General features: G+C 44.4%; 3 protein-coding genes and 1 long non-coding RNA gene across 4 annotated transcripts; all 4 read left to right on the top strand.

Annotated features, from left to right (window-relative positions):
• The first annotated feature begins 3149 nt into the window (after positions 1-3149).
• On the top strand, positions 3150-7393 carry LOC149324842 (kunitz-like toxin PcKuz3). The gene is made up of 3 exons (XM_089565216.1): positions 3150-3355; positions 5742-5771; positions 7165-7393. Exons 1-3 carry the CDS (start codon positions 3283-3285, stop codon positions 7335-7337), a joined length of 276 nt encoding a protein of 91 aa, XP_089421342.1. The 5' UTR covers positions 3150-3282; the 3' UTR covers positions 7338-7393.
• A 7499-nt stretch (positions 7394-14892) lies between these two features.
• LOC149324841 (uncharacterized) lies at positions 14893-15766 on the top strand. Its single transcript, XM_089565225.1, has 2 exons — positions 14893-15106; positions 15534-15766. The coding sequence occupies exons 1-2, from the start codon at positions 14893-14895 to the stop codon at positions 15764-15766; spliced, it is 447 nt and encodes a 148-aa protein (XP_089421351.1).
• Positions 15767-55606: 39840 nt separating this feature from the next.
• LOC149324840 (uncharacterized) lies at positions 55607-58845 on the top strand. The gene is made up of 2 exons (XM_089565234.1): positions 55607-55940; positions 58616-58845. Exons 1-2 carry the CDS (start codon positions 55607-55609, stop codon positions 58843-58845), a joined length of 564 nt encoding a protein of 187 aa, XP_089421360.1.
• Positions 58846-63804: 4959 nt separating this feature from the next.
• Positions 63805-70862, top strand: LOC149324839 (uncharacterized). The gene is made up of 3 exons (XR_016286649.1): positions 63805-63944; positions 64492-64567; positions 70616-70862. It is a non-coding gene; the product is annotated as an uncharacterized LOC149324839 (long non-coding RNA).
• Positions 70863-71703: the final 841 nt, after the last annotated feature.

The raw sequence follows: 71703 nt of genomic DNA, 5'->3' as shown, positions 1-71703 counted from the left end.
CCATTTGGAAGGCGTCAGCCACCTCCCCACCGAACCTCCCCACAGGATATGTTCAAATGCTTAAGCACCGCCGGGCGCACTACAGTATTTGTGAGAATTTTGATGGGAAGGCGCTGGTGAGCGCAATCCAGTCCCTTACAAGGGGCCAGGTAGCGCCGCTGCTCCTTTTTGCAGTAATCAGTGCTGTGTTTGAATGTAAGGGACAGATTATCTGACTGGGAGAAGGCTTCCTAGACAAGGAGATAGCTCGGAGAGAGAGTGCGCGGGTGGCCTGATCGGCTTGTTTGTTTCTCTGGAGTCCTTGGTAGTGGGGGGCCCAAATCATGTTAAGTGGAGTTGGGTCCTCATATCGGCAGATAGATTGTAATATGCACCAGGAAAGCGGTGGAGCCCATCCCTGCCCATAGTTCCGACCGGTCCCTCGCGAATCAGTGACGATGTGTTTCGACTTGAGATTAGTGAGAGCCAGAGCAATGGCAATCTCCTCCGCGTGTGTTGCGCTGTAGGTTTTGAAAGTGAGCCCGTTAAATGTGTTTGTGTTACGTACGACAGCGGCCGTGTACCAATCCCCCTTGTGTGGGCCGGCAACGGCCTGTAACACCCTTGTTGGTTACCACAGTATCGCGCCAAAGCTTCCGCGCGCGCCTGACGACGACCGCTGTGGTCTTCTCTCGACATGTTACGGGGAACGGATCGGACCCGGAAGGCGCGTCTCCGGGGTTCTGGCACTCTCTTCCTTTCCTCATTGTGGTAGCTGTGTTCGATGTGTAGCCAGTCCAAGAGGCGGCGACCGGACGTAATCTGTACAAGACATGTGTATTGGTTGACCAAGTGTGCTTCTCGAAGCTCTCGGACGGTGTTCATACGCCCAGGACCAGAAGTCTCTGGTTGAATGTAGTGACCGCGAGGTCGAGAGCCCCCTTGATGGCTTTCCGGTGGATGACCTCGAGCTGGTCATCATCGTGTTTGCACAGGTGCAAGTAGTGGGTCGATCAGCGGATTCTACTCGTTACGATAGCGTGGGTAAGCCGCAGTGCATCCTTGCATTGTAATTCACCTGGCTTGTTTGGAGACCCAGTGGACCATGCGGCCCACTTGGTCTCCCACCATGCGAAGTTTGGCCAATATGGTGTCGGCTTTGCGTTAGTGGTGTATGAAGAAGCCAATTACGGATATCTCAAGTAAAACTCTAGTTTGGGCGAGTTGGTTCATGATGAAATAAAAACTGGTATGGCGCAAGAAACGGGGACACAGAAGGCACACAGTCCTGTGCGTCAGTCCTGTGTTTTGTGTGCCTTCTGTGTCCCCGTTTCTTGCGCCATACCAGTTTTTATTTCACGGATATCTCCTTGGCCGGGAGTCCAAAGAGAGCCTGGGCCACATATAATCCTGCCTGAAACAGCGGTGGCCCTTGTCGACGACTAAGCGACCTACTGCGAACTCCAGGGCACCCCAGCTAAACCTGAATTTGTGCACGTATACGTCCCTCGTCTCGGGACAGAAGTCCGCTCAGATGTGGCGACGTTACTAGTTCCTATCACCAGTGTTCTCTTTAGCAACTTCACTATCTGTAACATAAGGCTGAATAACTCATAGTATTGCCAAACAGACCGTACTGCTTGCATGGTTTTTCTTTATATAGAAACTTTCAATCAGCAAAGAGGCCATTACACTCACTAATGCCAGCCAAAGCTTAATGCCTGCAAGCGCTCCTGCTCATCAAAGCATTCCATGAGCAGCGTGCACACGTTGCGGGCGAGGACAAACGAGGAGGGTATCTGAACCATGCGAATAGCGTCGTTACATTCTGTATTAAAGAGGTTGACGTAGTGTTGCCGTCCAGGCTGGAAGGAGAATGGAATTTGGCGAGTGCCCCGCGTAGCGACGCGATTTTTGGACGTTGCTGTGCACATGCAGACAGCTCACTTTTTTCGAAATGCAGGAGAACTGCTAGATTTAGTTTAAGCACAGCGACAAGGAAAATAGAGTTTTCAAAATTCAAAGAGCACAAGTGTAACTGCCATGAAAGCTCACCTTTCCCTACAGCTTCTTTCCCATCGCAGGTCAATAGCTTCATTATTTACATTTCACAAAATTTATCATAATCCTGATCTTAAAGAGAAGTTATTAAAAAGACCACCCTATATTTCAGCACGCATTGATCACCGTCACAAAGTTTGGATCCCTCCGTGTCGCACAAGATGTTTCATGATTCCTTCATACCCAGAATTTGTGTCAGCTGGAATCACCTTCCCCACAGTATTGCTGTAATTACTGATACTGCTGCATTTCGGAACACTGTTATTAATTTTATACAAGTATGTGTCCATAACTTTGTTAATTTATTAGCTGTTGTTTTCTTTTGTGTTTTGTTTTGTGAAATGCTGTGTTTTGTTAATTCTGTTATTGATTTAATACCAGTGTGTGCTCTAACTATATTCAATTTTTCTAGCTGCTGTTTTGTTTTTTGTACTTGCATGTTATTCCCACTCCCCTCTGTAACCTCTAACGGCCCTGAGGGTAAATAAATAAATAAATAAATATATAAATAAATAAATATGGTTATTACTAGCCAGTTGAAAATCTCGAACTGCAAAACCAGGTGGATATCGATAATTGTTAAAAAGTCAACTGTTAGAGTTTAGATTATTTATTTATTTTTTTATTGAAACACCCTAAAGGCCCAGGGGCATTACACAGGTAGTGAACATGGAAGGAAAACAGAGTCATAACTACGAACGAGTTAGGAGACCGTGACATCTGGATAACCCCGAGTAACCAATAACATGGCATAAGCTGGAATGAAATGAGGGTAAATAGCGTAAATTAGGGTAAAGCCAGGCTACATGATTACAAGAATCACCTGTTCTGTAACGTTCAGCCGCATTGCTATTAGATTGCCATCAGTAGCCTATTCTTTTTCATAAGTGGCGGCTTCGCTCGAACACCTGCCGTGTTTCAAATATAGCTGTTTTTCTAACTCTTCTCGAACAGCTGTGTTGCTACTGAAAACAGTATTCCAAAATAGAGGTAAAATCTCGCCACGTGTCATTTAGTTGCCTTATCGTCCGGTGCTTGGCAAGTTAAAACCGATACGAAGTGGAGCGTTGGGAGTGAAATGGAATGCGCATGCGTTATACCTCGATTGGTGAAGCAGCACACGTGGCGGAAAATTATCGTAGTTCTTCCTTATAGCTACGGCGTATTGTTTTCGAGGATAGGCAATCTGTGCATAAAAGTGCAGTCATTTCTTTGCGGCCGCAAAATATTTCATTTGGAGGTATGAATGCAGTGCTGTCTTATTCTCTGGTGGCGGTGGTTCTCGCTGTCGTCGACTATGGACATTCCATTTGTCGTAAGTACTTTTATGCATCAAACCACACTTTGCGATCCTTACAGATACCGCAGACTGTTTCAAACAGAATTCTTACAAAGTAGCGGAATTCCTAGATATTCTCCACAAAAATCACTGTGAATGGACAATGTTCTTCTTGAGAGAGCAACATTGTATGTCCTAAAGAACTTCATCAGCATAAGTAACTTCATCGGCGAAAGGGTAGGATACTGAGAGAGGTCTTTTATTTTGCGTGCCGCATAACGAGGCCTTGGGTACAAGACCTAGATGACACAGCAATGTTGAAAATACTCAGCACGTGTGGGAAGTTTGAACAGTTCATAATGCCAAGAACATAAGAAACAGTTATAGCCCTGACGTACGTTAGTTGTCATCCAGTTTCGTATTCCGCCTTAAATATCAGACTAACGCTTCTGTATCCTGCGTTGCTAACGTTTTAGGCACTGCTATGCACGCATGTACGCTGTTTCGAAAAATATTTTATGAATTTGTCATTTAGGACCCTTAAGCCAAGAATAATTTTAAAAAATGTTGCAAAAAAGAAATACAGCACCACTATAAATCCTGCCTGGCCACAATCGCTAGGAAAGCGTTTGCAAAATTTATGCGCCACAAAGCAATTGTGTGGTAGCTTTTTGCTTTCGAGCCCAAACTTTTGTGTTCTCGGCACCTCAGATGTTACACTTTGTTCCCTGCTCTATTGCCGACGTGAAGGGAGTGTTGGGCTTTAGTGAGAAAGGCCATTTTTCTGCCCTGAGAGTAAAAAAAGCAGCATCAATGTGTGTCCCCTCTGACTGGCTGGAACTAATTGAATTTTGGAGCGAAAGGGGGTGAATTCTTGCCTGAGTAATGAGCCGCTGGGTCGAAAATAAGACAAGTTGACAAAAGCTCCAGTTTGACACGAATGTATCCGTGTTAGGGCGTTGAGCGCAATAAATAGACTAAGCAATGTTTTCACTATGGAACGATTTTAGCTGCCTATCTCGGTAAACGCATTCCAACATCGTAAAATCTTCAATAACATAAAGCCCAACAGACCCCATGCTACGTCAATCTATGTCTCCAGTGCACAAGGCAGTAAAAAGGAAAATTCAGCATAACTGAAGCCCCGAGGAGGATATCAACCAGCGACAGTGCAAACGGGACAGGTCCTTTTTGAAATCAATTTAATCAATAGGCTGTCAATGCGATCTCTAGCGCTACATGCTTAATTTGTAGCCTTTAGATGCGCCGATTGCAAATCGCATTCTTCGACATCTATCATTCGTTCGTGCGGCGTTCCATATACTTATTTCCAAGCTGCCGCTGTGGGCGTGCACTTGTCGGAAGAGTGATAAGGCAGAGCCAGCTATGCCGCCAACCGGGCCTTGTACAACGGTAGTTGAAGGTGACGGAGTGACCAAAAAAAGACCTCTACAGCTACAACCATTTATAAGCCATTCAAGAATGCACGAATGCGCTAAGCATTACCAAAAGAGCACATGAAGCATACAACTACTTTTAATGCCAAGCTAGCTAAGAATTGTTCTTCTTCGCCAGATTAACACCGACTTATCAAAAAACATAGCTCGTCAAAGATCTTCAGCGAGTGTATGCCCTTTGACAAGTCGGTATGAATTCATTCGCCAGACGTGATTCCGTCGAACCGTGGACTTCACCACGTTAATGTGATGGGTACAACAGTTTGTAACAATGAGACCTGGAAAAGTACACTGCATTGAGTGCTCGAATGCTCAATTATTTGCCATATTAGTGTTTCTGAAAAGCCTAGCAAGAGAAGCCAAAATTGCACGTATTTTGGCATGCTACATGTTATATTGATATGTCAATGTTTTGTTTGTAATACGAAGCACCTTGGTGCCTATACGCAAATGTACAGCGACGTATATTCTGGCAGCCATCAATACGAAGAGCAAATGGGTTAATTTACTTCTGAAATTGCAGTCAGAGTACACACTGAAAATTAACTGCACATTATCATCAACTTTGCTTTTTTCATCCTTCGAGGGTTTACACGCCAGGAACTATGAAGCGAAGACTCACGGTAGTTTCCTAATTATAAAGAGTACCTGCTCGGCTCGGCTCACCTTACGCAGTCGTTGTGCTCGGGCCGGTTTAGTGTCCACAAACGCACATTTTTCTGTTGTATGTAATAGAGCCAGAAATACTTATATTGATATATTGATACCCACCAGCTGTCCAGTAAGACCATTAGGTTCCATCATTTTATAAACATTAAAAGAATGCCGCAGGCTGTGAAATTATTTCAATAAATGTTCTTCATTTTGTGACCGCCTAAGTCTCTAGAAAGAAGATAGAGAACAAGGTATCTCTGTCTTACTTATGAAGTGGCAAACGTAACTCTTGTACTCATTCCGATTTTCAGCGCCGCCGCCAACATGCACCTATCCACACGGTATGTGTTTTGACATTTCAAATGTAGCTGCAATATTTTAAATAGTTTTTGCGCATTCGCCAAAATAATTAACACTGTTTAGTGCTTTGAAAAAATCTCATGCCCTCGCGGTTTATCCCGAATCCATAAGCTAAAGCTTGTCGGATCTTCACAATTGCTTCCTTCCAAAAGCAAGGCGGAAATTTACCATTGCTTTTAAATATTTCGCAGTGAATGAAATGCTACGAGAGGTGTACTCTAAAACACAGAATAGAAACCAAAAAACTTTATAAATCTGAAACTGGCTTCCCTTTACAAACAATCATTCCCTCCTCTGAGACATTTCCAAGTCTAATGCTTTTTCGTTCCTTTTCAGGTGTAACCAGTATAAATGGGAACGATGAGCAATGATGAGACTGGCTCTTTAATTTTTTTGTGTTAGAAAACACCATGCCTGATTTTATTCAGCGCAATTAGAAAAGCCTAAATTAGCGATCAGAGAGAGCTAAACGGCAATAGTGCTCAACACTGGTTTTTGCGCGGAAGTCTAAGTAGCTTCAATGAAACAAAATGCCTTTTCGAGGACATTAAAAAGAATGTCAATGCCTTCTGCTAATGAGCACGGCAGGGCAAAAACAAAACCTCTAATTGTGGCCAACGCTGTATTATAAAGAATAATCAAGGCCAAACCACCCCTAGTAGCTGCAGGCCGACTTTACCTTCGTGAAATGAAGACAACCTTTTTGTTCAGCACTTACTGTCTTCCTTTGGTGCTCGATTAATTTTTAGTTCGAAAATCATCCCTAAATTCATGATATTTCTGCATTCTAATCATTAAAATTCTTCTCGCCATGTTACGTTAGTGCATTGCCCAAGGTGACGAACATTCACTTACAAATATAATACTAAGTCCCGCACCACGGTGCGCACAGGGAGTACTGCCAATGCAGTAAAAAAATTTAGAGGCGTTTACAAGTGTTACCCAGAAAACTGGTTTAGCATGTGAAAGAACGGTGACAGAAAGGAAGCTAGAGATTGCAGAACGAAAAAAAATTCAGAACCTCTTGTTGCCCTTAAAAGATGTGGAAGAGAATATTTCAATGGATCTTCCGTTGAAAAAATCTTGTTCACAGTTTATTTTCACTTGCAATAAAACAAACACCCACGTGCCACAGCATTGGTCACTGATATCTCCTGCGCTTCTAGAGTAGGCTGATGTCCTTGTGCGCAACGAAAGCTAGGCTCGAATTGCACCGACTGTAAACATTTTCCAAAACTTTATTCATATGGTTCAACTTGCAGAGCCCTGTCGAGGGTGCAAAATTTCACACACCTCTGAAAGCCACAAAAGAGGTGGCGTGTTTTTTGTTTAACCGCATATGTGTGCCACTCTTATAACGGCTCATCTATGCAGGATGTCATGACCCAAGAGTATCAGGCCCATGCTCCTCTGGGACTTTGCAGAGGTATTATTACAACCCTACGACCCGGAGGTGCGAGCTGTTCTTGACGGGATTATGCTGCACAACCTGCAACCATTTCTTAACAAAGGCAGCTTGCGATCAAAAGTGCCCACCGGGTTCATGACCTGCATTTCGCAGTTTACTTTCTCTTGTTCGCATTCGCCGAAAAGACTGAGAGAATAAAAAATAATAAAGGCGAAGATGATTGTGTTTGAGTTCTTTTTGTTCGGCCATGCCGAAATGCTACTGCGCAGAAACTGCCACGGTTGAGACCTAGAAAAGTGATGCTGAACCACTCACTAACATTCTACCTGGGAGGCGGCCTGGAAAGTTGCAGGCTGCCAATACCTTTCATTACTAGTTATCAGGTGAGTGCGCGCCTAAACCTACATCTCAATGGCAAGCGTTTTGTCGCCACACAGACACATTTTGCCGTCTGTACCCACGTACGCAGTAAACAAAAATCAACCCAAATGGGAGTTTAAATGGTTGCCGCCCACCTTTAATCTCTATATGCGAAAACATTCACATCAATGTGGAGCAACAATTTGCTAAATGACCTATGTACTCCTCCTGTACTCAGTAATGAGACATAAGGGAGGATTCACCTCCTTATAACTCCCATTTTTAAATGGAGTTTCCTGGTCTCAATGCACCCCAAGTTCTCAATGGAGTAAAAAAAACAGCATTTAGAGGAATCCACCCAGCCACCTAGCGTCTCGTTTGCTTCTGGTTAGTCTGATAATGGCAGTGAGTGACGACCGCTTGGTTACCATCCTCAATCCTGTGTGTGAATTTCGCTAGTCAATATGTATGGTTACCATCGTCGCTGGATCTCTGCCCACTTCTGCTCCTTCACGGGCGCCAGCCGCAGTACAAGATATCGGCTTGTCGCCGTTTTCCGCTGCAGTTAAAACATAATTGAACTGCTCCTGTGGAGCATCCAGTGCTCTAACCATACCTGACCTTCTTTATTTTAGTGTCGGCACCCCCTTACAGAGCCCCCTTGGGCCTAATTGTCACAAGCTTTTTCAGTGTCGTTCAAGCGGTGTGTTGCAGCATATTATGTGTTGCATGGACATGGAAATGTGAAAGATTATAGTTGCAACTCTGAGCTCTTGATTGAGCTTATGGTACTACATTTTTCCTCAGTCATATTGAAAAGCCAAGCCTTAATGAAGTGAAAATGAAAGCAAACACTGCCTTTCCAAACTACCATCAGGGGTGTTTTCAATTTTTCTGCACTGGTTTTTAGTGAAATATAGCGTGGCGCATGACCGTTAAAACTACCCAGCGATTCTTTTCAGGTTTGAACAATTGATTAGAATGTTACATCCCTTTATCTACGAATATGGCCAGCCAAACGAGCTCGTACAGCAAAAGGAGACGACAAGCAGAACACTCCTGCCGCCTAAGCCGCGGTTGTGCTTGCAGACAGCGAAAAGAATGCGTGACACCGGGTCACATTACGGCCACGCAGTTTCCCAAGTTGGGTTTCCGGCAGCCCGCGCAGCTACTTCTTGTTTCCGGCACTGTCACCGCCGTTAAAATGAGCTTGAATGAGGATGAATAAGCATGACACCATTTTTGGCTTTATTTCTATAGGTAGTAAACAATTTACTCCCTTGTACTCATCAATACATCCCTTATATATGAGTGTAAATGCACCATCTATTGGGAGTAAATAATGCCGCCTTTTGGGTGTGCGTTAGAAGACAAGCCATTTACTCCCATTTGGGTGTTTTTTTTTTGTTAATAGTGTACAGTAAAACATTATTGCCATCCCCTTCAAATGGCTTCTGAGGTCAGTACCGCACATAGAAGTCTAGTTAGAGTATCATAAAGCTGCACTGGTAGAACGTGCTCTAGCCTGGAAGCTAGCAAATCAGACTAGTTGCATTCGTTTCCACTTCATTCGATCCTCTTGGAGTGGAGTAAAATAACTGTGGGAATGTGGAGCGTATCAGAATATTTGCTGCCTTTCATGGAACTACATAGGTTTTAGGTGCTTGCCTCAATCAGTAAAATAACTAGCTTTAATCATAAGCTAGTACTTTTATCGAATGTGCCTGTGCTGGGAAGACGCGGATAATAGAAAAGTAGTGTATGCTGTAAATCACGCGCTACTTCTACTACGCTACTAAAAAAATCAATTAATGTTTGTGACGCGCACTCGTAAAACAAATCAAGATGAGGATTGGCGCCCATGTCGAGAAATGTGTCGGCATATTTCGTCTTTCGTTTTCAAGGCGCCTTAAAATCGAGGTTTTATTTTATGTTACGCTGCGGGAAAATGTTTTTGAAGCGCTGAGCAAGGGGAGCTTGAATGTTGCTGGACAAGGAAAATGCTTTTTCGTCCTCCTGACACTCCGATATGTGCGACCAACTTTGAGGATATGGAATTCTGACCACATATTGTTATGCGGTTACTAGGTGCCGTTTCGTACACCGTCAGCACATGTCAAACGACGGGCGTTCGAAAGATAATGTCTTCTCCAGCTAATCGTCACGTCTTCGTAGCTAATTAGGAATCTCTCTTGAATGCTTTGAGCGTCTATTTAGTTGTGAGGCGTTTTCACCCTAGCTGTCTTCGCCAAGCTTGGCACAGGAGGGGCCCCTCTACTCATTTGGAAATGGTTCCATCTGATATAGCTGCATTGGTTCACGAGGTCGCGGGGAACTTCTTCTCTGAAGTTCTCTCTGGGAATTAGTCAATGGAAGTCCCTAGAGACGTCAGGATATTCTGAGAGCCATTTCTATTACTGTGGAGACCATCTATTTATCCCTGTGCTAGCCATGAACTGTAGAGGCCTCATACACAAAGTCTCAGTCACGGCATCCAAAGTTGTCGGAGTTGTCTGTCTGTTTTTGCTTGTTGCGCACGGCTCAGGCAAGCATATATAGAGTTTAAAACAGTAGCGTTCGTAGCTTGAGAACTATCAGAAATATTTTATTAAGACGAAAGCTGAGAGCTGAATGTCTAATGTTAGATACACTGTATTATGGATTACCTAATTCCTCCCTATATTCTCTCAGCCAAACCCCGCTTCATGGATATTGATGAACCCGGAGTAACGGCTGTGTCTGAGAAACTATGTCGCATGCTTCATTACTACCCCTAGGTAGAAGAAAGGAAGCCATACCGACACTTCTTGAGAGCAATAATTTTTTGTTACGCACAGTAATAGGTGTATAGCCTAGTCATGATATTTCGGTAAACAAAAAACCTAGTGCTTTGTTCTTGCTTTGGGCAAGAAAGGGTACAAATACCTCATCAACGAACACAACGACAAGGGCCCTTCAACTGTGAAGATTTAGAACTGCCATGCATCTTCCCTTTGTGATCGTACGCCAGCGTCGCAAGCATAATATTTGGTAAGCATGCCTGTGCTTCCCTATTATTTTATTGTGCCAGCGAGTTCAATTCTTTCTTTTGTGCTCCACATTAGCTTCTCATATAAGCCGAGAAATGACGCATTTGCCAAATTGTGGAGCTATGTTACAGGCACTGCAGGCATAAAGGCAAAGAGGTTAATTAATGTTTGGCGGTGGATCTTCTTCAGTAACAAAGTAAGTTGGGGTCGCCGCTGGAGGCTCACGGCAGGTCTATGTGGAGTTTTGTCAACATACTTTGGCTGCCATCGTCCGTTTAAAACCGCATACCCAAGCCGCACATTCAAAGGGGCCCAATATTTTAAAAGCATGGTATCGCACTCCCCCTTTGTAAGACCTGTCCTCGCCATTAAGTTCCCATTATTGGCCAGAATAACTGCGCTGCTGGGGTAGCGGAGCATTCATGTCAGTATTCAAAACCAAAGGGTCGTGCAAGGTTATTAGATGCTCCGCGCATCACAGTTATTTGATTGTTAATTTATTTCTTCATTCACTCATTATTTGTTACGCATGCTATCAGTCCGGTCAGGATCAGCAGAGGAGTGGCTTAAACAACAAAGCTGTGACCATAGTAAACAACACGCAAGCGCTGTCGATTCGGTGCTACATTTAGGGACTTCTAAAATAGCCGCTTCCTGTGCATCAGTCGCCATTTTCTCACTCACCATCTTTTTAAATAATGGCGATAGAGCTAGGACACGAAAGTAACCGGCGTACTATAGGAATTTACAAAATTTATAGGCACAACTGGCATTGTTTCGTAGTGAATACAAGCGAAGTAGAAAAAAGAATCTTTAATATCGTGCTTTAAGATAAATTATTTTAACTCTTATACTAGTTGAACCAATCTTAAAAAAGTATTTTGCTATTACTAGTATGATTAAAATAGCGTGAAGGTCTACGCATTCGCACTCTATATATTCCATGGGAAGATACGAAAGAGACCTCTGCCCTCAGACCTCTGCCCTCAGGCAAGCGTAGTCAGGGTGACGCTAATTGGGATTAAGATGCTATTTCAAACATTTTAAGTGCGCGCGGTTAGATACACCAAATGGTTTCGCGTTTGTCTTGAGGTGGGAATGGCTGCTGTGTGTGCGTGTGCGTCTGCGTGCGCGTGCGTGTGAGTGTGCGTGCGTGCCTGTGTGTGTGTGTATGTGCGTGCGTGCGTGCGTGCGTGTGTGTGTGTGTGTGTGTGTGTGTGTGTGTGTGTGTGTGTGTGTGTGTGTGTGTGTGTGTGTGTGTGTGTGTGTTTGGTTTAGGTTTGGTTTATGGGGTTTACCGTCCCAAAGCGACTAAGGCTATGAGAGACGCCGTAGTGGAGGGCTCCGGAAATTTCGACCACCTGGGGTCCTTTAACGTGCACTGACATCGCACAGTACACGGGCCTCTAGAATTTCTCCTCCAAAGAAATTCAACCGCCGCGGCCGGGATCGAACCCGCGTCTTTCGGATCAGCAGTGTGTGTTTGTGTGTGTGTGTGTGTGTGTGTGTGTGTGTGCGCGCGTGCGTGCGTGCGTTCGTTCGTGCGTGCGTGCGTGCGTGCGTGCGCGCGCGTGTGTGTGTGTGTGTGTGTGTGTGTGTGTGTGTGTGTGTGTGTGTGTGTGTGTGTGTGTGTGTGTGTGTGTGTGTGTGTGTGCGTGTGAGAGAGGAACAACACGACTTTTGCGGTAGCGAAGTCTGGTGCGAATATTGCGGCAAGAATGATCAGTTTCGCTCCCTATACTGCATATCAGGTGTTTCCCGCAGCGCTGTCAGAACTAAGTATCCCGCAGAGGACGCGTCCTTCCGCTACGGAATATATAGTGTGTCTATAAAATGTTGCCCTTTATCGCACCTACATGATAGGTGTACTCGGAACTTATAGCTTCGTTGGTGGCGTTGTATGGGCCGAAAAAGCGTTTCAGCGTTTTGCGTTTATAATTTTCTTTTTCTTCAGCAGATGGAAGTTTGTATATATGTTCGCTACAACTCCCTCTTTATGATACGCTGTTGGAAATATGCTCCAGACTAGAGATTTTCCTTCATAAGGATAACTTATTGTGCGTGTTTTAACTTATGATGCGAACAGGTGCCCTAAAAGTGCGACCGCGCACTGCAGCTGTGGAAAAATTGTTTTTCGGTACCCTCTATCAATGGAACCGAAAAAATAAGCACAAAGGGGTCAGCAGACCCATATCCCGGCCTTTCGTCTGCCCTTATCATTGTTACAGGCGCAACCGCGCTGCTTTAATAAGTTTTTTACAGCGGCGCTTATAATACTTCATGCAAGAAGTTTTCGCTGGCCTGCCGTGATTCGGTGGTTGTACAAAAATTGAGAAGGACACCGACTTATATATTGTGTTTTCAACCCAAGTTCATGCGGAGCTCTTCATGTGGTTGTATCTAGTTTTTTGTACATTCAGTAATAGTTGCGTTTGAGGACCGCTACACGTAGGTCTTCCTACACTCACACATTTCTTCGAGTCAGCTGGCTTGTAGATTAACGTTTTCCCGAAGGTGTCTAGATATGGCCGCACGGACTCAGCGAGTATACATCGAGACGAACAGTTGACATTTCCTGTCTGATGATGCCACTTCTGTTCCTGTAGCTTATGTGGCCGACGTAGAATTTTTTTGCCCGCTGAGAGTTCATATGCTATCGCTATAATAACTGCGATGCGAAGCGCCAAACACGGCAGGCACAAGAGCATGGACTCAGAAAAGGGCCGCTTTCGTGATAAAGTTCAACACACAGGTCGCCAAAGATGATCTCATTCGGCCCTAGGCGTGCCTACCAATGAATACTCGAATGAGGAATTGACAGCGCCACTAACCACCAGTGACGAACCAAGCGTAAATTCGCCAGTACAGGAAATAATATAGATCAAAACTGCACGGTGCGTACCTCAGACTCTCGCTGTCTGCATGAGCTTCCGATACTTGAGAGCCCTTTAAAGGTGTTTGTTGTCCTCTCGCGTGCTCCGTTTTACTGCTCATGGAAGTGTACAAGGTTGTCGGCTCTTGTTGCGAACACGCGAGTGCACTTTTTAGAGGGCCACTACGTGCGGCACAGTGACTCATCGCAGGGAAGGGGCGCAGAGATGGACCTGGATGTGGTGCTTCACGCCATCTGCCGCTTGGTTTTATGCGCGGCCATGTCAGATACAGTGGCCCTTCATAGAGCACGGCCAGAAACTGCACAGCCCTGTGCAGTTATAATTGGAGCTGGTAGGAGAGCTGCGGGAGGGAACTGCGGCGGCTGTCGCGAAGATGACGCTCTCTGGAGGACAGCAGCTTGACGTGAGGGATCCACTTTACGTCTTCGTGTCGCAGTAAGGCACACAACGTCTATCTTTAGTTAAAAAAGGCCTCAAAATAAAGCGCGCAGACGACATAACTGTTATCGCACAGATAACAACTATGCTATTATTGTCGATGTCAGTGCCTAGATAGCATTGCAGTTCGCAGCAGAAGCGACTCCAGATTGTTCGGTGCCACAATATTCGCTTATTGGTCGAGAAATGCACGACGTCACAAGGCCCCGAGATCTCAAAAGAACCACTCACAGGCCGCTAGTCCGAGGAGGCTAATTTTAACATAAAACGACATCTATAAATGATAGATATAGAATGGCTGCCGCAAATCGAAGTCACAAATTCGAAAAGATGCCATATTGCAGCATCCCGGATACCTGCTACTGCAGCTGCTGCTGCTGCTGCTGCTGCTGCTGCTGCTGCTGCTGCTACTGCTGCAGTAAATTATTATGGCCATAAATTCTCCACCATAAATAAAAAAAACCTTATTCCTGGTCCCTGCGCTCTGCTTGTCATCTCTTCTAACAAAGCAAACAGAGTTACAAACAGCAATGACGCGATGACAAAGTACTGGAATCAGGAGAGTTCTTTTAATACCGTCATTATACACTGTGACTGCTTAGAGTGCATTGCGACTTCCATTATGGCACTATTCGAAGCAGCAGGAGTAGTTTCTAGATCCGCTGCCAGCAGATGTTTTCAACTTCATATTTTTTGACGCAGCCATACTTCCGACTGATGCACGGCTCCGCCCGTCAGCAAGTTGAACAGTGAAGGTTTCATGGTTTTTCCGAAGGGGTATCTACACTGATTTAGTCTTTAATTTAGAACACGAGGCTGGGCAAAATTATTTATCGTCGCCTTAACACTGTTTATAAGACGTACTTTGCAATTTTGGTAAAATAAGAGGTCTGCCCGAAAACAGGACTCAGCGCCCAAAGCAGCCGCCCAAGAAGAGAAGAAGAAAGAAGAAGCGAAGCTTAGGCCCTGAAGCATGGCCGAGAATGACGCGGCCAAGATGACGAATAAGGCCACCAAGGAACACTGTTCTGCCCCTCAGCTCCACCTTAGGCTATCGCCAACAACCATGGGCAGCCCGTCAAACGTGAGTTGCGGCACAGTACGTGAGCAGGACGACGCCAGCGTTGCGGATTGCGAGGAACACCGCGGGAGCATCTCACCCCTAGACTACTTGGCCAGGGCTCAAGGTGAGAAGATGATTGAAAAATTTGCTTTTGTTTCGAAACATGTGCCGCTAGACCGAGCGCGATAGTCTGCAGATGTGTTACCCAGCTGGGGTATTCAGAGAGGAGCATGTAATTTGTCTGTGGTATCAAGCCGGCGTCGAGTTTTCCCATTGTAGACTTCTAAGCCCCGGATATCTAATTCCTCTAGAGATTATCTTGCTATTGCTAGGACGAGAATGGTGCACAGGATATTGCAATGGTATGACAGTAGGGGTGGGATACTGAGCGCATTTTATTCAATAATGGCTTCGGAAGCTTGATCTTAGTTTGAAGTCTAAACTTGACGTAGATTTCAACTAGGGAACTGCATGCACGATCGTCATCCTAAAAAAAACGAGTTGTTTGTCATGCTTAGGATGCAACCATTTTATAATTTTCTTCATTGCAGATCCGGCTTCACTAAATCAGTCCCCACTCCCCGGTGGAACGGCGTGGCACTATCGCTACAGGCGTCGACCCGTCGCACTTGCCGGCTGCTGCCTGCTGTCCACCGTTGGGCTCGCCACTATGGCGTCGGTCCTCTTCCTCGCCTTCATGTTCATCCGCCACGACGAGAAGGTGTACGCCCTCTTGTGGCGGCTGGCGGCCGCGGTATTCGGCCGCATCTTCCGATCAGACTAAGTGTCAGCGAGCCGACGGGCCTGGCAGCTCGAGAACGCCTTGTCGAATCACTTAGACATGCAGTGCACGCATTTCACAATACAGCGATATTTATTTGATTTCGATAACCTTGAATCTGGTGATAGAAATTAAACAAATTTTTCCGGGCATTTCCGACTCTTTCTGACCGGCTCAGTGTTTTAACAGCTCTGCTACGACGTGAAATCAGAACCATGGGACTCCCGGCTGTAGACAAGTAGCAAGAGCAATCAGTGGATCGTTTTAATACGTTAGCATGTTCCGGTGCTGGAATTGGGTTCTATCTCCGTGTAAGGGTGTCGCACGATAGAGTTTATCGGTCAATTCGCATACAGACGGAATCGGTCACATTCTACTCAAAAATTAACATATCGCTGGGAGTCCACATGCTACTGCTGCCGTAGTGGCGCAGCAGCCAAGCCATGCGCCATTGGCAATGCGGGTAGTTCTTTCAAATGCAGCCATCACTTGAGCTTGTGAGACCGAGGTTGCTCTTCTCGGGCAACCACATGCGACCAGCCATTATTGAACTGCGGCCTGCCACGGTGGGCATTTTTCTCACTATCCTTTGCGCAAGTTGCCAGCTGCCATGGCGGGTAGGATGCGATCATGTCACAAGATTAGCGCCACGTACTGCGTGATGGCGGTAGCACTTTGGACGGTGACAGACTGCTGCAATGCAGACGCATTAAAAACAAAAAAAAATTGGCTGTGGCTTAGCTCTGGTTAAACCTGGGATGATTGCGAAAGCAACATCTGCGCGTAGCCATATATTGCTGCGTGAGCTACATTGCCCATAGTCTCACCATTTCGCGTGCTCGTGCACGACCATACTGCGCATGCGCGAGGAGCGAGTCACGTCATTACGCATAGCTGGCGTGCCTCGCCGCGCGCGCGCGCCTTCCTTGCTTTAAAATGATAGGAATGTAAAACGTGGTCAACGCAAACGCCAGTGAACCCAACGAACACGGATGGCCTATGGTTTCAGCGCCGCGTTTCTGGCACAACGTTGTCAATGCAACGCATGCAGCGCACATCTGTCACTACCGCCACTTGGCTTAAAGCATGGTTGAGGTGTCCACTGTTCCAAGAGGGCAGTTATGCGCCTTCCGTCTGGTTCAGGTGCCCACCGAGATGTGGACACTTCGCCCTCACCTCACGCTACATATATCCTGGCATAGCAGAGCTAAGCCACTGCCAAATTTATTGCGAAAGCAATACTACTCCCAAGAACAGCCTTTCGCGTAGCGGCGGCCATTTGCCACGTTTGACCTTTAGAATGACCCCTGACGTCATACCATGCATAGTGATGTCACAGAGTGACGTCATACCAGGAGCGAGAAACGGGCTATCAACTCGGCTGTTCGGGTAACGGCGGCCGCTTGCCACGGCGCGCCGCGCTCCTCCCGCTAGAGGCGCTAGTGACGTTATAGCGTGACGTCATACCAGGAGCGAGAGACGGGCTACCAACTCGGCTCGTCGGGTAACGGCGGTCTCTTGCCACGGCGAGCCGCGCTCTTCCCACTAGAGGCGCTGCATATGCAATATAAAACACCTGCATCCGCAACCTACCAGGCTTAACCAAAGCTAAGCTCCCGCCAGTTTTTTATATACACCACAAACCACGCAGATGGCGATGCTCAATCGCTACTGCGCATGAGAGAGGGAGAGAGAGAGAGGGCGTCGTCGAGGCGATGGAGAGCGCACGGCGAGGTTCCGGCAGCTGCCCCGGCACGCCAGCTGTGCGCCGTGTGACATCACCCGCTCCTGTCGCATTCGCAGTTTGACCTTTCCAGAGCTTCGCGAAATGGCTCGGCCACTAGCCTAGTGTTGTTTTCGCAACAAAAAAGAGTATAAGGGGTTAAGAATAATTGCCTTCTTTTGTCACATTCTTGATGTACCTCATCTTTTTCTGGACTTCTCTGAAAATAACAGTTTTAGGATACGACAAAACAGGTATTTGACCGCCCTTGATATAAGCTTTTCAGTCTTCAAAAGCTATTACGTCCATAGCTGACGCATGCGCTACTGAAACGGGTGATCATGCACTGAAATCTCTCCTTCTGACATATAATGCAAGAAACAATTCAGTATTAAATAGTTATATCTGTATGATTCCATTTTATAAGCAATATATTAAATATCCCACTTAAAAAAACGAATAAAATCATTCCGCCGCCCTCATATGATTGTTGGCTTATACCTACTGTCAATAATAATTGTTTCAGGCACGTCATCACGTCACCACTAGCAAAGGTAGCGCTTCTTAAAACAGTTTTGTTCAGAATATAGTTGCTCTCAAGACCTGGGAGGACTGGGAGACCCTGCTGCGCCCGGAGGACCCGGCCGTGCAGACCTTCGCCACCAGCCGGGCTGCCAGTGTTATGGACCTTAGGAACATAAACACTTGAGTGCAGTCGGCTCGTGCGGCGACCCTGGGGCGTGCCCCGAATTCCTGTTAGAATAAAGTTTTGCTCTCTCTCTCTCAACACCAGCACTCTTTAGTGTGGAAGTTTTTCAAGAGAAGGAACTATATGATGTCCCAAACGACAAATATGTCGACAACAAAGCACAGCTAACATGTCTGTTGTTCGTTAAAGTTAAACACGAGGGGGTGAAGTTCCAATAATATTTATCACTGTCTTATTTTTCAAAAACATTTTTAATTATACTCCTCGATGTGTTTTTTTTTATGCGACACCCTAGTGCCATCGATAGCCATCGTTAAAAGTAAGATTTCCATCAACACTGGTTCGAGCTAAAGCGTTCATGCGTTGATGAGAGCAGGTACTGTCTTCTTAGCGGTGCAATCAATTATAGACTAATGAGGTCAGTACGGTAGCAACAGGAGGCGTTAGGTAGACAGTACTATCGTTTTTTTTGTGCATGTATGCTTTAGGCACTCCACAGACACTGGTACTTTGTAGAAATCGCAAAAATTTAGAAAAAATAATAGCAACGGCTCTGTATATTGGAAAAGAGAGGTCGCACAAATGAATATGATATCAAGGGATGAAACGTTGAATAACCATTGCACCTATAACTAAAGGCGGTGTATACGCCTCATGTATGCAAAAAAACAAATAAAATCATGAAAGGCAAGAAAAAAGAAAGCAAACGAAATAAAAATTGAAAATAGACTTTCAAACCAGGATATGAATGCTGACTGCTCCAGGAAGCAAAATAAGGCAGGAATATAACGGATAGCCGGGAACTTCAGGACGATTGGAGGAACGGAACAGTTGACGCAGTTCTGAAAGAATCCACCAAAAGCTGTTGAAGGGCTTGAAGATCAGCAAATCAGGTGCGTCACGCCAGCAGTACGCGGTGAGTTGGTGCTCCTCTTCTGCAGAGTTAATACAGTAGGGAATGCTCTGTCTCCGGAGTAGGTTTTTGTAGAGGTGGCAATCAAAAATTTTTTTAATGGTGCTTCAGCTGGATCTCAGGGTTTTGGAGGCAGATCTGGGTTTGGGAGGCAGCATATTTTAAGGCATTCAAAGCTCAATGAAAGAGCCCATTTCTTTAATCCTGGATAATTCTGATAGCTAGGCAAGCATCAACATTAGAAGTCGGAAAAAAATGTAGTTGCAACCGTTGCAAATGTAGGCTGCAACCGTTTGATGAATCGGTATATGGAGCGCCAAAGCCTGTCTCCACTCCTCCTTGCAATGACTGGCTCGCAACCTACAGAGGAAAGCCCAGTTCCACATACAATGTAGGAGAAATCTTGGGATCGGCGTGCACATCGGCTTTCACAAGAAAGAACGTAATCTCAGTGCTCTGTAGTGAGTCCTTCACAGTGCACCCCAGGCTAATCGACAAAAGACAGCACAAAAGTGAAAGCATAAATGCAAGAAAAAGCCACTAAATACGCTTTACAGAAGCTTGGACTTGAACGCGAAGTCGCTGAAACGCTGGTTGGTAAGTCTGCGCAAGCAGCTATTTCCCAAAAATCTGTCACTGCTGGCCGCTGCTAATTCAAGAAAGAACGTCGTCAAGAGGACTTTTAAAGTGAAGATGGTGCCAAGTACAGTATTTGACCACGAGCCTGTTTCAGTATGCATTTGCTCATGATGTGCTGTGCTGTGAAAAACAATAAACCCTGATATGGTTGTGATTTTAAATGCAGTGCAATGTATGGGCTAATACTTGCGCTGAATAGTGAGGTTCCGACGATGCGGATGTTGTTTACTTCGAGATTGACTGGTAGAAAGAAACTGTTGATGTTACAAAAGAAGGATTTGTTCTTGCCAAGTTTTTCTGCACGAAATCAGATCTCTGCTACAAAGGCTAGTGTTGAGGATCCTGACAAGATTGATGTCTCCGGTATTATGTGGAAGAAATACGAGTGCTCTAAGTTTTACTATCATTTGCAGAAATATTTAAGCCCTATAAAGCTACCGGTATTATAGACAGCTGCGGAAACGAAGTGACTGCAAGCCAGCATCATGTGTCAAGATGAACTCTCAGCGCGCAACATTCACTGGGAACGTTTTTAGAACAACGTGACACGTGTCCCAAACCTACAGTTTCATGTCTCACTCGCAAAAAGGAAAGAGTGGTATCACATGCAGCTCACTGCACAATATTTTTAAAGTGCCATGAGAGTGCTATGACACGGTGCTTCGAAGACATTGAGGAACTGTGTTTTGGTACTGTTTTTCAAACCATGAAGAGAATATATATGCTCAAACAAAGCAAAGGAAAAATTATTCTAACTCTTCTTTGCCAGAAGGCCGCCTTGTATTATATGCAGCTGATGAAGGGTGCCAATTAAAACGCATATTTCGTACATCTAAGGTAATTGACATGAGCGTTGAATTAAGTTTTTGTTTTTTTCTCGCGCACTCTGCTGCCGCAAACTATAGCAGCCGATACTTCCTTCTACAATTAGTCTAATATGTAGCATAAGCATTATTCGCGCCGCCATGCACTGTCGCAAAGAGAGAGGTTCTCTATGCGTGACCACGGGGCCTACTGTACGCGGGGCCGTCCCGTGACCGTGCATACGCTTCGGTTTGCATATACCCGGTCCCTGTAGCTGTAGACAATGCATTGAGTTTCCTAATAGAAAAAAAAGGAGAATTTTCGTGCCTGTGCAGCTTGTAGAACAAGCATTCGACCCGTTTTGCTGTAAAACCAATTCATTTTTCAGCCGTTGTAAAGCTCTCGAAGTAAGAGGGCATTGGCCATTTAAAGAATTTCTCCGAGAGTACGCTACCTTTGTAATAGAGGAATTGTCTCGGGGGAGTGAATTCCTTGTCTGGGAGGCAGGCACCTATTTTAGGGGTGTGGAGACTCTGCGAGATGGTGCGTTTCTGTGGCAGAAAAAAGAGCGCGAGATTGTGAACAACACAAGCAAACAAGGTTAAATTTCGCACTCCATGTGCGAAACCGGAGTTCCACGCATAGCCCAGCAACTGATCCGGGTGTACCTCGATGTGGAGTTCATACCCCGAAAAACTCAAGCCGTGGAGTTGCTATGTTCGAATTATTAACGCTACCACCGGTGAGGGCTGGTGTGCGTAATAACTACACCCCCCTGGGGTGGATTGCTCTCAGTACGATTTCGCTTGCAGCGTCTAAATTCTTAGCAGGTTCTAACCTGTATTTGAACAAGCCTTTCAAGGCGATCGAGCTTTGGCTCCCCTTCTGCTGCAAATACGGTGGCGCGTTGTCAGTGATGAGAGCGAAAAATCCCCCTAGAACCAACTAGGATAGCCACCAGGTCAAGTGACATTGTGGCGCCATCACCGCCTGCCCGCCATATTGTCTGAAAACAAGGCACCTTGGCAGATGGTACTGAAATTAATGATTGGTCGTCGGTGGTTGCCTGGGAAGAGCAACATGAGTCGCACAAGTGCCACCGGTAACAATACACTATTGCAGGACAATGGTGCATCGCTTAACAGCAGCACCACAGCGCTAGGAATTATGTGACGACTACCTAGCATCTGTAATGCTAAGTCGAGATTGATCACTTTCGTATATTTGGCCATTAAACCATTATCTCTATCGCGTCATACCCTTAAGGCGGAGCTTAAGTGTCCCCTCTAGTTTTTACATTGAGCCTTTTCCTTAAAGTAGGCGAGTATGTGCCACCTCATTCTCGTTAATTACTTCCCAGGCTTTCCTTTAATTCGCTGAAGTTGACGAATAAAACGCAAACGCTGCTCTCACAAAAGGACCTAAATGTCCTTAAGATGTAAGCAATCCGAACCCGAATCAAGGACCTTTGATGCGAGAATTGAGAAGCAACGGTGTCCTTTCACTTTGGGCTCAAAATACAATAAGCACTCTAAATCTGAAAACGATTTAAGTTCTAAGAAATTATTACTCTGGGCACAACGCGTTCAAGTGCGAAATTGTAGCCAAATAAAAAAAAAGAATGTAAAAAGAAAGAACGGACACCCTAGCGCTACTTCTCGGCGCGCTATTCTGGGGAATAACCCCAAAATGCTTGCATCTCTTGCTATTCTAATCAGATGACGTTAGGTTCGGCCTTTGTTCAACGCATTAATAAAAAGTGGACAAACCTTTGCGCTTCACACATTATGAGGGCAAAATCACTGTATGTCTGTCACAAGAAACAGTTTATTGTTACGGTTTTTGCGTGGTGCGAGTTCTTCGTACCAGCTTTCTGTTTAAACACGCGTTTCGGCAGTCCTTTGGGGTCTCGAAATTGTTACAGTTACCACCGTTATTGTACCAGGTAAATCTCATGCACCTCTTAGTTGTTTGGTTGTAGTAGAAACGTTGATATCTTGTGTAGCTTAAGGCCCCCGCGTCTGGAGCACATTGGCACACTGCAAGAAAACATTTCACAGTTAGAATTGTTATTAACTTACACGTATTATGAATAGTGCATTGCTCTAACCTCAGTAAATGGTTGAGTGCATTGGCAAATTTAAAGAGACACTGAGCACCGCTCTATCCAAACTTGACTTATTTTTCTTATCAGATATCGATCCCATATTACTTCATTTACTGCTACAAAATCAATGTAAATAAAAGAGATTTTCCCTAGTCATGAAGAGCATTGTATACCTTCTAACCACATCTTTTAAAGTGGGTGAAGGTATTATATAGCCTCCGAGATTCGTGAAGCAAAGGTAAAAACATTAGCTCTTTTCTTGCTAAAAACAGCGCGCACACGAGATTCCTCAATTTCATTTCTTAGATCCTACTGACATATAAAACTTGTCTATGGAGCAGATAGCCTCTCTTTAATAAACGTGCTTGTCGTTAAATATACGCTATCTAGGCACTTTTTTCTCTCATTCTCTTTAAAAAACATCACTACGTTCGAAGCCCTGATGGGCAGTTTAGAATGAGTAATAAACTGTATTTTAGCTCATATTCCATATGCTCTGACTTCGTGAATTTCCCTTTTCAGGCAGCCGCCGCATTGGCTGAGTGGTTATGGCACTCGGCTGCTGACCCGAAAGAGGGGGAGTCGATCCTGGCCGCGCCGACCGAATGTCGATGGAGCCGAAATTCTCGAGGCCCGTGGGCTGTGCGATGTCAGTGCACGTTAAAGAACCACGTGGTCGAAATTTCCGTAGCCCTTCAATACGGTGTTCTTCATAGCCTGAGTCGCTTTGGGACGTTAAACCCTCACAAAAAAACTCTTTCCAGGCTGATTTGCAACTGTGTATAGAAATCAGAGCACAATACAAATACCTGCCTAAAGACGCTTTGTCGTAAACGTCCCCCATTGGTGACTTAACTCGGCCACACTACAGCAAAAAAAGCACTCGCATCGCACTCCGACAATATTAAAACTTGCATCACTTCAAGCAAGATCCCTCGGGACACCTCACGGCTAACGACCCATCATGATCTAGATAGAAATATACTGAAAAACACTTCTTTCCTCTAACAATCTGATCTCAAGCTCTTCCAAACTTTGCCCATAAGTAAAAACAAGACAGCACGAAGACAGAAACGTTGGTTGATATCCAGAAAAAAATAGAGTCAACGGAGTGTGAAATGGAGTGCTGACAAGTGATTCATTGTTGTAGCCAGAATACGCGTGGCATGTGTTATAATGCAAAAATAACTAACTCCATATCAGTTTATTGGAAGTACTGAAATAGAAACGCACTAAATGTCAAATAAGCTGATCTGACAGTATATATACCGAAACAAGAACTTCTGCTTAGAATGCCGGCAGTTATGAGTCCTTACTGAGCGGCTAAGATAACTAGAGTGGAGATTGTAAGAATCTAACTAGTATTTTACAGATATGAATTTAAGAGTTCTTCCAAAGACTTTTCAGTGCTTTATGTCACGGTCAGTTTGTAATTGATTACTGCGCTTTGATTCTTTGAGCAACCACTGGATGAGGTCTAGCTGTCACGTTCTCTCCAGCAGAACATGTTATGTAGAACAAATCAGCGTGTGGTATGGATATTTCTTCACAAAAGTTACTACTGACTAGTTTGTCCGAAGTTCCCTGAGTGCATCGCATCTTTTCGTAGAGCAGTAAACACCGCAGGTAATTTTCGAAGCAAAAATGTGCATGCAGTGAAAAAACTGTACTTACTACGCGGGTATTGGCAACTCAGGCTTGGTCCATATCCACAGTCTGCGTGAAGAAAATTAGATTTCAATATTTTCTTTGTGGTGACGCAGTGCGCTAGTGGTCTGGGACGCTTAAAGAACTCTGGGCTATAATAAGGGAAGGATTACACTGGACTACCTTGAACTCTTTCTTTTCATCCATATAGTGCTTGGATGAAATCGCTTATGAATAGAGTTTTGCACCCTAATAATCTACGCGCGCCCCTTGAAGACCTGTAGATCTGGTGAAAATTCAACTTACTCGTTGACCGAGACATTGCTGGAAAACTTGAGGTGCATTTTATATAAATTTACCATGTCTTTCTACAAGCGTTCGCACTGGACACCACATTTATATTTGCGGTTTACCACTTTCAGCCTTGGGGCCTACACATGAATTCCAGGTATTAAAATTCCACAAGAAGGCCTGGGCGTAGCTACAAGCATGAGAATATTACATTCACAGAGTGAACAGGCAGGTTTGCGTGAGATATCTTGTTCAGTCTTGCAGTTAGGTGTTGTGTGTTTAGTAATACAGAGTATCCTACAGTAAGGAAAACGGCAGCAATCGGGTTTGGTATTCTGCTCGCAGAAACGGTAGGGCACTCACGCTGGATTTTAGCTGTAGCAAAACAAAGTGGATGTTTTCACTCTTTACTTTTAAAGGTTATCTGAAGCAAAACTTGTTCTGTGAAGCGAAAAAACTTACGGGGGCGGTTGCCATCGACGTGGAGAATTGTCCCGAACAAAATCAGTAAAAGAGCCAAGATAGACAATTGGCGGATCATGGCTTCTTCTTACCAAAAGACGAAGGAGCCTGTGGACGAAGAACATCTCGAGGAAGATTTATATGGACTGGAGCCTTAAATTCAACAGCCAAAGAAGCAAAAAATCTCAGTGCTTTTAAATTGTGATATATGGGCTTAAGAATGCTCATAAAAATGCCTGCGTCGGGCGTTTTTGTTTAAAAAATTTTCTGTAGACTTGACCTCATATTCACTGTGTTCGGCTCAGTCACAACTGAACTTCGCATTCATTGTAATATATTTTTATGCTGGCATTTACTCTATAATTACTTAGTTCAAGACAACTTGTTAAGAACAATAGCTAGTGACCTACCAGTAACTCTAACTGTGTAAATCAGAAGACTTGCAAGATATAAAACACAATTGTTCATTAGCACTGAACGCAGCCACGGTCAATAAACCGAGCAAAGTTCTGCTTTACGAAATTTATGCGTCCTAGCTCATTAAGGAAGCAGTGCTTTAGCGTGACATTCTTGATCGCCGGGAAAATTATAAGGGCACTTTTAAGAAACTTATATTTTTTTACTCGTGTGTATAGAGTAATGAATAATGTCCTTGTCGTGTGTATGAGGAGCTTCTGATTTTATTTTTTTGGAGAGGCCAATGAATACAACACATAGAAAGAGCCATTTCCTTCTCATTTATTAGTCGAAGATTTTATTTTGTACCCATTTTAAAATGCCCCAGTGATATCAGGGCTATTAGACTGGCGAGGTGCTTCACCTCGCATATCCTCAGATCAGACAAGGATGTATGGTCTAAAGTGCTTCACCAAGGAACTGTGATGATGCGCTTTAAACAAGCGTTTTTGAGAAACCGGCCACCTAATTGGAACACATTTCAATATACGGCTCCGTGGTACAAAGTCTCTTCACACAGGCCGTTCACAAAACGACCTTACTTATTCCTAATTCCATTGGACTTATACAGTCTCCTGTTAAATCTTAGCCGCTTGCTACGCTGACATTTCTTTAGAATATATTAGTTAACTAAGCCGTATGATAATAAAAACGCAAGACATACAACCAACTTACATCATTTACGCGTCATATTGCCAGGTGAAATTTCATTACTCTCGCCTTACGAAAGATACAGCTGTGCCTTCTGCACCTGAAAAGTTCGTTTTCTATCAAACCCTGTCCTGTACACAATTCAAGGGTTCACAGAATCCTAAATGACTGCAGTCAATTTGATAGTCCGCTTCACAACAATGACCCAGAGCATTCTATCGTCACTGAGACATGGCTTCATGAAAGCACCCACGATGAAGACATCCGTGATTACATCCGTGAATCCCTCTTGCTGCGCTGAGTGCGGTGTAGAGAAACGCGGTGGTCAGACTTGCCGCGCATCGGGTTGATGATGACAGTTTCATGATCTTAACACGCCACATAAGAAAACTAAATTTGACAATGTTCTGCACAAGATCACTGACAGGTTAGAATAGCCTAGCTGTGGTAATTTTTGAATCATTAATCAAGCAAGAGAATATTATTTTGTTTTGGGGGGTTACTAAGTACAAAGGGCGCAAAGAGTGACGAAGATGCGAGATATGTTCTGCTGACGTCCGTTACTAGGGAGAAGATAGCATTCTATAGGAATTCGTAGCAACGTCGGACAGCAATCTACCATCATGAAACGATTGCAGCCGTCGCCATTCAAACTTAATCTAATCTCAAGATTAAGAACAGCAAATAGGTATACACTAGCATCCGGTAAAGATGAGTACCGAACTCCAAAAGCTCGACAAACTTGCTGAAGAGTCCAGCCGTAAAGTCAAAGCACAATTTCTGACGCTAACGACAGATTACGAAGATACATAATGAAGGTAGGGGAAAGCAGTCAGGTGGGCATGTAGTTACAGAATGCCCATAAACACCTGTTGATAAAACTTTTACTCAGGGTCAACGCACTTGTTGTAAGGTAGATTTTTAGTAGTTATCAGGAACCTAAATCCAATAAGTACTCTTCCTTCATATCTGCGGTCCGGTCTGGCTTACCAGAAGGCACAGTTTTTGTTTTTTTTTTCTTTTTGCAGAAAACGCGTATTCCATATTCTTTCTGTAATTAATTGGTTACTAACTCTTGCGTTAGGTTAAGCCGAAGATTAATACAAAAGCCTTATATGGCTCAGTGGTAACGAAACTCGGCGACCGCACTGACAAGCAACAGTACAAAGAGTATAGCACAAAGTACAAAGAGTGCAGTACTAAGTACACAGAAGATGATCATAAAAAAATGATTTCGTATTCAAAGGCAGTAAATGGTCCTAAGTGCCCTACACAATTGTGATACCAGTTATATGAACGCTCTTCAATCTGCACATATTAGAGGAATGAGGTCGGATGTATCTCATGGTCTTAAATACTAACATAGAAACACTCATTTTCAGCCAGTGCCGGCCAGCATCACAATGCAAATTTTTTAATAATGTTCCCACTCTTTAATCTCCCAATTTCGTTGATCGTCTCAGAAGATCTTTAATAGGGTCCTGATAAAATGCGAAAATTGTAAATGGTAACAGTGTTGTGGGCTACTTTTGGCGTAATTTAAATACGGCCTCTGCCGTAGTTATGCTACGAACTGAAAAAAAACTCATATCATCTAGCTTACAATACTCATATGTCACCCAACTGCCCCTGTATCTATGCGGATCTGGCCCATTGCCTCTTCTATTGCCCGGCTGCTCAGCAGTCGGGTTCCTACCCCCAACCCTCTCTATCCATCACCACCTGGTTCGACTGGCTTGGCGCTGAAGGGGAAGAAGAACAGCGACTTCTGGTCGCCCCGGCCGGTCGACATGCTCGGCCTATAAATTATGGTCGAATAAAGGTATTTTACTACTACTACTACTACTACTACTACTACTACTATGTCAACGTTAGATCTTATTTGTCGTAATTGCTGCGTCCAAATGTTGACACCAAAGCGAAAATAACGCATAGAATGTGCGGTCGTCAATGGGCCGCAGTTTCCCCTCTAATTGTAGCTGTTACATCAAAGCGACACTTTTGCAGTTAATTTTTCCCACTATAATGGAAGCCAGAGTGTGTTTGCTCCATTTGTACGAGGACCCGTATATTGAAAAAAAAATTCCCGCCTGCCTAATGCCCACTTCCTCTCCCTTGAGGTAAAGCATTGGAAGACTGCAGGTTCAAACAGCCGTCGGGATCGCTCGCAAGAAAATAGGATGCTAGGACACTTTACTGATTGTCTGAACGCTACCAAATTTGTGCAAACAAAAAAACTTGGCCACAGTGGCGTAAAGTGAAGGAATTTCGGCTATCGACCGTTCACAGTTTGACTGGCATTCCGAAACGGCTCTTCCAACACGATTCTTGCTGCTGTCAGTGAGAGAAAGCGCTTGGTTAGTCAGCTTTTCCGCTTGCTTTCCTGCTAAATACGTCACGGAAGTCTGTCAATACCCCCGTTTTATTGTGTGTTAACATCATTGTGTTGTTGGTAGCTGATACTGTGGAGTGTTTGATACGTCATGCACAAATGGTACGAGGGGCTCTGCGTTAGAATCCGAATGCGAAGGCTTCGTACTCTTAAGGATAGACCTCAACAGGGTAGAAAGCCTTACTACTTTAATTTCCGCACTCACAGTCTTTGGGTATATCCGTTTCCTTTGCCTTCCATGAAACTGTGGCTATAGCTGCTCTATATTTCACACTGCAGCTTTTTTATGTTTTTTTTATTTTCAAGACTTCCCGGTGTGGTGTTTGCAATGGTAAACATGACAATGCTATATGGGATACAGTAAACCAGATGGATCAGGGTCTACAGAGTACCCCAATTCTTCACAGGTGCCGCTTTTTTCCTCTCAGTATAGGGAAGAATACAATGAAGAACCTGCTCTCGAAAAGCCGTGGGAATTTCAGCATGAGAGGCAATAATCAAGGGGATTGGTGCCATCGTAATTCAACGCTTACAGTAACACACGGCACTTTCGAGGCGAATGGTCCACAAAGCAGAACAAATAGGCCAAGCTTGCGAAAGCGGAAACGGCACATGCTGACTCCCGCATACAATTACTTCCTAGAATCAACCATGAGATGTAGGAAACAAAAAGAACTTGCAGGGCTGTTATATACGGTGAATAACTATTTGAATGTCGGAAATTTACCTCTTCTGACCAATGTGATTGGCTTTGTTGTGACGTCATTTATTATTTTTTTTATTGAAACCACGGCCTCCTCAATATTTTTCGAAGCTGTGTAACAGATTGTTTTCATGGCGAATTCTCAGTTATCTTTGAGTGTGCCCCACGCCTAGAAGGGAGTTTTTTCTTAGCGATATAAAATATTCGGCCTTTCTACAGTCACATCAACGACCGAATAAAAATTTTGGACCAGGCTAATCATTCTAGCACTCATTTACGAAACCCTAGTCTTTCTATCTTACAATTGCCAGATTTTAGGGAGGGATCACGGATGTAGATTATCAGCCTGACTTTAAAAAATGAAGCCATTGGTATTTCGCGCTGGAAACTAGAATAATTGGCTGCTTTTAAAAGCTGTATAGGCTATTTTACTAGAAAAATATTTTCGGGAGAGAAATGGCGAGCAGTTCCTCAGAATGTTAACGTCCCTATAAGAGCGTGTCAGTGGCAGTTCACACGTTTAGATTCCGATGGGAGCGGCTGTTGTCCCGCAGTGTACATGATCTATGCTACATATCTAAGATAAACGACCGCTGCAGCTTGCTAGCTTCGAGCCTTAATTTTTTAGCGCAAGCGTAATTACAAGATGTAAAGAAATTCAAACAATGCCTCAAAACAGCTTGTAGCGCTAACCCGCTTTCTTTGCGCACACCAAAAGAAGCGCTAAAACACCAACTGCATTGCTTTATTCTAAATAAGAAGTCCCTTTTTTCCACAAATTCCATTAGTCAGAGAGTGCTTAAGAAGATACCGGTAATATACTTTTCTTCCCTGTTGCACCACCTGAGATACAGGTGCTACAGATTAAAAAAGAAAAAAAAACGAGCGTGTGTCTGTGTACAAACCAAGCTGCATCGCCCGCACCTTTGTTAACGCGAATACCAAAGCATTTTTCCAATCAGTGGATGCGTGACATGCGCTCATGCTGTGGACAGTAATAAACGCCTTTGACATTAATCTAACGTCTGCGTACCTTCTTAGAGAATGAGTTATTTATACATCCTTGGTGAATAGGCTGTAAAACAACGCTGCAAAAGGCCACAACAATATAAATACGTCGCCTTGTTTCCATGAACATTTGCACACTTTTCTCTGAATAGGTGTCCAAAAACTAGTTATTTTGCCGATTTTTCTGTTCATTTATTGTAGTAAAACAAAAAGCACATCTCAAATCTTCATTGTGTTCTTACTCATTGTTTTGTGTATTATCAAACTTTGCATCAGCAAAATAACTAAAATACATGCTTCCGCTTCAGTTCCTTCAGCATGCCGTTGGTAGATGGCACGTTTGTATCCTGATGAAACTCTAGCAGCCTCCGAGTTCAGTAGCCGCCGAAGGTGTAGTAGTATTTTGGGCTGTAAAAAAAAAGTATCCTTTCCAAACAAAAGTGACAAATACAACGTATCTCATGCATACAAATATTATGGTCCTGATGGATTCTGATGACACATCAGACAACAGCACCAATGAAAACATTTGCACGGTGGCTACGAACCCAGTGCACTTTACATAAAGCTGACAGTTAGATCTGTGACTTTTTCATGTTAATCAGATATTAACGCTCTTGTAATATTTTCTTGCGCAATACTGTTTCGGATATGAGCAAGGTACATGGAGGCTTTATTGTATTATTGCACCATGCGTTCCTGGCTGATTCTAAAAATAAAGATTTCCCTGTAGTTAAACAAGTAGCTCTCGGCGTTCTACACTCCGAAGCCACATTTTATTTCATTTCTTGTTGCACTGCTCTTAAAGAAGATGAATAATTCATTTTTACATAATCGCGTCTATCTACGTGTATTTATGTGAGTTTCTGAGCAGCGGCACGTAAAATTATCAGAACTATTCATTCTGTCTTTATCAGTTAGCGTAAAGTTGAGTGGGTTTTTAACGGTGTTTATTTTCACGTGGTCTGCAGTGCAACACGGACCTGCTGATCTATGTGTGGTTTTGAGGATCAGTAAATGGTGCCGCTTACAGTCAACTTTGCCGGGTCTCATGCGGATGGTGAGTATTGAACTTCTTATGACATGGCCATTTATTAGCGAAGTAATCTGCTATCCAATAAACTTAAGGAAAATTTAGTTTTGGTAGCCATGAGAACGATTGACATTGTTATTAACTTGAACAGCAGTATATTTATAAGACAAGAAGTTTCAGCAAATCATCAATATTTTCAAATCCACCGCTAAGTGGGCAATATAGGCAGATGAAAGAGATGATTGACCTTATAAGAGCTACATTTAGCGAGCGACTGAACTGGTGGTAGAAATCGCCGTCGCAGGATAGCTGTTCTTAACTTTTTTGTGTGTGACGTCTCTCGTATTTTTATAAGGGTGTACACAACCCTTAACTAAAGATGGTAAACAACTGTGAGAGCAAGTGATTGAGAAATCACTTTGTGCAGCGGTGAGAGAATAGATAATGCCGGGAATATTTGAAGTGGTTGTTTGTTCATTCTTCACAGCTGCAGGCACGAAGCTTTATCCCTTTGCTTGTGATGCAAGACGCGCCTAGATTTATATCAATTGATCGCAACAAGGCGGAGCCGATTCTACGTTGTCCCAGAATGTTCTAGTAAATTTCGAAGCTTTATCTCGAAAGTTCGCTATCAGCTTTAAAAAGAGCACGGCCGAGAGGGGTGGCAATTCTGTTCGACAACCGCCGAGCACGCTAGTTGCTACGCCGCCGCCGAGTGATTCAGTTCTTTGTGGGCGCAAGTCAGCCCAAATAAAGACTTTCGTTTGGAAGCCATTCTCGCTGTTTCCTGCTCGCCCGAATGTAGTCCTCACTATTTGACAATACAAAAGGCAAGGTGCATTTTCGAAATGGTGAGGTAACGCAGGTAGTCTTGGTAAGCTCCAAAATTAGGGGTGCATCGACGAAAGCAAGCACGTGCTTGAAAGCTCAGCCAAACCAGGTAATGGTAGTTTAGAGAATCCTGGTGCCATTTTATTAATGTCAGAATTTTCATAGTTGTCGCTGATGGTTTATTTCACTGTCAGGATTTAAACCTAAACTTGTCTTTCACATGGTTGTTGCGTAGGTAGCATCGAGAAAATGTTTTCACATAGGCTCACAAGAACTGTGGTGCTATTGTTATTATCGCTGTCAATGCCACAAAAAAAAAAGAGAAAATGTTGTTTTTCGTGTAAATTTTTGTTTACTCACATGTCAAAAAATGAAAAAAAAACACGAGAGCAAGAGCCGGCAAACTAAACACAACTGAACTTTATAATGCAAAACATTATACTCTGTGGTAATAAAAATGCGCAAACAAACTAGATGCTTACCAGGTAGATCCTGGGGAACTATGCGCTTCAGCGGTCGCAAACACCTCTGTCTGCACTCTTCCCTTGTGTAAAAGTTGTTGCAGCCCCACTCACTACCTGAAAATTGCGGCATCTCTTCTCAGTATGATTATAGTAATAGCGCAAAAGCCTCTGGCCGCTGTGGTTACGTGCACTGTAAAAAAATTATGTGTAAAATAACAGAAAAAGTCTGGCAGCTTTCCTGCCAGAAAATATCTGTGATTATCTGTTTTCCGTTCTAGAACGTTTCAGTCATTTCACAAAAACATGTTTTTTTCTTGTGCAGAAACATTCTGTAATTTTCTGTTTTGTGTTTTGAAAGTTTTCAGTGATTTCACAGAAACGTGTTTTCACCGCACAGAAAGTTTCTGTGAATATTTGTTTTTGTTCTTACAAGTTTTCTGTGATTTCACACAAATATGTTTCCACCGCACAAAAAGCAACTGAAAAATGCAGAAAATATATATTAATTTCTCCTCTCCATATATATTATTCCTACATTGTTGGAATGATTTTTTTGCCGTTGCACAGAAACATTCAATAAAAAAGCAGGAAACATCAGTTTCTTTTTCTGCACCTTCTTTATTGTCCACAAAATTGTTTTACAGATGACATACTTGCTGCAGAAAACAAATAAATTGGTGGAACAACTCTCGCTTTTCTTAGTTTACATTGTTCTTGTAGCGGACCCTTAATTCACCTTGGACCATGCTAGGCCAATATTGATGCAATAAAACTATAGCCAGCAAATGAACGCCACACAGTAAAGAGAGGTCACGAGGCTGTGTACGAAGTTTGCATCTAGAACGACCAAATAGCTCAGGAACAAATCCTTTTGTAGGTCATTACCGCCTTTAAGAAATCAAATGTTCTTTATACCGTCTGACCAGGGATGACAGATTACCTAGTGTTTGGCGCTCATTGACAAAGGATGTCCTTGCGGCGTAGAAACCTGTTACCATAATTGTTTTTTGGTGGAGACATCGTAGAGTGCCATAGTGTTTTAAGAAGAAAACTAGTTATTTCATTGACATAACAAAGCAAACACGTGAAATACTTTTTCTAATAATGCGTAAAAAGGGCTAATTGAAATTGCCCCTATGAGGTGTCGTAGCAATACTTTAAACTACTCTTTATGTTCTGCTTCTGTGATGGAATGACATGACTGTAAACAGTGATTCGTAAATAGTAATATAGAACATCATTAACACTCATCAAGCAAAACCACAACTATTGAAACGCTTATTTCCATTCGTGATTGATTAAAATGCAGCTAAATGTCTAATTCAGCAAGAGAAGTAATAAAATGCCACTAAAAGTCAAACTCAGCAAGTGCCCTAATGAGTGCAGCGACCTTTGGTGAGAGAGAGAGTGCTGTTTGTTCTCTGTCTTCTCAGTTTTCGTGTCCCTGACTGGGTTTATTCCAGTGATGGTCCTGGAAAACGAATCGGTTTTGGCTTTACTTACAAGACCACAGTTATATCATACAACTTTAATTTCGAGACAGGTTGTCTGCTGCATGCAGCGGCCTTCCCTGCCACGCCTCTTTGAAACATTATATCCACAGAGGGAAAACATGGAAAGACAAGATTGCTAAACAACTGCACTTACAGAAAGACTGCACTGCTCCCCTTACCGTTCTTGCCTAGGTTCATTGCAACTGACACTACATAGTGCAGTTCTTGCTCAAAGAATGATGCGCGACTATGTTGGGAATGAAACGTTCCATCAGCTGCCTTGTGCAGATTAGAGATTATATCTGCTTTAACGACATCATCCACAATCTTATTAATTTCCTGGTTGCCTACACCTGCACTCTTGAGTTTGTCTTTCGAACAGGAGGCAGTTGCACAGAGATTAGCAGTCGGAATATCATATATAGCTTCTGCAATAATCTGGACAGTGCGCGAAGGCACATGACATTCAGAGAGTAGCCTGATGTACAAGTTAGCAAATGCTTCCTTCACACCCTTCTTGCTGCTTCCTGCGTCGTCTTCGCAGCAAGCTGCTTGACCCTCTAATATCTCCCCTTCTATGGCTGACGCCATTTCTATTGTTGGCAAGTACAACTGAGACACATCTGTGTAGTGTGCAACTGCAGCTGATGGAAGGTTTGACGTTGGTGCAAGAGGAAGCGACATGCATTGAATGTTTCGTCCATGCAAACAAGAAATATGTGAAGAAAATGATGCTTTGTTCTTGTATGTTCTTCGGCATCTGGGAAAAGGGCACTTCACTTCCATGCCTTGAAGAATGTGTCACCTTAAATGTGCTACAATCGACTTGTAATCCTTTGAAACTTGAATGCAATTGTCCACAGTGCAAACAACGTCAACCTTCTGTGTTGCAACAGCAATGCCAGCGGTTTCACCCGAATCCCTTATCCTCGTATGCTCACGGGCTAAGTGGCTGTAAAGTGGGCCGATCTTGCGGAACATTTTGCAGCAATGCTGATATGGGCACTTGATGTTGAACTGGCTAATATTTTTATGCAAGGCAGCATGATTGAGGAAGAGTGAGACTGTGCTGATATTGGCATGACAGATGCTGCAGGTATGTATTTCTGGAAAGACCAAAAACCGGTCTTTTAAAAGAAGTGCCTAGGTTGTAAAATATCATGCTTACTGTGGCCGCAATTTATACAGCAGAAAAATACATGCAAAAGTTGACATTCGCGACATTGCACGTAGGCTTCAATACACGTCTCGTTTAGCGTGCCCTGCATCACCCAAACATATGCTAATGAAGATGCACTACACTCATCTTTCAATGCTTTCACAAAACAATGTATAACTTTTATAGAACAACAGCATCGCTGGCAAGGTATATGTTGTCAGAAACAGTCACATTGCTCCAAGACAGTGTACCGCAAAAAGTGAATAAAGGCCATGTTGCGTTCGCAAATATGAAAGAAATCATTTTCTTAGACACATTTGGCTTTCTGTTTACGAGCTGCGCCACTTCGGACTGCCAGCAATATACAATACTTATAATTTAAAGGCTTATTGGTCCCTTTACCGATCAGAAATAGTAGCCTGGCCAGTCAGAAGTTGGTTGTCTCACTCATGAATGGTTCTTTAGTCACAAAAAAAGATAACTCGTCTTTTCATTTTTTTATTTTTATTTATTTACAATACCCCTAAGGGCCCTCGTGCGAGGGTATTATATAGGGGGGGGGGGCGATACAAGCATAAAAATATGGCACCGGCACTTGAAACAAAATACACGTAATAATGAATTAAAGCTAGTAATGTACACAAATAACACAACAAACAACCCACAATAAATACTCAGTAAATGCACATAATACAACAAAAATACCAAATCTGTTAGTACATGGTTTGCTTTAACGAATGCTGAAACGATTGTACGTTAACCTCAGTAGCTATGTGTGATGGGAAGTTATTCCAATCTATTATAGCGTGAGGAATGAATGATTTCGCGTTTCGAGTTTTTTATTGCAGTAGAACGGAAAGTTGGACGAGTTGGTATACGTTCATTTTGGGTGGAAAATTGCAGTCCGAGTTTTGTGAGAGGCATTTTGTGATCTCGACGGAAAATTGTTTTCTATGCCTCACACGTTTTGCGAAAAATTTACATAAACCTAAACATCAGCTTTTTTTAAGAAAAACATAGCCGAAGCATCACAAAACTCCTTCCTTTCTGTTCGACATGATCATGAAAATCGATAAAGAAAAGCATTTTCTGTGTCGTGAATATGCAATCGTATTATAGTTTCTGAAAGCTTAAGTAATCTTTCAGAACGTTGCCAAATCTGAAAATCAAATTTTGAGAAAGAAGAAAAATGCGAATAAATGCTTTGAAATATCAGTTTTTTCTGCTCGATGTCACCACAAAGAACGATCAGAAAGCAGTTTTAAAATTTTCTCTGCCAACCACTAATATATTTGCCGAGAACTCAAGAGGTGTTCTATCAGAATGTTTCAAAATATAAAATCAAATGCTTTTATAAGAAAACTTACCCCTCTCACTTTACCCTCGATTATTCTGGGACAGGAAAGGCTGTAAACTACAAATTTTGTAACACCTAGCTGATAACATAGGGTAAAGGTGTGATTGTCCCCACAAGCACATCTATCAACAGCCTTCTCATGACAACCAATTTGCCCTTTTCACTTGTCCCACAAGCTCAGAAGCCCGCAATCTGACTAAAATCGAAATTATAGCTGCAAATATTTCTTTACAGTAAAAAAATGCAACGCTACTTACCTTCCAAGTACGGGATTTCCAAAACAGGCACTTGCGGATACCGATTCACTTCCCTACAGCTACGGCAAGCTCATGGGAATGTTCAGTAGTGGTTGGTAGAGGTTCCAATGTTCTTGGTGTGGTAAAAGCGCACTGCACAAATATGGAACCCGATAAGTGGACACAGCTGACAATGCACTACAGCACAAGAAAGTGGCCACAGGAAAGGACATAAAACACAGCGCCATGTTCTGATTCCCTTTTCGAATCCTGTCTGATGCGATATTGCTATGGATTACATGAAGCAACTCGCCCACCGTTTAGATGGGACTTCGAAACTTCCAAAAGCATGCTGCGAAAAAAAAAATTAGCCGGCGTTTATGCACCTTTCTCTCGTACAGGCATTTCTCTCGCGCAGGCAGATCGAGGTGACAGTTTACGGGTATCTTTACCAAGCCGGATGGCATCAACACAGAATGAAAGCACACCTCTCGCAGAAATCAGTGACCTATCCTCGCACCTGCTAGCGCGCCGAGTTGGTCGTCGCCGCTGCCGCCTACACAGCCGCTGTAATTAAAGTATTTCTTTTGCCCTGGCTACGAGGAATATCCGCAAAATTAAAAAAAAAGGAAAGGCAAGTCTACTTAGTTGGCAACGGAGGACTAACAATATTTGCAGCGGGGTAAGGGCGAGCGCACTGCAGGCATAGATGCTTGTCGAATAACAACTGCGACTGCATGGCACCCATATTCTTTCACCAGCGGCAGAGCCTGCGCGGCGGCTTCGCGACCGAGTCGCGCGATCAAACAATGTATAGCCCCTCCAACTGCGAGGAAGCGTAGAAGGGGATCGACTGACTCGTCAAAGGCGCCGTGCTGGCGAGAAAGGGAGAACCTGAGAGGGAGAGGGAGCGCGCATCCAAGAACCAAGGATATAAACGCACAACGAAACAAGCACTGCGAACAATTCAAGTTGAAGGAAAATTCACGCTAGGAGCTCGTGCAGCGGGTTCCCACGAAACACTTTTCAAGAGGCCACGCTACGTCTACGAGAAAACGAGCCGCCCCTCAGGACGACCGGATGCCCGGCGGGTCACAATATAGAGCCCGCGACGTGACATTCCTAAGAGGCCACCAAACGCCAACGGGACGAAAAACGAAACGACGCCCCACGGACGACCAGCCATGATCTCCACGAAGAGGACGGACTCTACGTACCGAAACTCAAGCCTTGAGTGACGCTCTGCAGATCCGCAGACGCTGAGAGAAAGCACATAACCGTTGGCGCAAGGCACTGATGCACATCGCCTGTCGCCTTACTTAGTTAAGTTTCGTGCACAAAGCAACGGAGCGAACTACCGCGGCCCTCGCCTTGTCGCGTCGCTGCTTTAGCCACGGTACCGTGCTTTAGCGCACACGGAGCTCACTCCAAGCAACTGGGTTGCGCAGCCGCGTGGTTCCGTTTTTACCGGTGGTCCTACCCTACATAACGGCGTCAGCCTTTTTTCCGCCATCGTTATAGCTTGTCGCCTCCTCATGAACATTCATTCTTCATTAACTAAAACCTCATTAATTACAAACGTTGAATCTAGAAAACATCAACCGCTAATTCGTGTCGACGATTGTGACAGCCCATTAGTACATGTAGCAGGAGCGTTCTGAGTAATGCCAATCCGCATGAATCAATCCCGCAACCAGGCGTACCACCAACAAAAACGAGCAGAATCAAAGGAAAGCAACTTATAATTGTAGTACAGCAATAGAAGTGATGCTACATACCTTCTGGAGAGAGTATTCCAAAATAAAAGGTCCTGCTCCCCGGCGCTGAACCAACGCACTTGCCTACGGCGACGCCATGACGAAACTGATTTGCTGCCCCGCAGCAAAAACAAATGCGGTGCGATATTTTGCTTAGTATTCTTTACTTGCAATAAATAACACCTAAATTCATTACATATTTATGCAAGTATTTTGCAATAGAGTAAAATGCATGCGTAGTTGATTTCATTTTACTGTCCCTACCTCGTGTGAGCAACCGGATAAAAAACAGAAAATTTCTGTCATTACCCAGTCCAGAACTATGTTTTGGTTGGGCCACAGAATTTTTCTTTCCGGCCACAGAAACTTTCTGTAAAATATCTGTAATTTCACATCTTTTTTTTACAGTGTGGTCTGGGGCAATAGCACACTGAAAAATAAGGAGCAATCAGCATTCATTAACTGTCAGTCACATGGCTTCCAGTTTATTGATGTTCGAATGTCTGTAGAGAAGGTATAGTAAAACAATATTAAACTCTATCAAAACATAGTTTTTCACTAGTGCTATTAAATAGGGGATTGCGGATTACGCGGAAATAAGGCAAAGAAAACCCACTCTGCTTTTTTTATACACAGAGCCGAGTACTTTCGGCAGCGTTTAATATTATATTCAATGAAAATTACGTGGTTTTGGCATGATTCAAGTGGGAACCCTTCAGAATTATATAAATCGACTAAAAGAAAGTTCACTAAGGCATCAGACATAGTGAATAATTCAAGCTGGCCTGCATACACCGATATTTTTGCCGTACTCATGAAGTATTGATATATATAAACGTAACAAGCAACTGTAACCGTTCTACATCACTGACAAAGACGTGTTTCCAACAAATGTCTCACTGCACCGCCTCTACGAAGAGTTTAATTGTAGAGCTTTGAGCACTGAAGCACTGAAAACGTTCATATATATGAGAATAGTTGTCAATATTGAGGCAACCATCGAAAACATATAGATAATCTGAGGGAATATTATCTTACAATCTCCACTTCTCGCCGTCTACCTTGTTTTCTTACTCTAGCTAAGGTGTTCATGCCTCTGACCATACTGCCGTGAATTTTTATTGCGAAAGCAATACAGCTCGCAGTTTGAGCTCTTCACCGTCATCCCGGCGGAGTAACCACATTTGACCTTTAGCATGACCTCCGCTCTGACGTCACGCAAGACGGAGAAAGACAAAGCCCCAACTCGTCTCGTCGCGGACGTCCCAGCGTAACCACGGTAGCCGAGCAGCAGCTGCGCGGCGCTGCCGCGAGGAGGCGCTCGCTGTGATGACGTCACGCCAGACGGAGAGAGGCAGAGCCCCAACCCGTCTCGTCGCGGCGGTCCCACCGTAACCACGGCGCGCCGAGCAGCAGCTGCGCGGCGCTGCCGCGAGGAGGCGCTCGCTTTGATGACGTCACGCTAGACGGAGATGTATCGGGCTCCGACCCGGCTCGCCGCAGTCGTCCCGGCGTAACCACGCTGTGCGTTTCAGCGAGGCCATGTCGTCCGACATGCACAAGGCAAGGCTGCAACGATTCGCTCAAGCTAGGAAACGACGGCTGGCTCAAGAAACGGATGAAGTTGCTTTCGCAATTTCCGGGCTTAACCAAGCTGAGCCTCTGCCAATTTTTTAGTGCGCTTTCACATGACCAACATTTACTGGGGATGGCGGTAGATAGTAAACAACTTTTCTCGATTTCTAAGCTTTGGAATGTTCTTTGGAAGGAGCCAATTCTGTAGCAGTAGCATCTATAGTTCATTCCTTTCAGTTTTGCGCTTTTCCCAAAGCACATATATTTGATGGCTCATTCACCTTCTTTATCAGTTCGGGAACCAAAAAGTACAAAACATTGGCGCTGAACTATTGCAATACAAGTACAAGTAAGGGCGCCAAGGCCTGTTAAGGAAAGGAGCTGTTAAGGAAAGATGACCCATAACCCTCCTTCCTTGGCGTATGAAATGCTTTTACGTCGTCTGATTGCCTTCTTGGCTGGATGGTGTACTAACAGGGGTAAGCTGCTCAGACCAAGTTTTTTTTTGTAAATCTGAAATGCAGGCTCCTTTTCACTTTCTTAGAGTATCTTGGGTTTGCTTGTTGAACTTTGAAGCTTAAGTTCTGCTCTTTCTTATCGTCATCGTTCAATAAAATTTACACTTTATATAGGAGAGTGGGGAGCATAATGGTTTTATACTCTTACTAAGGCGACAGAGTGGACCACGTGCCGTCGGTAGAATCGACTACAAGTGGTTCAGAACCAGGAATCGTGGCTTTTAATTTTTCTGTCTACTACTTCAACCTGTTAGTGACTGATGTCGTGTACTAATAATCCTTTTTCTACTCCATTTGCTCGCATTTGAATTTTGCTTTTGTTACGAAAGCAACACTATGCTAGTCGTCGAGCCATTTCGCGAAGCCGAGGAAAGGACATACTGCGCATGCGCGAGGAGCAGTGACGCCACAAGGCGCACAGCTGGCGCGCTGCCGCCGTCGATGCGCGGGTGACTCAAAGGTGCCGCTGCCGCGCTCGCCAGTTGCGCATGTGCAGTAGCGACGCATAGCTAGCTTGCCGGGGCCGCCGCCGCTTCCGCGCGCTCTTCATCGCCTCTCTCTCTCCTCGTTGCTTTCGCAATCCTCCAGGTTTAACCAGAGCTAAACCACTGCCAATTATATTTGATGCTTCTATTCCCTTCGACTGGCGCCAATGCCTTTTGACGCTCACAAATACATTAAAAGGTCACAGTAAGAGAACAAGACAAATTCCTTCTTGTATAGGGCGCTAGCACTTCACTTGCGTTACATGCAATCCATGAACCTGTGACTTCACCAACAAACGTTATGTCACGAACGATGCACTATACTAACTGTACAAAAGGTGACATTCTATTTGAGTTACTTACGGATCCGTGTGATCTGGAGCCGGTCTTACTAATGATACCTACCAGTTTATTTATCAGAGAATATGATGCCTTCATAGCTTCAAAACATGTCTTTATCTCTTATTCAGAACACCAGAACCAGAGGTTTAATGAATGTGTAAGGAGATTTTAAGGCCGCGTCGGGATAACGTCTTAATAGACTAATTTATTGCCATTGGTGCAGTTTTTCACGTGCACTTGTATCTTCAACACAGGGATCACGAAATGTTTTCATGGCAATTAAATCTACGAGACCAAAGCTCCAGGTTTCCCGTACACAGGTAAATCCTCCGAAAACAACTTTGAGCTCCAGCACATCCATTCGCGAAATGGAAATACCAAGGACACGTGTCTGGGAAAAATGCTACAAAACAAAGCATTGCATTATGAACGCTTTTCTTCCGCAATGATATCATAGTTTTCAGCACGTATGACTGCACTTACTTTCAGGGAATTCGCAAGTGGGGCTGTCTCCATCTGTGCAATCTGGAAAAAAATTATAAAATATACAAATATTTGCTTCAAAATAGACGAGCTTTCAAGCATCGATGATTTTCTGTTTTATTACTTGATAAAAACTCGCACGTAGTGCCGCCTCAAATCCCTTTGCCAACAGTTTCTCTACTTAATGGAATATGCTGCCAAGAACGCACCACAGAATTTCCACTGCTTTCAAGCGGCTCCTGGAAAATTTTGCTCGTATTAAAATTAGGTTGTGGTCCGTACGAGAATTGTACGCATTCCTTACACGCTCATTTATCATTTATTCGCTGCTGTATAAACTCAAGGTCACAACATTTTCGTGGAAAAAAACAACTGAAGATAAACATGATTGAAATGTGCCTTATGAGGCCTTATTTTCAGTTTAGCCCCGTTTGCAGTCTAAACCAAACTCGTCCCGTAAAAAGGTAACACGCCTAACACATGTCAAAGAGCTTTTTTGAAATTTAAAAAGCGGTTCAAGCAGTCAAAAACTCACTTTTGTACACGATGCCCTCCGTGTATAAGAGCACACTGAAAGAGACTGCCATAAGCGCAAAGAAAGCGATGTAGTGGCGCATCTTTCTGCTAGGTTTTAGAATGAGGTCGTTTTTTCTGAGCTTTATTTTGTAGCCCCTTAAGTACCCGTCTACTTCTACATAATGTCGAAATACTAAACGCAGCTTAAGTACAGGTCCGCCCCCACAAAATTTTGAGGACGAAATTTCAGAAAGATAAGAATGCTTTCGCAAAACTAATGTTTACTCTTTTTATGTATCCGCTCGTTTCAGGACTGTTCACTAATCTCCTTTGATGTAGACGTTTGGAAAAACAAAGCCAAAACTTCATATACCTCCTACAAAAAGTTAAAATTACAGCTCTGAATTGATCACAATCTTTCGCCCTGAACAATACAATTCTATGGCTTTTCTGGCACCAAATATGAAATTTTCATATACATATGTCAAGTTCTTCTGGTTGGTACATTGTTGACAGAACTGCAACAAAAAAACAAAAAGCAGATTTTCAATGAAACCTGCTTTAAGGGTATCAGTGCATGTTTCAAATAAAGAAACCACTAGATAGATACAGAGAGGGGGGAAAGGCAGGGATGTTAACCAAAAAGGTTAAAAGAACCAGTACATGCCAGATATTACGCTAGAAGTCAGGTCAGTGCTGAACTCCAAGCGTTTATTTTTGCTTGGCTAGTACGAAGCATTGCTTGTTTTTGAAATGCTTAGGAATTTTAAGTATCGACTTAAATGTGGAACTTTTGAACCGCACTACAATTAATCCAGCAAGAACAGGCAGAGGATTTCCGGGAAGATGAGATTTCACGCATGGCTTGGCCACTCGAAGGGCTGAAACTTGGATTCAGCCATAACAAAAAAAGTTCTCAGGACAAGCCTCGAAAATTTAGTCAGGTTTGCATGCCAAGCAAACATTGGTGTTTAGTGTACTGAAGAGAAAAGCTCAATATTGGAATAGCTTGACTTGCATGCTGAAGAGAAAGGGGAACCTCGCCGATTCAGAATTAGAATCAATGTTTTCGGCTGAAGACTAGATAACACAAGAAAGAGACCTAGTCTCCTGGCATTTACACAGCATGTGAAGTTATCTTTCAAACCTGCATAAACGGTCGCACCAGATTTTTCTCAAGAAACTCTATCGCTCCATTGAAAAAGAACAGTACATTACGGGGGTCATTAATGGTTAAGTATTGTTGAACATCGCAGCGCGCGCTCCAGGACGCCTGTATTTTGGAAAGGCTGCGCAATAAAACGGTAAATTGTTATTGCATATCGGCCAGGGAAGTCGCGTTATTTATTTCTCAAACGTGGTGGGGCTATTACTATTGGCTGGCTGCCATTTTCGGTTGCAACCAGGGGTCTCACTGTGAAAGATAGAAGGTTAAATACAGTAATTAGTTGCCAAGCTGACTAACTAACATGCATCACCAGTTACTTGGGGTCGGCCACCCCAGTTATTACACTTCCGTAGAAGCCATGTTCCAGCCGCTATAAGACTATCTTTATATTTTTATGTTTGCCTCCTCTAATACAACGGACTGTCTTCTGTTTCCTAGATATAATAGTAGAAAACTAGTCGAGCTAGTTTTCCCTGCCACATGTCCTGCTGATAAATGAAGAATACATAAGAGAAAAATTGGAAATTGTCAACTGAACCTTTACTCGCCATCATCATCAGCCTGACTGCGACCACTGCAGAACAAAGGCCTCTCCCTTGCCTTTCCAATCAGCCCTGTCCTTTGTCACCCGCGGCCGCCGTACACCTACAAACTTCTTATTCTCATCAGCCCACGTAACTTTCTGCCGCCTCCTGCTATGCTTGTCTTCTCTTGGAATCCACTCCGTTACCTTTAAGGACCAGTGGTTATCTTGCCTTCGCATTACATGCCTTGTGAAAGCTGTTTTGTTCACCTTGATTTCGACTAGGATGTCATTATACCGCATTTGTTCCCTCATCCAATCCGCCCACTTCCCGTGTTTTAACGTTACACCTATCATACTTCCTTCCATAGCTCACTGTGTTCTCGTTACTTAAGCTGAGCACTTTTCGTTAAACTCAGTGTTTCAGCCCCATAGGTGTGTGCCGCTAAGATCTAGATGTATTTTTTTCTTTTGCGAGATATTGATAAACTGCCATTCATAATCTGAGAGAACCGGTGATATGTGCTCCACTCCATTCTTATTCTTCTAGTTATTTCCTTCTGATGATCCGGATCAGCGGTCACTACCTGCCCTAAGTAGACGTATTCGTTTACCACTTCCAGCACCTAGCTACCAATTCTGAAAAATTGTTTCCTTGCGAGACTGTTCAACGATACTGTGGCTGTCTGCATATTAATTCTGAACCCACGGTTCTAGTCGGCCTGCATAACTTTTTGAAGATGGTTTTGATTTGGTTTCGGTTATCAGGTGAAACAACCCAAAGCGACTCAGGCTATGACAGACGCCGTAGTGAAGGGCTCCGAAAATTTCGACCACCTGGGGTTCTTTAACGTGCTGCACTGACAAGGCACAGTACGTGGGCCTACAGATTTCTCCTCCATCAAAATTCGACCTGCCGCGGCCTGGATCATCATGCTTTTCAGTTCATCTCCTGAGTAAATTAGAAAGGCAATGTGATCAGCGAATCTCAGAACACTTAGTACTAACCATTAACTCTTACCACCAACTGCTCTTAATCGAAGCCTTGCAATACTCCTGTAAACAGGCGGGGAAATGCACTGTTGAGATCGCGTCTCCCTGCCTGACATCCTTTCTTATTAGAATTATATTGCTGACTTTAACTAGGACTATTAAAGCTATGCAGTCGTTACAGATACCTTCCAGTATTTTCACATCAATCTTCTACACCTTGATTCCGAAATGCCTGTGTGAGTGCTGATGTTTCCGCTGAATCAAATGCTTTCTCATAATGAATGAAGGCTGCATATAGGGGTTGGTTATATGTGCCGCATTTCTCTGTCTTCTGATTTGTAGCGTGAATATGATGTATTGTAGAGTCAAATTGTTGCTAAGGTTTAATGGTCAAACAGTAAACGAAAATCTCACAGGGTGCGCAGAGAAGATATTGTAGGATGGGTGGACCGGATACCGGCAGGCTCTCTCAGGAGACGACGCATCTGATTGAAAGACTCCAAAGCTTAAATGCGTCCAACCCTAGAGAGAGCATAGAACTAGTAGAGCTGTCAAAGTTTATAAACAAGAAAACGGTAGCCGAGATAAGGAAGTTTATTATGGAGAAAATCTAGCATGCTGCATAGAAAGGAGGTAGCCGAAAAGCGGTGAAGAGGCTACTAGGGCAATGTCGTCAGCAATATGTATAAGGTCGTTAAGTAGTAGAAGAGTTCTACACAAATCTGTAGGATAGCCAATGTAATGTTTATAATGCATGTTTTTTCATCCTCTTAGGAGAAAGCAGCCCGCATGTGCCCTTATCTCTCCCTTCGCCACACAAAGGTGAACAGACTTCACTGGAACAACCCGAACCCACGTGAAACTCTTTCTACATTGTTCCAGATTCTCCTAGGATTTCAAACGCTTATGTCGAAAATTTTTTATCGAGTTTGCGTACAGCGCGAACGAAAGCCTCAGCGATTCGCAACTTTGTCACACAACAAACGCGCTTGATACTGTCGCAACCACCCACAAAAATTTTTCTTTGTGGAAAACCGTGTCCAAATAAACAGTTCTTGAGTTGTTCTTTCACCCATAGAGCTTTGGAGTTGTTGCTGTTTGCCTGACATGCCAGTCTGTTATTTTTCTATCTCAATTCTCGGCCGTCACCACAGCGTGACAAATGTGAGACCTTTTCTAATGACTTTTTCAAGAAAAAAAATACGGGCGGGTTTCACCGTTTGTTTACGATATGCCGCGATTCCGTGACCATAAAAAACAGAACTTTAGGACGGCAAATAAAAACGGCCTGTATTGCGCTCTGCCTGGCTACGCGTGCCGTCCGGGATGCCTATTTGTCAAGAACAGCCGGAGCAGCCAACAATGGCAGCGCCACCCGGAGACGGGCCCTCTGCCAAAACGGAACTGTTTGTATAATACTACATTCAGAACAGTGTCTTGGCATACATGCTGTGGAATAGTTAAATAGAGCTGCATTTTTTGCGCGGCGGATGACCGTTTGAGTCCTATTATTTTCGGTTATTCTTTGCTTTATTTTTCGCTCATATCCATTCCAGCGTACTTTACGCTTTTTAATTGCAATTAAATTATGGTATTTAATGGCTTATGACATCTTTTAAGACTTTCTAACTTGAAATTTTTCTGCCGTTTTTCCTGACTAAGCGGTCACACGGTCGGAAAATCTCTTTTGTGTTTTCAGGACAAAAGATATACCGGCATCATATATACTTTGCGTACTCTTGGGGGTTCCTTTAGCTCTTTTCGGTAAGCCCCATTGACGCTCTTGAGTGACCGTGGTCCGTAAACAGGGCTTCAAAACTTTTCGCTGCACAGGCAGCAGTCTGCGAATCCGTGTCCAGGACCCCGCCTCAAGATCATGGCCGCTCCCCTTCAGGAGGGTTTCCTTCCTCTTTGCTCACCTGGTATTAAACATTTAACATTTTTTCCGGCCAAGAGTACACGATTTTCTCATCATTGATTTTTCACCTAAATTACATCGTACACCCTATGTAATACCCTAGGTCAAAGATGCCCTTCAAGAAAAATAAAACAACTCAACGTCTATATGGATTTAATTATGACTTTGGAAGACTGGATGTGTGGACAGAAGCACTAAGTAGCCGACGCTTACTTCCCTAAAGGCGTTTCCTGCAGGCGATGCTTTGAACGAAGTCTTAAGATTTGCAGTTTCACACTGTCTGAAAGTCTTTCATACGAATTTGCGTGCACGCACATCGTCGGACAGTTTTTAGTCGCGCTTTGTTTATGCGACAATGGCTTTGGCATTTTCCTGTGTTCTTATGAAACTCCCTTCAAGCAAAAGATAGTAGCTTGTTAGAGCACTTGTCTGGAATATCAGTAAGCGCCATATTCAGGAAGACTTTGCGCAGATTAGCAAAAGACGGGAGGAAGAAACACGCACACACAGAGCGCAAACTTGCAACTGTATTCTCAGAGACGATACGCTGCCTTAAGAAGCAGAACGAGTGCAAGCATACAATGTCCACTGGAACATATGTTTGAAAAAAAAAAAACACCAGCACATAGGTACAGCAAATGTTGCATCAATGATAGGCACACGTAAATTCATAACACGCGGGTTCGAACCAGGCCGCGGCGGCTGGAATTTCTTTGGAGGAGAAATTCTAGAGGCCCGTGTGCTGTGCGATGTCAGTGCACGTTAAAGAACCCCAGGTGGTCGGAATTTCCGGAGCCCTTCATTACGGCGTCTCTCATAGCCCGAGTCGCTTTGGGACGTTAAACCCCATAAACCATAAACCACGTAAATTCATACCGGAACTAAACAGAAATTCCCAGAAACCACGAACAACAAAATCAGGTTACCTATCACGATGGAAACAAAGTTCTTTTTTGAGAAGCGCTACCGATGCCTTACGCATCCTACCGTAGTACAATCTCGAGGGCCTCCACAATTTCCCAGGCCAGCCTATCGGATCTCTTCCGATAACAACCGTAGAACGGAGGAGAGGATGGCACACCAACCACCAATATGTCGCTACACCAAATGGACCAACGTTCTGCTCTAACAAGTACCAGTAAGTGCATAAGTTTTCAGAGATTAAGGCGTTGTGGCTTCGAAGCGATTTTATAATGAAAGGTGATGACTTTGCTAAAGCGTGGTTGGAGCGCTTCGTAAACCATTACTGAAAGGTTTTCAGAAAATGCAGGTGATGTGTTATTTTGTTCGCAAACGTTCGTGATCCACAAATATAAAAGCCTTCTAATAGTGCTGTCATCCACAGCACAAATCTTGGACATGCATTCTAGCCGCCAGCAATTTTTAAGAGATATGATCTATCTGAAGACTTATCGCGTGATCACGCGATAAGTCTTCAGAAAAAACGAGTACATCCTTCACGCGGTGTTCAACGTAACAGTCCCACCGACTTGAAGCATGCCGTTGCTAGCGCTTCTCCTAGGAATGAGGAACGTGCGCAGGCTTCTACCGTCAAGAATTCTGAACTAATGCCACACAGCATCGCTTATCACCCACGCAATTTATAGCGCTCACCGCAGGCACACAGGTCCTTTATGCACCAATGCTTCCAAAATCACACGCGTGCAGCCCCTGCCCCAATCGATAAATCAGTTTCCGTTTTACTAACAAATATCCGAAGTTATTTTCCAAAGAAAGAAGCCGTGGAAGCTATATTGCAAGACAACAGCACAGATATTGCGATCTTTACTGAAACGTGGCTCACACCTGATATACTGAATGACGAACTTTTCCAAGATAAGCAATCCTTCACTTGTTTCCGCCGTGACAGACCAGGGCGTAGGGGAGGCGGCGTGATGGTTCTTGTTAAAAGAATTCTGGTCTCTTCTGCTGTCGCAGTCAATAGTAAAAGTGAAATAATTTGCGTGAACGTTTCTCTTGCTCATTGCACCAATATAATAATCGCATGTTACCGAGCACCTGACTCCGATCATTCCTTCATCGACGACCTAAGTACCATTCTGCTCGACATAAATAAACAGTTTCCCAGAGCCAACCTTATAGTTAGCGGCGATTTTAACTTCCCTGACATCGATTGGGACAATCTAACCGCATCTTCCCGCCATTCCAGAGAATTTTTGGATCTTATTCTTTCGTTTGACCTCTCTCAAGCAGTCAGAACACCAACTCGGGGCACTAACATCCTAGATCTTGCACTTGCATCTAATCCTGATTTAATCCAGTCTTTATCATCCATCGCCGGTCTTAGCGATCATAGCATAGTGTTGTTCAATTTTTCAGTTCGCATCACTCCACGACAACGCTCAGTGAAATACATACGCGACTACAAAAAAGCCAATTTTTCTAAAATCAATGAAGAACTAGCCAAATTTCTTCTCCACTTCGAACAGACTGCCTCTTTCAGGTCTATTGATGATAACTGGTCCATGTATAGAGATAAAATTACCTCTTTAACTGAATCTTATGTACCCCTCGTTTGCATTCGTGGTGATGCCGGAAAACCGTGGTTTACCAACTCTTTAAGAAGTCTGTGCAATAAGAAAAAACGATTATTTAGAGAAGCTAAGGGCTCCAACTTAGCGTCTAAATGGGAAAAATATTTTAGCTGCCTGAGAAATTACACCAAGTTGCTTAAGAGCACTAAACAAAATTTTTACAGCAATGACCTACTCGATATCCTTCGAAACAACCCAAAAAAGTTCTGGACTATTTTAACTCCAGGTCGTAGCGGTTCGCATAATATATCTTTATTAGATCAAGATGGTTGTCATGTTCCAAATGAGCTTCGCTCGGACGTAATGAATGCGTACTTCTCATCTGTTTTCACCCACGAACCAGCCGTAAACATTCCTACATCACAGAGTCTAAATGTATCTGAAATGCCACCTGTTAGTATCTCAGCCGAAGGAATATGTAAACTTATTGAAGATTTAAAGGTATCAAGTGCTCCTGGGCCCGACAACATTTCTGCGAAAATTCTTAAATGTACCAAAGTAATATCCAGCCACTTCCTGCAAATCATTTTCACGCAATCTATTTCTAGTGGCCAAATACCGTCTGAGTGGAAGATTAGCCGAGTCGTGCCTTGCTTTAAGGCAGGAAACCGCTCTGATCCATCAAATTATCGTCCCATCTCGCTAACATGCATTGCGTGTAAACTACTTGAACATATTATTTACTCCCAAGTAGCTAATCACCTCGATAGAAATTCTTTTTTCTTTCCAAACCAACACGGATTCCGTTCTGGCTACTCATGTGAAACTCAACTTTTTGAATTTACGACTGACCTCCACCTAAACCTTGACTCCTTGTTTCAAACAGATATCATCTACCTCGATTTTTCTAAAACTTTCGACCGAGTTCCCCACCAGCGCCTCTTGGCTAAACTTTCCTCCCTTTCACTGCACCCGCTGATATTATCATGGATTCGCAGTTTCCTAACTAATCGTTCGCAATACACCGTCATCGACAACCATCCTTCTACCGTTACTAAAGTTACCTCCGGAGTGCCTCAGGGCTCAGTTCTTGGGCCGCTCCTGTTTCTTGTCTTTATCAATGACCTTCCTGCTGGCATTTCATCATCCATCCGTTTGTTCGCAGATGATTGCGTTCTTTACCGCCGTGTTAGCACTACGAACGACCAGTCATTGCTGCAGGACGACCTGAACTTGATACAAAGTTGGTGCTCTACCTGGCTCATGAAATTGAATGAAACTAAATGCAAGTTTATGCACGTGTCCCGTAAACGATCTAACCTGCACTTTTCATACTCGCTAAACAGGACCGCGCTATCTGAAGTTGAATCCTACAGATACCTCGGCATAGAAATAACAAGTAATCTTAACTGGTCGAAGCACATTACGTCCCTGGCTGCTAGCGTTTCTAAATCACTAGGATTCATCAGACGATCGCTCACATTTTCTCCCCCTAAGGTTAGACTAATCGCATACGAAACTTTCATCCGCACTAAACTTGAATATGCATCGAGCATTTGGAATCCCCATCAAGAGTATTTAGCACATATGTTAGAGGCCATTCAAAATCGAGCTGCTCGGTTCATAACATCAAATTATGATTCTTGGTCGAGTGTTACTAATATCAAATCCTCCGTTGGTTTACCTTCCTTGGCATCCCGTCGTAAGATAGCAAGGCTCTGTCTATTTCATAAACTTTATTATAATTTTCCCCAACTGCGTGAGAGCCTAATTTTGCCCCCTTTAAGATCATCGCGACGTTTGTTTAATTGCCGTAGTATTCAACGCATTCATGGTTCAACCAATGCGTTCAATTCCTAGTTCTTGCCAGCGGCCATAGCCGAGTGGAATGTCCTTCCTGACAGTGTTGTGAATGAAGTTAATTCCCTAAAATTTAAACAGATGTTAATTGATTTATTCCCCAAATGATTCCCGTTGAAGGCCCTTTTTCTTTTTATTTTCTTTTTTTTCTTTCTTTTTCTTGTGTTTACCTACTTACTCGCTTGTTTTTATTTTGAAGTGTTCACAGCTGTATCTACATGTGTCTAAGTTTATGTTCCAACTTTGTTCTTTGTTCTTTGTGACTTGATTACTGTTCGACCCCCCCCCCCCCCTTATGTAATGCCCCCTGGGGCCCTTAAGGGTAAATAAATGATGATGATGATGACACATTAACTCAGTGGTATATGCCCGATAGATCCTTAAGATTCCTTAGCTTCTTCGTCTATTTTTGCCAGAAATTACTCTGCGCCGCTTTTTCGCATCTAGGTCATGTCTAGAGCCCAAGTTAACAGTCCCGTATAACTCCAATTTTCCTTCTGTTCGAAATACCCTTAAAGTACAACGTCGTGCTATATTCACATATTACGTTTCGTCGAGTATTTCCCAGGCTTTTGAACACCCCTATAATTATGTTTACTATAATGCAATCACTTACACAATGAACGCAGTGGGGTATCATTGGCATCCCCAATAATAAAAGATATAAAGTCAACAAACACTGTGGTAATATATCCGGGGCTCTACAGCATATATTGAAAGAACCACTGAAGATGAACAAATATTGAGGAGCCCCAAGTCATGAAACTGACTTAACAAACAATTACTATTCAATCTCAAAATTTATCGATGTCAGACGACTTCCTTATTGATCTACCCCTCACCAAGGCCACTGATGTATGGTTTTAGCCCGGTGGCACCTCCGCACACAGCAGCAACAAGGCTCGCACCTGGCTCGACGCCTCGTTTCCGCAAAAGTGGTTAGGACGCCTAGCCACCCTTGAACTACCCTTTGTGGGTTTACGGAAAAGACAAAGTATTCAGCGCACTCAACTCCGCACCGCAAAGCCCGAAATACTAAATGAGGTAGGTCTGCTCCACCATAACTGAGGAGATAATAAAAAATTGAACAAGATGCCGGGGCTGTACCGTTGCGCTAGGCAACCTATTCAAGTGCTTGTTATAAAGGATATCATTCCGAAATGAAAGGGGTTCAGGACAACCTCTGGTCAGTGCTTGTATCACTGGCAGCCAAGCCATCAAACGCGACTATTTTCTTGCTTTGTGTACATGTTACAAGCCACAAGTGACAGGTCAGCAAGGGGCGTCACGCGCCAACTTGCTGACGAAGGTGAAGGAACGATTGCAAACTTATCGGCATACTGCTCTAAGGTTGCCGTCGAGTCACCGCCGAAGCTGATTTGGCTCCCTGGAGCCGTGGTTGAGAGCAGCACAATCTTGGCGCGTGGTTGCGCTAATCAATTGTTTTTATTTTTTTTTATTTTGACGTTTTACTTTAAAAGGGTGGGGACACCAAATTTCGAGGCTATAGAAAGCCTGCTGTGGTATTCCTATGTTTGCAAGGGCACTCGCAGCCAGGTGTTGGGCACAACAAACGTTTAAAAAATATTTTAATTCGGTTCCAAAGATTACCTAAATGGTCAATCTCCATATCTAGACCCATCGCTAGCGCCATCAACGCTGACATCACTAAGCTGGTAGAATAACAATCGTTTTAGTTATGTCATACCAAAATACAGTGACGTACGATGAGCGGGGCACCGCCGCAGCCATGAGGCACGAGGGACGAGCCACGTGAGCGCAGTTGACGCACCAGCAAGCCGTATTTGCTGCGAACTGCCACTCGCTCGTTTAGTTTTTGTCAACGTATAGCCGAACTAGCCATGCATAAAGGCGGGGACACATGTGCAAAAAGTGTGTGCGATTCACCGCGGCGCGCCTTTGCGTAATGCGTCGCAACGTCCGATCGCAGCTCGTCGCCTGCGTCCAGCCCGCTATAGATGTCAACGACGGGCCGCTCAAGGCAAACGCAACGACAGGAAGCCGCAGCCAATGCGACCGCGTGGAGCGGAAGCGTCATGATGACGTAGAGCGCCACCTTGGAGCCGAGCTGGCCTGCAAGCCTTCGTGCCGGCCGCCGGTGTCTGAAAAACGCGATAGTATTCTTTGTGCACCTTCATAGCAAGCCCTGGGATATATGAATATCAAAAATGCATCGTTTCTGACGGTCTTTGGCCAATACCGAGTTGCTGGTAGAAGGGATGACTGCGATACAAGCAAATTTCTTCCCATAGCCGCTTTTGTGCTGCTGCTACCTGGTGCGGTTCGCCTGCCGTCTGCTAACTTCGTTGCTGAAGGCGTCGTAGAAATCGAACATATTTTTTATTATGGGACGAGTTCACAGTAAAGGGGTGCCGAGCGAAGCACCTGTTTGAGCGCTGGCGAGCCCCGCAGCGCCCTCAGATGCGGCGTCGATGCGAAACCAGCTAGGCCTAGTGACGAGTAGGGCAGTCTGGGACCAACGCGCAGTTCGTCGCCCGGCGTTGCCGAAGGCGGTGTCGTTGCCGAAATATCCACTCTAGCACAGGCATGCTGTCGTTGCTCGAATCTAGGAAGCATAATTTTTTGTAGCATGGCTGTTTTGTATTTTCCTGTGCGGACGTGAAGTACGCCGAGCCTGCCGGCCAGCCTGGATCCCGTCTGCCGGCGTTATAATAATGAGCTAAAGAGTGTTCATGACGTAAATAATAAACCCTGGGATAAGAAATGTGAAAAATTTGTAAATTTTTTGAGGATCGCTGAGGTAACAACTGCGATATGTAACAACTTCTTGCCACAACCGCCTCAAAGCTGCCGCTGGCCCGACGTTGGGGTCCGGCTCGCCTGGCGCCCGCTAGCTGTGCTGCCGAAGGCGTCGAGGAAATTGACCATACTATTATTTTATTGCGAGATGATGCCGTTGACACCAGAGTTATATGTGAAAAGTAGGCCTTTTATTATAGCGCAGGCGACTTCTGAAGTGCCGGCCGCTACGGCTACGATGCGAAGCAGGCTATAAGCCGCGCTATGGACCTTGCGACAACCACGGCAGCTGCAGGCAGCCGCAGAGCTCGTCGCCCTGAGAGCCCGCGAGCGGTGCCGTTGCCAAAAGCTCCCAACATAAGCAGGCGTGCTTTGTCGCTACTCGAGTATAGCTGGCAGACCTTCTGATAACAAGGCTGTCTTGTCTTTTCTTGTGATATTTGTACACCATTTCAAGCAGCGCTCAGGCACTGCTGCACGGTGGCGAAGTGCGACACCGGCTGTGGGCAAAGCTTGGGTAGAGCGGCGCAGCGATGCTTACTGGCATTTTGCAAAGTGCTTCGCATCCTCACGCGAACCCGCGAAGGCTAAATTAGCGTGCGATCGTGCGAGAAAAAAAATGTCGATGTCCTTATTGGAATAAAATTTGTCAAAATCTGAGCTGCTGGGACTAGCCATGCCGTTTTTTTTCAGACGCTGGTTAGTACGTGTGTGAGAAAGCAGATGATGCAGCAGTAGGTGCGTCACAACTGTCAAGGCCCACGTGACCAGGTGAAGAAGTTGAGCATCCTAGAAAGTGACGTCACAGTCCAAACTCGGCGTTCAGAAACCGAAACCAAAAATCATTCACCTAAAAATGCGATATTAAATTATTCGCTGTCCATATATGAATCTTCAAGTGTGTATTATGCTTCCTGCAGCAATAAGAAACGTTTGAAACAAAGAAAGCGGCAACCACGAATTTGGTGCCACCACCCCTTTAAAGCTGGAAATTAAAACACAAGTGAGGCTTTCCTTATTACATGTATTGGGATGGCGGTTTCTGAATGTTCTCTCAAACTGTGCAACTGCCATTCGCTTAAGTCAATGTTAATTTAGGTATAAAACATTAATAAATTATTACCTTTAAAACAAAAACTTCCTCTGGTACGCAAGCCGGCTGCCACGAATATTCAACTGCTTTCCGTCACCTGCCTTAACTTTCTTATTGTTTAGGTACCGGCATATGGCGACCAAATTTTGCAAGCCCCTTGTCACCCCTGGAAACAAAAACAACACTGCCGCGAACGAAGTGATTCAATGGCACGCGCCACGTCTCCCGAAGAAGAAGATGCACAGCTCTGCTGCGACGATGTCCGCTACCACCACAGCCGAGGATGACACGACCGAAGCCAACACAAGCGCCTCTTGGAGCAGACGCTCTCGCAGAGGTGGTCACGCCTTGGAGCGGGACCTCCTGGAGGCGATGAACCTCAGCTACAGCGAGCTGCAGCAGCTCTCGGCCTTGAGCGAGGAGGGTCCCAGGGCGCCCTTCAACAGCTTCGAAAGCCTGGGATCGGGCAGCGCTTCTGGGCCGGAATCGCCAACGTCCATCGGCACCCGGCCGTCGAGCATCTGCACCAGGCCCTCCAGCCTCTGCACCTCCGAAAGTAGCGAGGAAAATCCGCGACGCACACCTTCGAAAGGTACGGAATACACCCTTACCCTAGGACACTCAATTGATGCCTATGGGTAAGTGTGTGAATTTGTAGTTAATATATTCGAGGTTTGATCTGGTCTCTTTCTTTACATGGCGTATCACTGATTTTATTGCGGTATGTTAGAACAGGTTTGGACCAGTTTAGCACGCGCTTATTTTGTCTAGTAGGTTTTTAAGGATTGTCTTACGCATACTTTTCTGCTGGTCCTTTTAAGCGTTATATAAAAAAGAGTGCCACCTCTTAATGACAGCCTTAATTTGCCTCACTGACCACAGTGGTGGCCTACTGGTTGAGCATCCGCTCCGCATGCGGGAGAGGTGCGGGGTTCGATCCCCAGTGCCGCCGGGTACCCACCGGTGATACAATGGGTACAAGCTTTTCCTGGCATGGTGCTCGGCAAAAACGGGGAGAAATGCTTGGAAAATGGGGGTTATACACTACCTTGAGCAAACGAAAGTGCCTTCTGCCATGGCGCTCTTTGGCCGCAGACGCTCTTGTGCATTACAATTCACTTACCCATCGTCCGTTTGCCTCACTAGGTAACAAGAGTTTTAGAGGAGAAAACCTACTCTTGAATGCATATGGAACTGTGTTAAACATGTAATTGTGCAACTCTCCAGGGAGTGATTATCTGCTCGGTATCTCTGTTCAAGGACTGCAGAAATATTTATACCTCGAGGTAAAACATGGCGGACACAAAAAAGACGTGATCCTCTAATATTATCTCATCTCCAGTGAATAAGTTTTGTGCCTCCTGCTCGAAAAGACTTCTATTGGCATGCAAAGTTTGCACTAGCTTTTAGCAATAAGTGAGGTGCTCGAAGTGCGAGAAAATCATTCCTTAAGATATTATATGCCTCTCTTTTTTTATCCCAACTGCTAAATTAGTATTTCTATTGAACGAAGGGAGCGCAACAAGCAACTGGACAAATGCAGGCGCTGACTCTGCATCTCTTACTGTTTATATTAGGCTTCTTTGTTAGTAATTGGAAGTGAAACATCAAGGCCTTGCGATGCGCCCATGTATATGAATATCAAGAAAGCGAACGTTTTACTTGGGCGTGTTCTACGTCCTGCTTACGGTGCAGAGCTATTAGCACACTTCGGTAAAGCAGCCTGATAGAGTAAGCTGATATCTAATTATATCCCAATGCAACGCGTGTACTACGCGCGATTTTTCAGCAGAGCACCGTCATACTAAATTAGAAGATCGTTGTATAAACCAACAATCACAAAAACTTAGGCGCGTTTTAGAGCGCAGCTGTTTGGAGCCCGTTTCTGCGTTTCACGGCGTCGCGGCGTCGCCATCGCCGTTGTCCGTTGTAACCAGTAGAGGCCATCTTAGTGGCGCTTTAAGCTGCGAGGCCAATGGAGCGGGAGCTTGGAAACCAAAGGAAATGCGCAGAACTTCCCTCTTGGAACAGCGAACACCGCAATCGTGCTTTAAGCTACATGGCGGTAGTGAGAGATGTGTGCTGCGTGCGTTGGCAATGACCACCTTTTCCCATTTTAAGCAAAGGCAGTGGGCACAACTGGCTCACTGGGTTAGTGGACGCCTCACTCGCACTTTAGGTACGTGGGGTCATGAAAAAGAGATGTGGGCTGCATGCGTTAGTGCTGACAACGGTGAGCGAACTCTCGCGATCAACCATTGACTGCCACTTCCCAGGGTGACAGGGTGGGTGGGGACTTCAATACACATATAAAGAAAAAGAATAATTTCTTACCACTTACGCTGGAGAATATCCCGTTCCTCTCACTCTTAACGCCTCGCACAGCTGTGAAAACTTCGCGAAATACTTCACTTCACTTCACTTTAATACCTTAAAGACCCTCGTTAGAGGGTATTACATAAGGGGTGGGGCACACAGAAATGAAAAACAGAATGACTAACAGATAAGGTGAAAGTTATACAAATATAGGATTATCACTGAGCATAGGTCTCGTCTTTAAGAACCATGCATTAGTGCAGCAAATCTAGCATATATCCATCTATTTCTCCGACCACAAAGCTTCCTTCATGACAATCAAGAACTGATAGTGGAGTGTTTCTTGAAGAAGGAATATGCGTTAAAAATAACGAGTTTTCTGTAATTGTACGTATATGACTTGCTCGTATTATTTGCCTCAATCTATCGAAAAGCTGAAACACCTTACTAGCTGCGCTCAAATTTCGCATTAAGAAGTAAAGTATTGGTCGGCAATTTTTTTAATTAATCACCATCTGAGACGGTTGTCGGTTTGCCATAAGCTCTTGAACCATGAATCCTGGCATCATTTTATAAAAGGGGTGAGATAACAGCAACCGAGGGAAGATATTCTGGTTTAAAGCACCTACGTAGTGCATTTAGCACAACACAGAAGTTAGCCGTATCAACCTAGTGTTCAAAGAGTAACGCTATTGTCAGAGACACCTGTAAAATAACCTCGGGAAAAAAGAACCCAGAAAACGCCAAACGCTTAAGATTTTCATGGCCTTCGATTCTGTACATCTTTACTGCTCAGCAAACTTCTATTTGCTACACCAGCATAAATGACAAAAGAAGATAACCCGCATATGGCACATTCATTTCTGTCCCATCTAGCGACAAGAAACCAACTGCGCTATTCAAAAGTGCTTCTGGCCCATAAGAAAGGCTATCATTTCCCTCTACCCGCAGGTGACCGCGTCCCTACCGAGGTCAGCAGCGAGGCTCCAGCACCTGCTGAGAGTTCCTCCTCATCCGGCGCTTCGGCGCGCTCGCTGGTCTGGGTCGCGGCTCTGTTGGTGGCCTTCATTGCCGCCTTCGTCTACGCGGTCTTCCTCTTCCGCCTGAACAGTATCCCAGCCCCCGAGAGGAAGACAGGGGCGCCGCGGTCGACCAACGAGACGGGCTCCAACACAGGCTGACAACCACGCCCCTAAAAAGCGATATGCTATTAGAACAACACTTTTTACCTTTGCACAAATTGATTGTTTGCGGCTAAGTATATTTTTGAATAGTTATTTCATGTTCTCAAGCGGTGTAATGAATAGAAAATTTTCGAAATATTATGAACTACACCAGCTACACAATATTAGTATTAATATTCTGTGTCCTGTATACTGTTTAATCTTCAAACTCGTCCCCTGCGCTTTTTGCCATATAAATGCCCACTGGCACCTGTTTCGCCCCAGCTCCACTATAACAAATTTGCGTTACTACACATGTAACTACAGTTTCCGAACGCTATCTATATAAACTTATTTCGAATCCCTCCTCCCCGATGTCGTGTCGTTTACATCGGTGTCGTCATCCTCATCTTATCGGCATGCTCGTTCATAGGCGACCGCGGCGATGCATGTGATACAATGTGAACGAAGCCAACAGCCATCGAATGCACGGAGCATAAGAGAATGTTGCTATTATTTTTTTCTGCGGTGTTGATCAGTGAAATAATAGTTATGTAATAATTTTATCACCTATTGATAATCAAGTGCAAAGCAAAAGAAAAATCGCAAGCCGCCAGAGGGATCAGAACCTACGACCTGTAGATTTTAGGTCCGGTCCTCTACCAATTGAGCGATGGCGTCGTCTGTCCATACTTCTGCTTTCTGGGGTATATATACTTCATGTCGCCTAACCGATGGAGTGTTCACCAGGGCCACATCAACCATGACGGCGGAAGCTGTGCGAGAACACCCTTGTGCTACCTCTGGGATCAAGACTGCCCTATCCGAGGCCCTCGTTATGCTACTGCGCAGGCATGAAAAGAGAAATGAGGGGCTGGTTACACGTATTATACAACTGAAATACAGTATCAATCTCCCACTCAACACCACAAATAAAAAAAACTTACAGGACACTCAAGCTTTAGCCTTTAAAAGTAGACCGCGAGAACGTTCTCGTACCGCCGCCGCTAATAGGCAGCGCTGCTATTGCCACGCGGGAGGAGCTCGAGGCGGTATGGTTCCACTTCCTCCGCAAAAGCAGCGCCCTTCGGCGGACTTTGCGGCGGATGGAAACTTCCCGCCAGACAAACGAGACCTAATGTCAAAGTAGTATTGCATCACCACGCAGCGGCACCATCGGCAGCCCCTTTATTTTTCCTCCTATTGGTGATACCTCCACTCTAAGAACTGCTACTCCTCCATTAAGAGTAAAAGAGCCTCGCTACTCCTGCAGGTCTCAATCTACTCTCTCTACAAACTAGAAAGAGTGAAAGGTCCTGTTCACTCCTCTTGACAAAAGAGTAAAATGGCATTTGCGCTCCTGCATACCCCAAGGGAGTTCAGTGCTTGTTTTACTCCTCCGCCAAAGGAATTAACAAACAAATGATAACGTTCATGCGGCTCCACAGGCTGCACAATAGATATCATTGCTCATCGTAGCAAGCAACTCGTATTATTTTCTTATGCCGCAAAGAATAATCTACAGCGAGGACGCGTTGTTCATTTTGCTAAGAGCGCTCGCCATGCATTCCTTCAAACTTGCGTTTAACTGTATTTTCCCGGAAGCACTTACTATATACGTATACGTGAACTACGTATACATACGTATACGTGAACTACGCGAACTAAGGGACTCGCTACTGCAAACGGGCATTGAATGCCCATTCACACTTGCAAGTAGCAAAGGGCATGCGACCAGCAGTCGCTTGCGACCAGGCAGCAGCTCCACGACACCGTTCCTCACACCTACAAGGGTGACCTGCGGGTCGCCTGCTCGTTTGATTCTCACGTGAAATGAGGTCTCGGGAATGACGTCAGTCACGCGCTTTGGCCCAGGCTCCTGTGCCCTCGCGCTCGGTCTTTTAAAGTGGTCTGGTTCCTCGTTATTAGCAGTGTGCTGCTACAACCTGAGCGAAGAGGAGAATATCGTGGCGGTTTTGATGTGCGCCATGGCCATACAATCGTAAGGGCGCGCTAGCTTCTCGGGGCCGGCCTGCCAGCCTGGATGCCGGCTACCGGCATCAGAAAAATGCACTGGTATTGTTTGTTCACGACCAAAGCTCTGGGATAGAGTATTATTAGCCAATGTCGAGTTGTTGGTAGAAGCGATAACAGCCATACAAATTTCCTCCCATAGCCGCTTTGCTGCTGCTCTGGAGTTCGCCTGGCCTCTGTTATAGCTCCGCTCCTGAAGTGGTCGCGGAAACCGAGCATATATTTATTTCCCTATGACGCGGGGTTCAGAGTAAAACGGTGCCGAGGGTAGCACCTAAGTGCTGGCCAGTTTCGAAGCGCATTCATCTACAGCATCTGTGTGAAATCGGCTAGGTTTAACGACAAGGGCAGCCAGCGAGCAGCGCACAGTTCGTCGCCCGGCGCGACCGCGGGCGGCGTCGTTGCCGAAAGCTCGGCTCGCTCATTGATTCGCTCCGTAGCTTGCGAATCGCGCACGCAAGGCTGGAAAATCGAGCAGCGACTGGCCTGCGATTGAGCGAGCCTTTATGCCCACGTTTGAAGCACAGGTAAACAAATTTAGCACACATGTATGCATAGAATATTGGCTGCGTTGCGGCGATTCTTAAGCTCGTCCTCGACGCCATCATCACCGTTCGGGTGGACCCGAGCATATATTTATTTCACTACGAGACATAGTTCACAATAAAACGCACTTACAATGCAAAGAGTGGCACCTCAGCGCTAGCCAGTTTCGAAGCGCTCTCAGCTCTGGCATCGAAGTGAAACTTCCTAGGCTTATCTACGAATACAGCAGCCAGGGAGCAGGCCGAAGCTCGTCGCGCGGCGCGCTCGCGAGCAGCGTCATTCCTGAAAGCTCGGCTCGCTCACAGATTGGCTCAGAAACTTGCGAATTGTATTCGCAAGGCTGGCAAATCGAGCAGCTAGCGGCTGGCCTGCGACTGAGCGCACGATCGCAGTACAGGTGAACAACAATTAGCGCACGAATGCTTGGGACACCGGCTGCGTTGCGGCCACGTTAAGGCGATTCTTAAGCGCGTCCTCGACGCCATCGTCACCGTACGTGACACACAGGCTGAGAACTTGAATTCGAGTACGTACTAAAGTAAGCTGCTCGTATTTCTTGGAACAATCTGAACTCGAAAAGAGAGTTGCTTCTGTCGGCTTCCATGCATGTGGGCTCTTGCTAGTGAAAGTACACTCGAACAGGATGCGGTGAGTGCGGGCCGCTGTTGCATAGAAGCTAAAGTGTGAAGCAAGTATCGTCGTAGTTCCGTAACGCAGTTGATATCACAGTAATCCGCTTGTACGGGTCACATTTAAGCTCTGTTTCATGTAGATCTCCGTCGAGCATGCCAGTGTCGCGTATAGAGTAATGCATCGCAGCTGCTTTTTGTCCTACCGCTCGCGTCGAACATATCCTCGATATGGACCAGTTTGCGATACGGTGCATTTCTTTGCCTTTTTTGTCGCATTTAAGGGATTTTCGCTGCCGTCAATCGAAATTGCATTCCGTCAACAGCGTCGTCTGCGCCGTCGTCTGCTAGGACACCCGGGGATGGGATCACAGGATCGCAGCTTCTACAAACGACATGTCAGCAAAAGTATCTAAAAGCGCTTGGGTATTCGCATTTAATAACGAAATAAAATGAAAAAATATAATTTGTTTTTGTTGCGAACACAATTCAAATATTAGTAATAAAAAAAGCGCATTTGTAGGTTTTTTCAACGAAGGAAAACTGCAGCCGTCGTCACGTTTTGTGTTATTTGGGTTTTCGTAGCATTGTTTGAGTGCTCGTGCGGTGGACGTGTATGAAGAACACAAGTGTGTTTTGGAAACCAACGACTAGAATTACGCCTTGTCAACACTGGTGATTTTGAACGGGTAAAGCCGTGAAGAAAGGTAGCGCTACGACTTCTTGTCATCTGGAGAGGCAACGAAGAAGAATGTGCGGTTTTGCTAAGCCTTGATGAGCCGTCTGAACGGTGAGTCCCGTGTACGTTTCTTTACTTCTGATCTCTATTCGCACGCGTTATTAGTGTGCGCCTATATAGGGATGGCAGTGCAGGCAGTCTGCGTGCGGTTGCCTCAGCTATAATGCGTTAAGGCCGATTCACACGACGGTCCGTTCGTCCGCGGCCCGCGCACTACGTATTCATGCGTCACCACATTGAGAGGCGCGCTGTCGGCCGCGGCAGCGGGCGAACGGACATCGGCCTTTACCAGAAAAGAACGGGCGTATAGGCCGCATGGCAACTGTTGCTCCATAGTCTCTATCTGCGTTTAGTACTCGGGTGCCGCGGTAAATAAAAATGCCACCAGTTATCACAACAGAGTTATGCGGTCGCTTGCTAGCGCTGCGAAAAACAACAGACAATGTTTACTACATTCCAATAGCATAGATTTGTGCTACGTAGGAGAGGATGATGAGCGTGCAGTGCAACGTTAGAGAGCGCTCTTGCTAGGCCAGCTGCGGACAGACAAGGGAACTGACAACGGTCGAGTTGCCTCGCGGCTGGTGCCCGTCGGATTGATTTGTGCTACTTAGAAGATGACGATGAGCGGCAGTGCCGCGCGACAGAGCACTCGCGCTAGGCCAGCTGCCAACAGACAGTGCTCAGTGTGTGTACTCGCCGGATTAGTGCTTACGCCTTAATATTTGTCATACAATTTTTTCGGGGACAATGATCGCGTGTAAAAGACTGGGGCATATCCCTTGCCTAGTCATTTGTAAATTTTTATCTGTGCTTCCCCATGGAACAGAATTTGACACAGTATTATGTCAAAGTTAGATCGTTCTTGCGTCTGCCCTGAGGTGTAGGTGTCGATGCTTCCTCGCCTTCAGATTTTGAGAACTGTTTGGGATGCAACTGCGCACTTATTTAGGATTTCAAGCTTTTTGCTATATCCCTCGTTTGTGCGGCCCGCTTTCAAGTCGTTCGCTATATCGGTGATGGTTTGTTATTGATTTTCACTTTCTCTTATTTATTCTTGGTTGACTGCCACCAGCTGTGCTGCCGGCGATTCTCCGCGCTCGGAACTATTCCCAGGCACGAGACCCTACCCACAGACCTCCCTGCACCACACTCACCAGTTTTCTTCGGTATTTTTTTCCCTTGCTCTTACTTGCATTGCCACTAGGCAGTTTTTATTTCTGTGCAGATTTGTTAAATGCAATACCAATTTTCGTTTCATGCTGTGATGTGAGATAGCGTGCTTCTTGCTAATGAATGCATGCCTTTTCCATCCTCTCGTCATTTGTGCAAAGCAGACGGGTCTACTGGTCGCTGCGTTCAATTTTAAAATACCTTCGGTGCTGCTGCAAAGCACCCTAGTAGTAATAATTAAATCCTGTGCATGCTATATTCGAATAGTTACGCTCTTTTCGTCATGCATAAAAATAGTGGTATTCCAGCCTGCTCATCTTTCTATGCGGTTGTGACAGTCATGTAAATCTACTGAAAAAAATGTATATCGATGCATCACATACAATCTGTTCATTTCTTTTGTCATGGGCCATCTCATTGCTTTTGGTGTTCCTATGTTAATACCTTATTCTAATTTATGAAGCAGTAGACAATTTCTTCTCTGGTCATTCATGTCATTGTTACGGCCACTGACAACAGTTGCTCTGACATATTTATTTGCAGTTGCCAGCTGCCAGTATCTGCTGGGCCATTCGTGCTTCCAGCTTTTGGCTGTGCTATCTCTCCTCAGCTGTTTGTGGTAGGTATTGTTTTCCAGTGATGCATACCTTACCTGCCTATTTAGAAAAATTTCGTAGACATAGGCTCACAGCCGGGTTTAGAAATGCATGCAGAGCTCTACGTGCACTTAGCAGCAGTACCTCCCTGTATAATCACATGAATCTGATCCTGAATTACATGAATGTAATTGCATAATCTGTATGAAATAGTCGCTCATGAAGCTTTTGACTGCTGCTGTTAACATAATGGAGTTTACACTGCTTCAGGTGCAGTGACTATTTCACACATGTTGCCTCTTATGCATATGTGCCCTCTGAAAGGGCGAACATATTCCTTTATCCCTTTAAAAAACATTGTGTTCTATCATGATGCTTTACCGGTATTTCTGGTGTATAGACCAAAATGTCACTCAGTATTGTAGCATGAAGCTGGAACTCAGTCTGTCCAATGTTTTAGAGGTAATATGAAGCGGGAACTGAGTTTGTCCAATGATTTAGGGGTCCTAAAACATTGGACCAACACAGTTCCCACTGGAGTTATTGATCACTTCGCTCTCGCGCTACCATAAGCTTGCCGTCCAGGTTGGACAAATTGGTAGAGCGACTGCTCCAGTGAAGTGGTGGTTCTGAGTTCGAAAACCGGACCAGGACGAATCTTTCTTTAACTACGAAGTTTCTGTGAAAGCTGTATCGCTTTCCTTTGTAGCCATTTGGCTGTGCTCGAGTGGATGTAAATGAGTAATTACTCCTTATTACAGATCTTTTGTAAACGCCAAACTGATTCAGTAGCAACAAATAGTAGAAGGGTAAAAGCATGCTGCTCCCAAAAATTCGTTAAGCATGTTATAAAATGTATGCTGTATTGTTTTAACTGCTGCAAAGAAATAACGGTGATGTTAGATGCCCAGCCCCTATTAGGTAAACATAGCTCGCAATTAACACAGTGGATGGAAAAGAAATATGGACTTCAACCCTCACGATGACCCTCACCCCAGTAAAACAAGAAGCGCCAGTGTTGCCATACTTGAGAGCTTTGCTCTTTAAAGTGCAGTAGACTGCTACTCAAAGTTGACAAAAAAATGCGTCTCGCTTTCTGCATGTGCATTCCACAGTGCTGGTGCCATTTTCACTGGCCATTGACATTCAGTCGCATGATGTGCACCCCGCTCCTCGAGTTGATTTTGTTTGTCTTGTGTACCTGCCGTCAAAATCAGTGCAGGATAATGCTTCCCCAGTTGATCTGCAGTTAACCTTGTCCTTTGCCAGCTGCTGTCACCCTTTCTCCACAGAGAAGGGCGGTGGGAGACCAAGCCAGGTGGAGTTGAAATATTTGACTAGTAGTGGACAGGGCTCCTGCAGTTTGTTGAGGACGCAGGCAAATTGGAGACTTATGGAAGAATTTTTTTACCAGCCAAAAATTACCGACGATTACGTTACTTCCTAATGCGAAATTTGAGCGCAGCAAATAAGCTGTTTCACCTTTTCGATAGATTGAGGCAAAGAAATCGAGCAACACATGTATGCGCTATCACAGAATTTTTTTTTATTTTTCACACGTATTCCTTTAACAAAGACTCCACTAACAGTTCTTGACAGTCATGAAGGAAGCTTTGTGGTCGGAGAAATAGACTGATATATGTTCGACTTGGTACAGCAATGCTTGATTCTCAAAGACGAGATCTATACAAGTGCCTCGCGAGGGTGTCACAGCCGTGGGACGCGTTACGAGCGAGAGGAACGGGATGTGCTCCCGCATAAGTGTTAGGAAATTGCTGTTTGTCTTTATGTCAACATTAAAGTCCCCCGCTACTAACATCAGCTGTACGCCTTGCTTGACGGTAAATTGATTTTTTGAGGAAAGGAAATGTATCTCTCTCGCATATCTGGGTGGACACCTGCACCTCGCCGTAAGAGAAAGGGGGAAGATGGGAGTGAACGAAGACGCCGTATTAGCTAGACGCGCCTTTGTTCATTCCAAACCATTCAGCTGGCATTACGGAGTGGCTAGCGTGCTCGTATCGCACTCCGGAGACCCGGGTTCGATTCCCCAACTCGACCAATTTCGTTCTCGGTTTTATTGATTTATGCGGTCTAACTAGAAAGGTTAATTAGGCTATTTCATATTTATATTCATGTATTTCTATCCATCGTGTTCTGTCATTAACCTGTCAATTGTTGGAACTGTCTAGGATCTTCGACACAACGTATATGAAACGAGCAACGTCTTACTGAGTGGGGAAGTGCGTGGTGGTGGAGGGAACGCGGCTTCGTACTTATCTGTTTTTTTCAGCAGCGTCTCCTTCCGCGGACGCTGTTGTCGCTGCGGCGCGCGTCTTTCTTTTCTTTTCTTCTGACCTCTTCATTCTCCTGTATATTAATTAGGCTAATTGATTAATTAAGCAATTAACTAAACTCAGTGCAACTTAGTTGCAGCATCACTATACGATCCCTTTGATTGGTTGCATGGTTACTAGCCAAAGTACAATTGGCCCCATTTGAAATTCGCGCACTGTGACGTCACGAGCATTTCGACCAATTGAAAAGCGTGACATTGGGGGCGGAGCTGGTTACGAGGCCGACGTCGACGCGAACCCCAGGAACGGACGCCAAAGAGCTGCGCTCTAAAAAGACACATACACAAGAGAGAACCGCACAGGACAAGGGCTGGTAAAAGCCGTAGTCCTCTGTGGTTCTCTCTTGTGTATGCGTGTACCTTGGCGGGTAAAAAAATTCCTCCGTAAGTCTCCAATTTGCCGGTGTCCTCCACAGATTGGAGGATCCCTGTCTGTTACTAGTCAAATTTCACTACTCCACCTGGATTGGACTCCCACTGCCCTTCTCAAACTTTTGAAATCCTGTTGCCCTAGCAGATCATCAGCTGTCGGTTGTATTACTTTCGCTTCAGTGAAATTTGATATGTAGCGGACAGGGATCCTAGAATTTGTGGAGTACACAGGCAAACTGGAGACTTATAGAATTTTTTTACCAGCCAAGGAAGACGCATACACAAGGTTCGTTGTCTGTGTTTCACAACTGAAAGTTCTAAATGCGTGCAAAATTGTATCGTGCATCCGCACGTAATTTGAAAACTCAATTTTTGCAGCGTTAGGTTTTCGGAATTGGAGCTGTAGCATTGCCGCCACAGAATCCCGCTCGTTAACAAAGCGCACACTTGTTTGCTAGGTATATATTCGGTATACTGCAACCAGTACACGTCACTGTTTGGAAGGTTCTGTTGCGAAATTTCTGATTGTGCAAGGTAGCTTTTCTTTTAAATTCAAGCGCTCTCTATTTGCTTTTTCTGTGCATATTCATCGGTCGTTTCAATTCGTAAGCGTTGGTGCTGCAAGACATGCATACGGAAGCTATGTTTGTGCACAAAGCTCCTGAATTTTTGAAAGCGCAGCTCTGACAGTTCTCGTTGTCATAAATAAGTACAAAGCAGCCTAATCTTTTTGGACACACCATTTCATGCTCTTAGCTGTTTCTGAGAAACAGGCTGCCTTTTTTTCTGTTTTTGGTGTGAAACATTCCTAACAACTTCTTTCTTTCTGCATGCACAGATAGCCTATGCATACACGGGCAGCTTGATTGCAATATTTAGGGCAATATTTAGAACAGGTGCAGTGAGCCTTGGTGCATGTGGACAGAAATAAAGCTAGGGTGGGGTGGGGTATTTTCGCACAGGGTAATGTTATGCGGAGGGTTTGGCGTATTGAAACCGAGTCTTTCTGAGCTCTTATTAGACGTCCCAGCACCAGGACAGTAGTTGAGGCTTTTCTTCTTTGTTGTCTAGTCAATGGTTTCCATCACATAAAATAGCCTTAATTCTAGCTATCCCGTGGCCGTCTAACAGAACGATGCAGATATACTGAAGTGATCGGTGTTGCATAAAAGTAGTGAGAACATTGCAAATGCAAGACAACTTCATTTGTTTGCAGTGCTTAACGTGGCAGTCATAGAGAATTACACATTACATTTGCAAATCTAAATTGTGCATAATAGTATGGACTGGCACGTAATGTGCGAAGTAATCACAGTTGTCTCGTTCATGCCAAATGCTAGTGTCAAACATTGTCAGTATTGCATATTTATAAAGAGCAGACATGCTGCGCCGAACTTGTCGTTGGATAGATTTTATTACTATGAAAGCAAAAAGTTTACACATGGCTGTCGTGTTCTTGCGTGGGAAGTAGTATTACCTTAAATGAGTATAAACACCTAATTTTTGGTTATGTGTGTTCTTTGTAGCGATGTGCTGGGCATTCGTATACATAGAATTGTTGCATAGTATTCGTCTCCAATCGCTAAATAATTACAACCAGATTTCTTTTCATCCCTGTTTCAATAGCATAGCAATTGCTATGACATCAATGTTCAGTATAGGTTATGGAAGGCACAAAAAAGCTACGATATCGCTACTTCATCGTTTTAATTAGTTACAATGCTAAAGCCAGCCTGCCTTAAGAGTCGGAATCACAATGAATGACGAAGCCGCAATTATATTGCAGTTTTCCTCATGCCTCCCCTGGCTTATACTGACCTTTGATGCCATTGCCATTGCTCAGTTTTTAAAAGTGAAGCAGGAGAGAGAAGATATTTAATTACAAATTATTTAGCAGTCATAGGCGAATACTGTGTGGTTATCCGTGCATAGTAATGCTTTACGCATCATTAAAAACAAAAAAAATGTGCAACTGAAATTTGCTCGGCTGCTGACCCAAAAGACACGGGTTCGATCCCGGCCGCGGCGGCTGGAATTTCTTTGGAGGAGAAATTCTAGAGGCCCGTGTATTGTGCGATGTCAGTGCACGTTAAAGAACCCCAGGTGGTCGAAATTTCCGGAGCCCTCCACTACGGCGTCTCTCATAGCCTGGGTCGCTTTGGGACGTTAAACACCATAAACCAACCCAAACCAAACTGAAATTTGTTGTCTGCCTCTTTGAGATGAAAAATTTTGAATTTTTCCTTTCTATTTTAGAGCATGAAATTCAGTTAATGGTATCTGAGAAACAGGAATTGCAACAGCCATTTCTCTTCAGCAAGAAAACTGTCATTGGTTTAAGTGTTTCCCCGATTCAAGGTTACCCTATATTTTAAACTGCACAATGTATTATGTGACAAGAAACCGTCAAGCACAATAGGTGTGGTTTTAGAAATGACTGGAAGTGATAAGGGAATACATTTACTTAGAGCAGGTAGTGACAGCTGATCCGGATCATGAAGGTTAATAACTAGAGGAATATGAATGGGGTGGAGTGCATATGGCAGGTTCTCTCAGATCATGAATGGCAGTTTTTCAATACCCCTCAAGAGAAAAGGATACAACAGCTGTATCCTACCGGAATTCACCTATGGGGCAGAAACGTGGAGGCTAACGAAGAGGGTTCAGCTTAAGTTAAGGACAACGCAACAAGCTATGGAAATAAAAATGATAGGCGTAACGTTAAGAGATCGGAAGCGGACGGAGTGGGTGAGAGAACAAACGCGGGTTGAAAACATCCTAGTCGAAATCAGGAGAAAAAAGGGTGCTTGGGCAGGGCATGTAAGACGAAGGCAAGATAATCGCTGGTCCTTAAGGGTAACGGAGTGGATTCCAAGAGAAGGCAAGCGTAGCAGGAAGCAGCAAAAAGTTCCATGGGCGGAGGTTTGCAGGAACACGGTGGACATAGCTGGCAAAGGACAGGGTTAATTGCAGAACATGGGAGAGGCCTTTGCCTTGCAGTGGGCGTAGTCAGGCTGATCATGATACTTGCAGAAGAGCTTGCTCATGTTAAAAGTTTCATTTGGTAAATATGTGCTTGTTCTACATGCACACAGCTTTTGAAAGGACTAGTATAGTGATAACTGTATTGGGCTTCATAAAATTGTAGCTCTGAATGAAGGTTTGCAATGAAAGGTGTCTGCACTTGGTCACAATATAGGTACACAGTAGTGGCGACATGACACACACGATCAGTACATTCTAGTTGTATTCTTTCTTTTTTTTCATGGGGTTATATGCAGGATAGTATGAAAAGGGCATTGGAATTGACTCTTACTTGCATTATTTTCATTCATGTTGGCAGGCACCCGGAGAAATGCACGCATAGCCAAAGCTCCTTCACTCAGCCGAGCAAGCTACGGCATCATCCAGCATCTTAGTTTCTTTTGAGCGCTTATAGCTCACTGCGGTGGATTTGGTAGATGGGTTTACTTTGCTTTTGGCAGTTTTCTTGGCATTTAATGTCAAGTAAACCCCAAAAACAAAGCGGGCTTGTCTGCTGCTTGAGACACTAATGGGGCTTGATCCTAGCGAGCGCCTCCCGAGCGTGTTTTGGGCAGCCACAGCAATCACAGCAATGACTTGAGAAATAAAAGTTATCAGTGTTGTACATTTGTGTCATTATTTCTTGAACCATTGTTATTCCCAACGCAGACAGAGCACCATACTAATGTGCAAACTGTAGTGTAGCCATAAAGTAGTTGTATGAGCAAAAATTATTCTACTCAAAGATTATATTCCCTGTTGCTCATTACTCTTTTGTAGATGTAACGCAGGTGGATCCTGCAAAACATATGACCAACTTGCTCTGAAGAATATGTGAAATAAGAAAATTAGAAGGATACATTGAAAACACGTGAAACTCCTTTTGAAGGAGTAAAATAAGATCTGGGCTGATACTCCTTGAAGGAGTATAGTCACTCTAACAAACGGAGTCCTGGAACTCTGCCTGAAAGAGTAGTAGGATGCTGTTTCAATGTGGTAGCTTTAGTCCCTCGGAGGAGTGCCTGTACTCTATTGCAGGAGTAGTACAGTACTCCTTGAGTAGGTGTTGGATCACTCTTTGTCCAGAGGGAGTAATTTTATTCTGGAAAAAGGAGTGGAATATGGGACAAGCGAATACTCCTTCAAAGTGTGTTCTGGGCACTCCTCTGCACTCCTTTAGTTCTAAGAGTGTGAATCATTAATCCTTGCTGCTTGCGCCTTGTATATGCAACGTTTAATCGATTACTCCCCTCCCTCGACATTGGATGCATTTCACCGCATGCCTTCTTGCACTTTAATATGTGGCTGCTCGTCACGGTGCATTATACATCACAGCTAAATATGGTAATTTTTTTCAAAATGAAGCCAATTTGTCTGGTAACCAATAGACACTAAAAAATTGGAGGG

The sequence above is a fragment of the Amblyomma mixtum genome, unplaced genomic scaffold (assembly GCF_055824585.1).
Source record: "Amblyomma mixtum isolate Tamu unplaced genomic scaffold, ASM5582458v1 scaffold_13, whole genome shotgun sequence".
NCBI lineage: Eukaryota > Metazoa > Arthropoda > Arachnida > Ixodida > Ixodidae > Amblyomma > Amblyomma mixtum.
This window is presented reverse-complemented; position numbering and strand designations above follow the sequence as displayed.

What these genes read in the sequence shown, in the direction of transcription:
- LOC149324842 (XM_089565216.1), top strand. Translation starts at nt 3,283, where the DNA reads ATGAATGCAGTGCTGTCTTATTCTCTGGTGGCGGTGGTTCTCGCTGTC. An exon ending in CTATGGACATTCCATTTGTC is followed by an intron (nt 3,356 to 5,741) that starts GTAAGTACTTTT and finishes TCCGATTTTCAG; the next exon opens with CGCCGCCGCCAACATGCACC. An exon ending in AACATGCACCTATCCACACG is followed by an intron (nt 5,772 to 7,164) that starts GTATGTGTTTTG and finishes TCATCTATGCAG; the next exon opens with GATGTCATGACCCAAGAGTA.
- LOC149324841 (XM_089565225.1), top strand. Translation starts at nt 14,893, where the DNA reads ATGGCCGAGAATGACGCGGCCAAGATGACGAATAAGGCCACCAAGGAA. An exon ending in CTACTTGGCCAGGGCTCAAG is followed by an intron (nt 15,107 to 15,533) that starts GTGAGAAGATGA and finishes TCTTCATTGCAG; the next exon opens with ATCCGGCTTCACTAAATCAG.
- LOC149324840 (XM_089565234.1), top strand. Translation starts at nt 55,607, where the DNA reads ATGTCCGCTACCACCACAGCCGAGGATGACACGACCGAAGCCAACACA. An exon ending in GCGACGCACACCTTCGAAAG is followed by an intron (nt 55,941 to 58,615) that starts GTACGGAATACA and finishes CTCTACCCGCAG; the next exon opens with GTGACCGCGTCCCTACCGAG.